Source organism: Perognathus longimembris, chromosome 13, assembly GCF_023159225.1.
Source record: "Perognathus longimembris pacificus isolate PPM17 chromosome 13, ASM2315922v1, whole genome shotgun sequence".
Lineage (NCBI taxonomy): Eukaryota > Metazoa > Chordata > Mammalia > Rodentia > Heteromyidae > Perognathus > Perognathus longimembris.
This window is the reverse complement of record NC_063173.1, coordinates 61,308,975-61,370,449: the sequence shown is the minus strand read 5'-3', so window position 1 is coordinate 61,370,449 and position 61,475 is coordinate 61,308,975. Positions and strand designations below refer to the sequence as shown.

The 61,475-nt window shown below is 63.8% G+C and overlaps 3 protein-coding genes and 1 long non-coding RNA gene across 5 annotated transcripts; 2 read left to right on the top strand and 2 right to left on the bottom strand.

Annotated features, from left to right (window-relative positions):
• Nucleotides 1–911: 911 nt before the first annotated feature.
• Nucleotides 912–11,833, bottom strand: LOC125362278. The gene is made up of 3 exons (XR_007213049.1): nt 11,752–11,833; nt 2,268–2,274; nt 912–922 (listed from the first exon to the last, which is right to left on the bottom strand). It is a non-coding gene; the product is annotated as an uncharacterized LOC125362278 (long non-coding RNA).
• On the top strand, nt 1,163–11,445 carry Dhcr7 (7-dehydrocholesterol reductase). Its single transcript, XM_048361037.1, has 8 exons — nt 1,163–1,223; nt 2,650–2,747; nt 3,718–3,940; nt 5,849–5,939; nt 6,506–6,719; nt 7,991–8,195; nt 9,903–10,034; nt 10,776–11,445. The coding sequence occupies exons 1-8, from the start codon at nt 1,218–1,220 to the stop codon at nt 11,238–11,240; spliced, it is 1,434 nt and encodes a 477-aa protein (XP_048216994.1). The 5' UTR covers nt 1,163–1,217; the 3' UTR covers nt 11,241–11,445.
• Nucleotides 11,834–20,358: 8,525 nt separating the features above from the next.
• LOC125362271 (actin, aortic smooth muscle) lies at nt 20,359–31,360 on the top strand. Of its 2 annotated transcripts, XM_048361045.1 has the most exons (8): nt 20,359–20,500; nt 22,283–22,411; nt 23,918–24,028; nt 24,959–25,043; nt 26,503–26,661; nt 27,628–27,816; nt 29,746–29,927; nt 31,136–31,360. In XM_048361045.1, exons 1-8 carry the CDS (start codon nt 20,384–20,386, stop codon nt 31,277–31,279), a joined length of 1,116 nt encoding a protein of 371 aa, XP_048217002.1. In that variant the 5' UTR covers nt 20,359–20,383; the 3' UTR covers nt 31,280–31,360. The 2 variants fall into 2 exon arrangements, with proteins under 2 accessions (XP_048217002.1, XP_048217001.1); XM_048361044.1 differs by lacking the exon at nt 22,283–22,411.
• A 4,979-nt stretch (nt 31,361–36,339) lies between these two features.
• LOC125362641 (basic proline-rich protein-like) lies at nt 36,340–39,633 on the bottom strand. The gene is made up of 3 exons (XM_048361455.1): nt 39,459–39,633; nt 38,868–39,161; nt 36,340–38,591 (listed from the first exon to the last, which is right to left on the bottom strand). Exons 1-3 carry the CDS (start codon nt 39,631–39,633, stop codon nt 36,340–36,342), a joined length of 2,721 nt encoding a protein of 906 aa, XP_048217412.1.
• Between the last annotated feature and the right edge of the window lie 21,842 nt (nt 39,634–61,475).

Below are 61,475 nucleotides of genomic sequence, written 5' to 3'. Positions count from 1 at the left end.
CAAACACACACAAACACACACACACACACACCAACCTTCCCATTACACACTCCACCCCATCCCAGGACCGTGTGCTGCATTCACAGTGGTCTGCGCTGGTCCTGATGGGACCTGCGCTGCCGTCCTGATGGGTTTGCGGTGAGAGGTTCCATTGCCTCTTCCCGAGTTCCCTTGTAACTGGAGGCCATTTTCCAGGCCCGCTGGCTGTGCGGCTGGTGGCACAGGAATGCCCACGGTCCCATGTCCTCTACCTCTGCCTGGCATCTGACGGCTCATCAAGCCTTTCATTTAACATGTGGCCTCTAAGACCTGAGCCACCTTTTTATTGGGACGGTTTGCTAGCCCTGGGGGCTTGAACTCAGGGCCTACTGTTGTCCCTTAATTTTTTTTCTGCTCAAGGCTGGCACTCTACCACTTGAGCCACAGCCCCACTTCTGACTTTTCGGTGGATAATTGGAGATAAGAGTCTCACAGACTTTTGTATCCAACTTGACTTAAAACTGTGATTCTGGGGCTGGGAAAATGGCCTAGTGGCAAGAGTGCTCACCTTGTATACATGAAGCCCTGGGTTCTATTCCCCAGCACCACATATACAGAAAACGGCCAGAAGTGTCTCTGTGGCTCAAGTGGTAGAGCGCTAGCCTTGAGCAAAAAGAAGCCAGGGACAGTGCTCAGGCCCTGAGTTCAAGGCCCAGGACTGGCAAAAACATAAAAGTCCATGGCGCAGGGCATTCAGGATGTCCAGCAAACCCCATGTGGCCGGGGAGCCGGGCTGCAGCCCGGCTTGTCATCTGTGCTGCTGGGGTTCCTGGAATGTGCTCAGGCTGCTAGCCACCCCCCCCCCCCCCCCCTCACCGAGGAAGCTCAGCTGTGCAGGCTCAGAGTCTGTAGAGAAAGCTGGCCAGGTTGCACCTCACCTGCTCTCCCAGTGTAGTCCTTTCTCCTCACCCCCTGCTGTGCCAGGCGGGCACACTGAGATCTGCTCCCTCCCCCCCCCCCCCCCCCGTGCCCTTTGCTTTCTCAGTTCCTGCGCGCCGAGCTCGTCTCTGGTTGGGTGTTTGGTGGTGGGGCTGCCGTTTACACGCAGCTCCTTGTCTGCCTTCAAAGCTTGCTGTGCAAGCTCCCTGAGTCACGCTGGCGTCTTCGTGTCCCCCGCAGGCCTTCGGTGTGTGGACAAGGAGAGCAGCCTGGTCCTGCTAGGAGGTCGCTCAGCGAGGATGAGGGTGAGTGTGGTCTTCGCACAGCCTCGGGGGGAACACTCAGCGCCGAGGAGACAGGCACTGGCTTGTTGCATCTGGGCTGAGCAGCAAGGTGGATCCGCCCCCCCCCGCAGAAGGGGACTGGCGAGCAGGCCCCAGGTCCTGTCCTGCCGGCCTGGGCCAGGGCTGCTGGGGCGTAAACACGAGTGGATACCTTACAAGAACAAAGCGTTCTGCCGGCGGGCGGCCGTTCAGGATGGGCCAGGGACCCTGGAGTTCCAGGTGGTGAGACAGCAGCCACGTCACGTTGGATCAGGGCCTCCCCGAAACAGAATCACTTCCAGAAAGTTCCACCTCCAAATACCAAACCCACCCTGTGAACCCCTTCTGGATGCCAACACGCACACACAGTACAATTATGCTTTTGGTTCTTTTTCTCCTAGTATGATTGTTTTTCCTGGAGTCAACAGTTGCCTCGTTTTTGCCTTCTAGAGTCTAGCTTCATCTTGAGAAATCCAAGGTTCCCATGGTCCTGAAGGATCCCGGTTTTCTCTGACAGTTTTTAAGAGAACCTTTACCAGACAAATCCCTGATGTTTAACTGGGTGCCAGTGGCTCACCCCTGTAATCCTAGCTACTTAGAAGGCTTTGATCTGGGATCCTGGTTTGAAGTCAGCTGGGGCAGAAAAGTCCCTGTGAGGCTTGTCTCTCCAACTAACCACTCAGACTGGAAGTGGCGCTGCTGCTCAAAGTGGTAGAGCACTAGCCTTGAGCAGAAAGGGCTCAGGGACAGCGCCCAGGCCTTGAGTTCAAACCTCATGACCACCCCCCCCCAAAAAAAAAAATACCCTGACGCTTTAAATGTGAAAGGTCCACTCTCTGAACTTGCTTTGGAAGTATGGTCATCATTGCTCATCCCAAACTATGACTGTCAGGAGCAGCGTGGGAACCTAGAGAAACTTTGTTCCTTCTCACTTTTTGGTAGGTAGGGAGCAGGGCAGGACGGGGGGTTTGAGCTCAGGACCTCATGTTTGCCAGGCAGGCACTCTGCCACTTGAGCTCTTACAACCCTTTACCTTACCAGGGTCTCTCATTTTTGCCCACTGTGGCCTCAGACCTTCGTCCTCTTATTTCCCGCCTCCTGCTTGGCTTGGCGGGGATGGCGGGTGTGCTGTCCCACACCCAGTTACTGGTTGAGATAGTGTCTTGCTAACTCTTTCTCCTCAAGTTTGCATCTTCCTGAGCTAGGAGGGGCTCGTGGCAGGGGACAGGAGGGGAGGGTAGCCTGGAGAGAGCCGAGGGCTCACCATTTCTTCTCCCTCTAGTTGTCAGGACCGGGGGGGCCATTCCTGGGAGGCCCGGGGCCCTAGCAGAGGCCCCGTCAGAGGTGCCCGACACACGCCGCCCAGGTGGTCCTCCGGATGAACTCAGCACCTGTCTTCTTCCCGCAGGGCTCCATGGCTTCAAAATCCAGCGTCCTCAAAGCCCAGAGTCCTGGCAGCGTCTCCAATGGCCAAGCCGCGTCTCAAGGACAGTGGGGCCGGGCCTGGTAAGGGTGCCCCCTTCCCCAGGGCAGGTTCCACAAAGCCGTCCCCGCCACTGTCCGTCTGGGGGTCCTGACAATGCCTGTCGCCATTAAGACTATTGGAAAGGAAGCCTTTGTCCCTTTCACAAAGCTGTGGCGAAGGGTTTTGATTTCTTAGTGACATTGGACGATTTGCATATATGTAATAAGAGATTTTGGTGAGGGACTCCAAGGCTGAGCATGAAGTACTGTTGTTTGTGGGGTTTTTTGTGTTTTTTTGGTTTATTTTCTGTGCCACTCCTGGGTCTTGAACTCAGGGCCTGGGCACCATCCTTGAGCTTTTACACTCAAGACTAATGCTCTGTCCCTTGAGCCATAGCCTCCATGTCTGGCTTTTTGGTGATTGACTAGAGATAAGAGTTTCCCAGGCTTCCCTTCCCCGGGCTGACTTTGAACTGCAGCCCTCCAATCTCAGCCTCCTGTGTGCTAAGATTACAGGCGGGAGCCACTGGCAGCCAGCTGAGTCCACTCCCATGAGCACCTTGTACCCAGGACCTGAAGGTGTTTTGGGGTGTATATTTAGGGCACCTGTGTTTTGAATGTGACTCACCTGGCAAGGTGTGAGTGCTGGCTCAGGCGTGGAAACTTCCACTTGACATCTCGTCAAGGCTCTAGAGCTGCCAGCTCTGGAGCGTTTCAGGCCCGCGATGAGAGCTCCTCCCGTGTGGGGCCCACGCATCTGTCAGGAGATGATGCGGACGGGGCAGCTGGCACTCGGGACTGGGGAAGCCGCTGGCCTGTGATCTGTGTCACAGGGCGCGCCCTCGCTGTGGGTGATCGCGGAGGGGCTGGTGGGCGGGTGGGCGTGGCAGAGCCGTAGGTGAGTGGCCTTTCACACCCAAAGGCCTCGAAGGATGGCAGACAGCTCTCGTGGGACGGATGGGACTCCCTTGCCAGCTCAGCTGCCTCTCCATTGTCTTTGTCTTTCTTGCAGGGAGGTGGACTGGTTCTCCCTGGCCAGTGTCCTCTTCCTGCTGGCCTTCGCCCCCTTCATTGTCTACTACTTCATCATGGCCTGTGACCAGTATGACTGCTCGCTGACCACCCCCATAGTGGACCTGGCCACCGGCCGGGCTGGCCTCGCAGACATCTGGGCCAGGACGCCGCCCGTGACAGCCAGGGCCGCCCAGCTCTACACCTTGTGGGTCACCTTCCAGGTCAGGCCCTGCCCCGGCTGGCAGTGTGTTGGCTGGCGGCGCCCGTACCTGTCCCCATTGTTGGCCCGGCCTCTGCGTGGGGCTCGGGACCCTGACTTGGGGGGGCGCTTACACCCTGTGGGTGGCTTCTGACTTCTGGTAGAATCACCACCAGAGACAGGCCAGGAAGCCCTGCGGCCGTGAGCTCGGCGCCACGCAGGGCCGCCCAGGGGAGCCCATGTTGCAGGCAAGCTGGCCTAGGGGACCCGCACCCCCCACCCCAGGTGTGGGAAAACCTGTGCAGCCAGCATTAACCAGCAGGTTGTCCCACTGTTCTGCTCAGTGGTATCCTTGGCTATGTTGGAACCCCTCCTCTAGACCCCCTCTCAATGCCCCCCCCAAACCCCCTCAATCCCCCCTTCGATCCCTCCTCGATCTACTTCTCGTTCTCCCTCTGAATCACCTCTCGATCCCCCTCTCAGTCCTCCTCTCAATCCCTCCATCCCCCTCTGGACCCCCTTCCCTCTCTCAATCCCCCTCAGTCTCCCTCTCCATCTCCCTCTCCATCCCTCCATCCCCCTCTCCACCCCCCTCCGTCTCAGGGGCTCACAGGAACCTTTCACTTGGCCCACCGGCAGCATTAGCTCTCCAGTTGGACCCCAGGACAGGGCTGCTGTGGAAGCAGGGGGAGGAAGGCAAGCTGGGCTCTCCTACTCTGGAGAGAGCCTCACACCCGACCCCCGTTCCTCCTCCCCAGGCCCAGGCTTTTGGTTTTGGGGTCCCTGTCCTTTCAGGTCCCTGGTCCTTTGGTTAAAAAGTGAGTCATAAGCCAGGTGGCCAGTGGTTCACGCCTTTAAATCCTAGCTACTCAGGAGGCTGAGATCTGAGGATCACAGTTCAAAGCCAGCCCAGGCAGCAAAGTCAGTGAGACTCTTATCTCCAAAGAACCACCAGAAAACCAGAAGTGGTGCTGGGCTCAAGTGCAGAGCGCTAGCCTTGAGCTGAAGAGCTCAGGGACAGCACCCAGGCCCAGGGCTCATGCCACATGACCAGCAAACAAAAAACCCTAACATGAGTCACAGTAGCCAAAAGGTGTGAAAGCCCAGTAGTTTCTGTGAGCAGAATGTGGTTGGGCCATAAAAGGAGCCTTTGCTGACTCCGCCCTACAATAAGGAGAGGCCATGGAAGCTCCCGGCTTGGTGGAAGTGGCCAGCTGCTCGTCCGGGTGGCGGGAGGCCTTTCTCAGCGCCCAGAGCTGGAGCGCTGCATTGGAGAAACCTCGCTCCAGAGGAATGTAGCACTAAATAACATTTGTCTTTCAAGAGGCACTGGTGAACGCTTCATGGACTCTGTAGCAGAGGAGTCAATGTCTTAAACTAAAAAAAAAAAAATGCTTACTGGCATGTCTTGTCATAAAAATTCATACTACATTGGTTTATTTTATTTTACTTCATTTGGATAGAAAAATGGCCAGGCGAACGTGAGGATGTTGAGTGTCCTGTTGCAAGTGACTTAAAACTAACTGGAACCTAGTGGGGCAGAGCGCTGGACTGGGAGGGAGGAGAGGGGAGAGGGAGGAACGGAGGAAAGAAGGGAGGATGGAAGGCAAGGAGGGAGAGAAAGGGAGGAGAGAAATGAGAGAAGAGGAGAGGGAGGAGGGGCCAAAAGGGGGGAGGGAGAGAGAGATGACAGGGAAGAAGGGAGAAAGGGTGGGAGAGATGAGAGGGAGGAAGGGAAAAGGAGGGAGGACGGCGGCCAAGAGAAGGCTCTTGTGTTTGTGAGGGTGAGTTTCTGGTGCAGGAATCCTTAGGGTCAGCCTGCGGGCAGTTGTGCAGGGGCTCCTTGCACTGCTAGAAAGACCAGGTTGTTTGGTCACACGCATGGCTGGGCCCTGCGGGCCTCCGGGCATTTAGCCTGAAATTCTTTCAGGTTCTCCTGTATACGCTGCTCCCTGACTTCTGCCACCGGGTTCTGCCAGGCTACGTCGGGGGAGTCCAGGAGGGGGCAGTGACTCCGGCAGGTAAGCTGTACTTGGGCCGGTGGATTTGGGGGCCCCCCTGCCCTGTGCCCTCCCCTGGGCCTGCCCTTACAAGATGAGAATGACTTGAACTTGGACATTTGCCACAGCACCGAGTCTCAAGGTGTTGAAGGACAGACTCCAGTCATTGCTGGAGGACAGAGCAGGCTCTTCACCCTAGCCCATCCCCATTCGCCAGTCCACCCACCCACTCGCCCACCAGTCCCACCCTGTGTCTACCCACCCATTGTCATCCATCCATCCATCCGCTTATCATCTGCCCAACTGTCCCCCCGCCAAGTCCATTCCTCATCCACCCACCCACCTACCTATCCACCCATGAGCCCATCCGTCTACCCATCCATCTTCCCCACAGAGGCCCTGATTTAGTGGGGGGCTGTGCCACTCCCGGCAGTCGCTGTGGAGCCTGCGACAGCAGTGTCCCCACCTTTACTGCTCGGCCTGACCTCCCAGCAGCCAGCTGCCAGCGCGTCGCTCAGGTCCGCAGTGTGAGGCCCCACACCGGCCGTCTGCTCGCTCCCGACTTTGCCATCCCGCTTGCCCTGCAGGGGTTGTGAACAAGTACCAGATCAACGGCTTGCAGGCCTGGCTCATCACACACCTGCTGTGGTTCGCCAACGCTTACTTCCTGCACTACTTCTCTCCCACCATCATCTTCGACAACTGGATCCCACTGCTGTGGTGCGCCAACATCCTTGGCTACGCCGTGTCCACCTTCGCCATGATCAAGGGCTACTTCTTCCCCACGAGCGCCGAAGACTGGTACGTTCCTTGGAGACTGCGCAGGCGTAAGCAGCGAGTGGGCGCCCCGTCTCCGCGCCGTCTGCTCCCTGCAGCAGTCCGGGAGGCCGCGAGAAGAGGCGGGTGGGACTTGTCTGACCGAGGGACTTCCTCTCCTAAGGTCTGGTGGTTTCCGCTTCCTCAGGAAGAGGGCTGAGGGCGGGCAAGTTTGCTTTGGGTGGTCAAGTCGTAGCTTATAGGCTGTCGTGGAGCAGGCAAGCCAGAAAGACGGCTTGTGGCTAGCGGCAAAGGCAACCTTTTGCCCCTTCCTTTGAGTAGCCTGGAGTCGTCTTAGGGAAGAATCTGATTATCTCTGTGGCTTCAACATAACTGCTTCTCAGGAGAGCCCTGTTGGATGGCACCTGTTCTCAGAGAAGCCTTAGGTTGGCAGCGCTTAGCCATTCATCCAACCTGATCCACCGTCCCGTCTCTCCACCCCTCCACCCGTGCCCCTACCGTATCCACCCACCCACCCACTTACCCGTCCCTCCGTCTACCCACCCATCCATCCACTTAGCCATGCACCTGTCTGTCCATCATCCACCCATTCATGTATTCATCCACCCATCCATTCACCATTCATCCATCATCTACCCATCACTTAACCTACCTACTCTGTCCATCTACCCACTTGTCCACCCACCCATCCAACCATCCACCCAAGCATCCATCTACCACTCCACCCATCATCCACCTACCCCGCCTCTCCATCCATGCATTTATCCACCCATCTGTTCATCTACCCCTCCATTCTACCCATCAAACCATCCATCCATCTAATCACCGTCCATCCATCATCCACCCCCAACCCCACCCACTCACCCACACATCCATCATCCGTCCACTTACCCTTCCATCTACGCATCCTCCCCCCATTATCCTACCCCGTCTTCTCCCCCCTCCATGCACTTACCTCCCCCGCTATGCGCCCGGGCCTGCGCTGAGGGCACTGCGTGGCGAGGAGAGACTGGGTGCCAGCCGGGTGCAGCCTCCTCACTTTCTGGGAGCAGCAGCCTGTGCCCCCGTCTGCAGTGTCTGCTAAGCGCATCTCACTAGGAGTGGAAGGGAATGGGGAGCGAGGGGCACGGGCAGGGCCGGCGTGTCCTCCCTGCGTGGACCTCCGCGGCCACAGTGAGCCGCGCCGGGCCCTGGCTGCCCTGCCGCCCGGGCTCTGCCGAGCACAGGTCCCGACGCCACGCCGCCCGCCCGCTTTGACACGAGGTGGCCCACGGCGTCTTCTGTCACGGTTTCAGCAAGTTCACAGGCAACTTCTTCTACAACTACATGATGGGCGTGGAGTTTAACCCTCGGATCGGGAAGTGGTTTGACTTCAAGCTCTTCTTCAATGGACGCCCGGGGATCGTCGCCTGGACCCTCATCAACCTGTCCTTCGCCGCCAAGCAGCAGGAGCTCCACGGCCACGTGACCAACTCCATGATCTTGGTCAACGTCCTGCAGGTACAGCCAGGTGCTGCGGGGGGCCACCGAGCCAGCGGGGGCGGGGCAGAGCTCCGACACCCGTGTCCCCGGAGGCTCAGGGCTCCGTCCTCGCCTTTCCTTCCTTGTCTTTCCTTGTCTCTTCTCTCTGCCTCTCTCTCCCTCCCTTCCTCCTCATGAGCTGGTCCTAGGGCTTGAACTCATGGGCTGGGCTCTGTCCCTTAGGTCTTACCATCTAAAGCCGGCCCTCCACCACGCGAGCCAGACATAAGGCTAGCTGTGTGCTGGTTAATTACAGGAGAGAGTCTCATAGAGTTTTTGAAAGTAGAGGTGTGGTTCAAGGGGTAGAGCACTAGCTTTGAGCAGACAAAGCCAATACACACACACACACACACACACACACACACACACACACTCACACTCACAGGACTTAAAAATAAGAGTGTCTCAGACTTTTCTGCCCAGATGGGCTTCCCGCCACAGGCCTCAGAGCTCTTGAGTAGCTAGGATTGCAGGTGCCAGTACTCTCATCTTAGGTCTCTGCCTACATGGCCCTATGCCAGCCCTGGGAGGGGGCTTCCCTGGGGGGCTCATGGGGGTGACAAGGGAAGGAGGGAGGCCGGCGAGCCCCAGGCAGAAGTCTCCTGCGGAGAGCTGGGGGGGGGGGGGGACACTGAGGAAGGTCCCGTGTCCTGAGCAGAGTGCACAGGGGTCAGGGCCAGGCCAGGCTAGAGGCCAATAGGGACTCAGCATGGAAGATTTCATCTTTATGTTAAAAACTGAGCCCTCCGCCGGCAGAAGCGGGGAGATCGTGAGTTCAGGACCCGCCTGGACTGCACAGGAGACTGTTGGAAAAAAGAAAAACAGTAAAATAAACTTGGTGGGTTTCTAAAGGTGTGTGGCAGGCGGGCTGGGCAGTGTGGGTGTGCGCGGGGCGGGCTCACGCAGGCGTGGGGGTGTTCACAGCTCTGACGTCCCCACACGGTCCCTGTGGGAGGGACAGGCAGTGACTCACTTCCGCGCTGGTCCCTCTGGGTGGCGGGGCCCCATCTCGGCGGTCACAGAGCTGAGGGGCCGTGGGCAGCCGGCCGCCCTGGGCGGTCACAGTCACTCCATGTCCCTCCAGGGGACTGGCCGCACGCCCTTCTGCCTCTTCCTCGGGCTCCCTGGCTGGGCCATTGCGCAGATCCCTTGCTCATCCTTTGGGGCCTTCCGTGTCCTCTGCTGGACTCGGACTCTGGGGTCAGGAGCGCCCCTCCCTCCCTCCCTCCTCCGGTCCCTAGCAGGGAGGAGCACGGGAGTAGGGCAGAGGTGGTGCCTGTCAAGGAAGTTGCCCGCACTCTAACCCTGGCTGCTCGGGGCGGTCAAGCTCAGGGACTGCAGTTTGAGGGTAGCCCAGGCAAAGCATTTGTGGGACTTCATCTCAACCAGTCAGCTGGCATGGTGGCATGTGTCTGTCGTTCCAGCTACACTGGAAGAGGCATAGGCAGGAGGCCTGACCTCTGAGACCTGCCCTGGGCCAAACCATTGAACAGTGACCCGGAAGTGCAAGGTCGGGGGGGGGGTGGCTCGAGTGGTAGAGCAGCTGCCCCGCCAGCACAGGCGCAGGCTTTGGACTCTTCCGGTGGCTCCCCTCTGTGGGCAGCTGGCCCCTCGGGGCCCTGGCCGTTGCTGCTGGACACGGGCTGGGCGCCGACCGTGGGTCACTGAGCGGCGGCTGTCTCGCAGGCCATCTACGTGGTGGACTTCTTCTGGAATGAGACCTGGTACCTGAAGACCATCGACATCTGCCACGACCACTTCGGGTGGTACCTGGGCTGGGGTGACTGCGTCTGGCTGCCCTACCTTTACACGCTGCAGGTGAGGGGAGGGGGCAGGGCGGGGGGCCGGAGCAGCCCCGGGGGGACCCTCCTGAACTCTGCTCCCCTGACAGGTGTCCCGCGGGGATCAGAGCCCTCCATTTCCTTCTTTATTATTATTATTACTATTTGTGCTGGTCCGGGGGCTTGAACTCAGGGCCTGAGCGCTATCCCGGAGCCTTTTTTTGCTCAAGGCTAGTGCTCTACTACTTGAGCCACAGCTCCACTTCCAGCTCTTTGGGTAGTTTCTTGGAGATAAGAGTTGTACAGGCTTACCTGTCCTGCCTGGCTTTGAACTGTGATCAGATCTCAGCCTCCTGGGTAGCTAGGATGACGGGTGAGCCACCGCTGCTGACACGCAAGGCTCTGTGAGTCAGGGAGCACCCGGAAGCACACACACACTCCACTCCTGCTGAGATGGGGCGGGGGAGGGGAACTCCAGCCGGGCACCGGCTTGAGCCACAGCACCACTTTCAGCTTTTTCTGAGTAGATAAGAGTCGCTCAGCCTTTCCTGCCTGGGCTGGCTTTGAACCCTGATCCTCGGGTCTCAGCCTCCTGAGTAGCTAGGATGACCAGCGTGGGCCGCCAGGCTGTTTGGCAGCCGTGCGTGGATGTGCCTGACCCGTGTGCAGAGGTGGAGAGCGCCCGAAGGCACCCTCCCGGGCGGGCGTGTGTTTTCCTAGAAGGGGAAACTGAGGCGGAGCCCCGTCTGGCTGAGCCTCACCGTCCCCTGGCCCGCAGGGCCTGTACCTGGTGTACCACCCCGTGCAGCTGTCCACCCCGCACGCCCTGGGCGTCCTGCTCCTGGGGCTCGTGGGCTACTACGTCTTCCGTATGGCCAACCATCAGAAGGACCTGTTCCGCCGCACGGATGGGCGCTGCCTCATCTGGGGCCGGAAGCCCAAGGCCATCGAGTGTGCGTACACGTCGGCCGACGGGCAGCGCCACCACAGCAAGCTGCTGGTGTCCGGCTTCTGGGGCGTGGCCCGCCACTTCAACTACACGGGCGACCTGATGGGCAGCCTGGCCTACTGCCTGGCCTGCGGCGGGGGCCACCTGCTGCCCTACTTCTACGCCATCTACATGACCATCCTGCTGACCCACCGCTGCCTGCGCGACGAGCACCGCTGCGCCAACAAGTACGGCCGGGACTGGGCGCGCTACACCGCCGCCGTGCCCTACCGCCTGCTGCCCGGGCTCTTCTAGGGACCTGCCCGGCGGCTCGGGGCCGCTGCGTGGCGCTAGCGGGGCCGCGGCCGGGAGGGGGGCCGGCGTCCCGGCTCCCCCCTCCAGGAAGCCCGGCCTCCGCACCTGTACCGTGGGAAGCCCTGGCGCCGGGCACCGCCGGCGGGGGCTGGGGGCGCCACCAGGCTGCTGCTCCTCCCCCGCGGGCCCCCCCCAAGGGGACGCGTCCACACCAGCAACAGGGGGGCTGTCTGTTCGGTGCTCTGAGGCAGGAGGGCGACCCGGTCCCCTCTCCTGGCCCTTGGCCAAGTTGGGGTGTGTGTGTGTGTGTGTGCAGGCCTCTATGCTCCCCAGACAAATGAGTGGGTGCCCGAGGCTCGTCATGCCCGTGGCCAGCTCCCCGTGATGAGCTTTGTGCTGGTCTTGCTAAGTGGAAGTTCAGGTGGGGTCTGCACCGGGTACCCCCGCCCACCCTTCCTCACCTGCCCTGCCCAGGTGGGCTGGGCCCCAGCTCCTTCCTCTTCTGGTTCACCAGCCAGCAGGGGGCGCTGAGGGGGCGTCGCAGGTGGGCACTGCCGCCTGCAGTCCAAGGGCTTCCAGTCGCTCCTGGCGGCTGCCCGGCGCGTGGCCTGGGATCGCCGTGGGTGCCAGCCCCAGCGGCCGAAGCCGGTCGAGGCTCAGTGCCGGTGCGCCCCTCCCCGGCCCCGCCTCTCCCCAGGAGGTCCCGCTTCTCCCACAGACCCTGGCTCACACCACAGGGGGCGCCTTCCTGCCGGGAGTTCCAGCCACGGGGAGACGCTGTCGCCAGGGCTGTCTGTTCAGCCCCCGCCCCCCAGGGCGAGTGTAAGGCTCTCTTCAGATCCGATTCTCCTGCTGAGCTCTTTTCATTAAACTCTCCCTGTTTGAGAGGACTGCCGTGTGCTTTGTCTCCTGAGCTGGCTGGGCTCCCCCCCCCCACCCCCCGGGACTCGGGGTGCCAGGAAGCATGTGGGTCCTGCTGGGCATTTGGGGCGCATTGCGGAGGCTGTCCCTGGTCACGGATACCGGGAGATCCCACAGACGGCAGCGGGAAGCGGGAGCCATGGGGTGCTAGAAGGGAGCCCGCCCCAGATGCCCACGTCCCGGCCGCTGTGCGGCATGAGCTCCGCATCCCTGCGCCGCTATGGGAGGGGCCCGGTCTCCCAGGACGCCGGGGCTGCTGGGTTGATGACGTGTCTGCCGCTCTAGTGCCCAAACACCGTGACTCGGTAGTGCAGGGCGCCGAGTCCAGGACACCTCCCCGCTGGCAGCTCCTCCTCCCTGTTGGCACAACTGATTGCTGGAAGCACCGCATGAAGCCCACACCCATTCCCCCAGAAGCCACATTCCTTCCCCAGGCGGAACTCCTAAGGGGCCTGGGTCCTCCAACAATGTGGGAAATCCAGAGGAACGTACCAAGCCGGTGCTGGTGCTAGGCAGTGCTAGGTGCTCTGCAGGGTGGCAAGACTGGAGCCCGCGGACGCCTGGGCTGTCGCTGTCCTAGCACAAAGCAACTGGGAGTAAAGACTTTTATGCCACTTGCTAACACATCCAACCCCACAAAACAGTAACATTTATGTGTGCTTGTTTATTGGCCAGCCCTGACGCTTTGAGCTTTGGGCCTGGGCCTTGTCCTTCAGCTTTTGTGTTCAAGGCCAGCACTAGAGTCACAGCTGCACTTCTGCCTTTTTGTGGCTAATTGGAGATAAGAGTTACCAGAGGGCTGGGAATGTGGCTTAGCCGTTGAGTGCTCGCCTAGCATGCATGAAGCCCTGGGTTCGATTCCTCAGCACCACATACATAGAAAAGGCCAGAAGTGGCACTGTGGCTCAAGTGGCAGAGTGCTAGCCTTGAGCAAGAAGAAGCCAGGGACAGTGCTCAGGCCCTGAGTCCAAGCCCCAGGACTGGCAAAAAAAAACAAAACAAAAAACAAGAGTCTGTACAGACTATTTTGCCTGTGCTGGCTTTGAACCGTGATCCTCGGATCTCAGCTTCCTGAGTAGCTGGGATCACAGGCGTGAGCCACCAGCACCTGCTACAATGAAAATTTAATTCAAAGCTATGGAAGACTTGTTGTACACTAATAGCCACAAAGTATTTCTGAGAGGCATTAGTGGATAATCCATGTTTATGAACGGGCCATCTGCGCGGTTCAGATAAAAACACAAGTGGAGAGAAATGTGTTTTGGTGCCAGCTCATGCCACATATAAAATGGAGGTGGTCTTACTAACTGGAATGAAGAAAATAAAGTCTCTGCCAGTGCCAGAGTTTGAACTCAGAGCCTCCTCTCGCTTAGCTTGCTTGCTCACGGCTGGTGCTCTACCACTTGAGCCACACCTCCAGCTCAGCTTCTTGCTGGTTAATTGGAGATGGAATCTCATGGAGGTTTCTGCCCAAGCTGGCTTCAAACTGAGATCCTCTGAATCTCAGCTCCCCAAGTACTAAGATTGCAGGCATGAGCTACCAGTGCCTGGCTAATAAAGCCTTTTAAAAATGAAGGAATGGGGGCTGGGGATGTGGCCTAGTGGTAGAGTGCTGGCCTTGGATACATGAAGCCCTGGGTTTGATTCCTCAGCACCACATATACAGAAAAAGCCAAAGTGGCAGAGTGCTAGCCTTGAGCAAAAAGAAGCCAGGGACAGTGGAGTTCAAGCCCCAGGACTGGCAAAAAATGAAGGAATGATTTTGGTTATGTAAGCATTTTAAAACAGAATGCCAAGAATACTAACCGCAAAACCAAGACTGGCATGCATGGAAAAGGAAGTTATCTTTGACCCAGAGTGCAAGGTGCCCTGTGCCCAGCCATACCTGATAGCATACCTGGCCCCAGGGTTCCAGTCTGGTGCTAGGGTGGGTCCCAATGGCAAGCTGAGGAACTCCCCAGCGCTGGTCCCAGTGGAGGGCGGGGCCTCTCCCCCCCCCCCCCAGCCCGCCCTGCCCCCTCCTCGGCCAGCCCCGGGCTGAGGGGCCCGGCCTCCGTCACTGGCAGAGACCTTCAGCCCTGGGGTGGGGAGCCCCCGTGCCCTGGTCCCGAGGCATGGCACGCCCCGGAGCCCCTTGCAGGGGTGGGAGAGGGAGCCGTGGGTTTCCAACCAGAAGCTCCTCCTCCTGTGGGGCCGTGGGCAGAGGCTGCCCGGGGCGGGCGAGGGCAGAGGGCCAGCTGTTACAGCACAGTGCGATTGTTGGGTGCGGTGGGTGACCCCTGGGGGGCCGGCCCCGGCCCCTCCCACTCAGCCCCAGCTGCAGAGGCGGAAGGGCAGGGTCTCCCTCAGGGCTGAGGTGGGTCGGGGCCCTGGCGTTCCGCCCTTCCCCTGACCCGAGGACTCGGTTAGGAGCCCGACCTGTGGGCCGGCCGGCCGGGAGGGAGGGCGGGAGGCGGGAGGGAGGGCCTCCAGCCTGTGGCGTGGGCCGTACAGGCTCCTGTGGGGCCTAGGTGTCTTCACTGTTGAAACCTCTTGGAACCTTTCCCTTTCTGATAGGAAGGTAACATGTCCTCGAGCAAAACCAACCATTGCTGAGCAAACACACGGGAGATGCAGCTGCTCCATCTCTCCCTAAGGAATGCAGGTGAGGGGGCCGGGTGGGGAGGCCGGGGAGGGGTCAGAGGTCGGGTGAGCTTTGGGAGGTCCAGCTTCCTCCCGGGCGGACGTTGGCTTTCTCACGCTCTTCCCGCCTCTTCTGTTTCCCATGGCCCGGATGCCCACAGCGATTCCCATGGTGGACCTGGAACGCCGGAAACCTCTGGAAAGATTTGCCATCCAGGTTGGACGCCATCTGTAATCCCAGCTACCTGGGAGGTGGAGCCAGGATCTCGGCCTCCGGCATGGGTGGGGTACCTCCGGGACCCCACACCGGGTGGGGCCTTGTCCATCTGCTGACCGTATGCCGGGGCTGCGCAAGCCCCCGCGCCACTGCTCCGGAGCCGGAGCCTGGCGGTCAGGTGCACAGCATCGGCCGGCTCTGAGGACACAGTTCCTTGGATGTTAAAATGGTGGGGTGGGGGGCATGGGGAGGAATCGGCTACTGGAAGTCAGCTGGCTTTCCCCTCAGGCCTGGGTGCCAGCACAGCAGGCGGTGGGTTAGGAAATGGAGGAGGAAGCGGGGGGGGGGGGGGGGACAGGCTGGACCCCATGGTGCACAGGTGAAGCACAACCTTCCTGCGGGCTTGGAGGCTGTCGGGGGTGCGGAGGGAGTGAGCGGACGGGGTGACTTGAGTTAGGTGGGGGTTGACAGTGGGTGTGGGCAGCGCACGGGAGGAGTACTCCCTCATCCCAGGCCTCACGCTTTTCCAATGGCCAAACGGCCCCGCCGCTGTCCTGCCTGGACGTTTGACCTTCAATCCTCCATCCGCCTAACCCCGCCCTGGCCTCGAGGCTGGGCCTCAGGGCCTCGCGGGCGGGGCCTGGCTCCCGCGGAGCCCACGCGCCAGGCCAGTCCTTCCGCCGTGTTCCGCCATGGGCTCGCCGGCGCTCTGGCACCTTTTGTAAATGCAGATACGTTGGAGGAGCCTGGCAGGAGCTTCGTTCCATTCTCTGCCCACACCCAGCCCACCTTCAGCTCCAGGGACCTTGGGTGTTTCCCAGAGGGCCTTGGCCTTGGCCTTGGCCACATTCTGCTCAAGGCAGAGTGAGTTAAGTGCAGAATGACTTGATGGGCCCTCCCTAGAGGGCTGCACTTCAGGAACCACTGACCAACCACCACACCGGAATTTTAAGTGTGTGTGTGTGTGTGTGTGTGTGTGTGTGTGTGTGTGATCGTAGGGCTTGAGCTCAGGGCCTGATGCTTTGACACCTGCTGGGCAGGTGCTCGACCGCTTGGACCACACCCCAACCTGTAACTGCTTTATTTTCAGATCCAGTCCTGCACTTGTGCATGGGCTGGCGTGGGCCTCCTCCTCCTCCTCCTCCTTCCTGAGTTGCTGAGATTACAGGTGTGTACCGCCATGCCAGTCCTAAGTAATCACACTTGACTTTCTTGCTACAGTTGTTTGTCTTGCCTTGGAGCCCCGGGCCTCAGCTCGCCAGTGGGATCACTGCCCCTCAGACCCTGCACTTGACATTCAGAGCATCCAGGCTGGGGGCTGAGCACTGTGACTTGTGTGTATTTTGTGTCAGTCCTGGAGCTTGAACTCAGGGCCTGGGCGCTATCCCTAAGGCTTTGGGCTGAAGGCTGGCACTCTACCATTTGAGCCACAGCTCCACTTTGGATTTTTGTTGATCACCTGGAGATGAGAGTCTCATGGGCTTTCCTGCCCAGGCTGGCTTCAAACCACAATCTTCAGATCTGAGCCTCCTGAGAAGCTGGGGTTACAGGTGTGAGCACCGGTGCCCAGCTGCACTGTTGGTTTTGTTTTTGTGTTAAAACCACAGGGATGCAGATTCTGCTTGGCTGAGGTTCGCACTAAGGGAACTCTTGCTGAATGTGATAAACATTAGGCCTAGATGAGGATTGTCACGCTTGCTCTGTAGGGGCCACGTGGAATGTTCTAGGCTTTGTGGGCCACATGCTGGCAGCCACTCAGCTGAACCGCGGAGGCACAGGGCCAGCGATCAGTCGTGAACCATGAGCCTGGCTGTGTTCTGCTTCAATAAGCGGAGCTACTGGCCCCGCGGAGGCTCTGGGCAGTTATGGGTCAACCTTGGGCTCAGACATTGCAACCATTTCCTAGTCGTGTCTGCTGTTCCAGCTCTGTCCTGGAGGTCGCTGGTGTGGGAGGCGTGTGGGGCCGAGGGAGATGCGCAGCTGTTGGTCCTTTGGTCTTGATCAGCCCCACCCCTCCCCCCACTCTTCCTCCTCCCGCCCTCTCTGCCAGTCCACTTTCACACGGGCACACGCGCGAGCGGCCTTCACCCTCCACCCCCCTCTGCCCACTGGTGCCCGGCCCCACGCGGCCCGGTTTACGTTGCTGTCATTCTTTTGTTCTTCTCTTTCTCTCCTCGCTTCTCTCCTGCAGGGCCTCCTGCTGGCTCAGCTTGCTTGCTTGAGCCATGCCTTTAGCTCTGCTTTTTGCAGGTTAGTTTGGAGGTGGAATCTCTTAAACTTTCTTTCTGGGCTGGCTTTGAACCGTGGCCTTCCCCTGAGTAGCTAGGATTGGAAGTGTGGGCCACAGGCCGGCAGGCTGGTTTTATGGGCAGAAACTGAGCAGCCGTAAGCAAACTGTTCATTTCCCAGGAGGAGTGGGTAGACAGAACAATAGGAAAGTCACTGAGGACTAATTCAGGTTGCTGTTTGCAGGGATTAAGGGATTAAAGCTGGTTAGGACTGAAGCAGAGGAGACTTCATCATGAAAGACCTTCCTTTAGCAAAAAGAAAACTACAAGTTAGGAAAATCAACATTACTGTCTCCTGTTGCCTCTAGAGATAACAGCTTTTCTCACAGGGTGAGGGTCCTTGGCAAAAGGGGCTCCCCTTTGTATTTTTTTTTTTTTTTTTTTGCCAGTCCTGGGCCTTGGACTCAGGGCCTGAGCACTGTCCCTGGCTTCTTCCCGCTCAAGGCTAGCACTCTGCCACTTGAGCCACAGCGCTGCTTCTGGCCGTTTTCTGTATATGTGGTGCTGGGGAATCGAACCTAAGGCCTCGTGTATCCGAGGCAGGCACTCTTGCCACTAGGCTATATCCCCAGCCCTCCCCTTTGTATTTAGCCCACTCTTGGGCCACTGTGGGTGCTTAGTCCAAAGCCAAGACCTCCAGTGAGTTGGATGTGATGATGTGAGTTAGTATTCAATGCCCCGTGCAGGGTTGAAGTCTTTCAGGCTATGAAGGGTGCCAGGATTGGGGGAAGTTGCACCGATAGCAGTGTCATGTCAAGATACAGTCCTCAACTATAGATGCCTCTAGGTGGGGAAAGAACTGTTCACATGCAGAGAGGCAGAGAGACCCAGAGTAGAAATGGCCCTGTATCTACCCACCATCCACTCGGTCCATCCATCTGTTTATCCACCCATCTGTGTCCTCTCTCTCGCTCTCTGATCTATCTCATCTTCCTCACCATCTATCTTCTGTCTCCATTCATCCACCCACCTGCCCACCCATCCATTTATCTATATGTACAACCATCTATCCACCCACCCACCATCCATCCACCTGTCCATCTACCCATCCATCCATCCACCTGTCCATCCATCTATCATCCTTCCATCCATCTACTCACCCACCCACCCACCATCCTTCCATCCATCCATTATCCACCCAGCCCTCCATCCCTTCATGTACAATACTGTCCATCCATTCATCCATCCTGGAGCTCACAAAGCTCTATGAATACTTCAGCCTACTGGTTTATTTTCCTTTTGAAGCTTCTCCAACAGCCCCCTCCTACACTTCTCCCATTTTGGGGAATTCAGAGTGCCCAGAACACCATAGAATGACTCCTTTATGTAATCATTATGCTATGTTTCTCCTGAGTACTTATGGCACTTTACAGTTTACAAAGCCTGAGGCTGCACTGCAACTTTGTAGCTACATGGCTCAAGCAGGCCAGGAGTTGGCACACGTGGGCTCATGAAGGCAGGGTATCTCCTCACAGCTCTAGACAGACAGGATTTAAAATGAATGGATATATTGGACAGATGGATAGGTAGATAGATGGTAGATAGGTAGGTAGATAGACAGCTTTAATGAATGGGTGAATGGGTATATAGATGGAAGGAAGGATGGATAGATGAAGGATGGATGGGTGGTTGGGTGTATGAATGGATGAATGATGACTGCATAAATGGATGGATGGGTGGATAGACCGGAAGATGGATTATAGGATAGGATCAATGGATGGATGAATAAGTGGGTGGGTGGTTGGATGAAAGATGGATGGGTGGACAGGTGGATGATTGGGTGGATAGATGGATGGATGTGTGAATGGATAAATGGATGGATGAGTGGGTGGGGGGATTAATGGATAGATGGATGGATGAGTGGGAAGGTAGATGGATGGATGGACAGACGGATAGATGGGTAGATAGGTTAATGGATAGATGGATGAATAGGTGAGTGGGAAGGTGGATGGATAGATAGATGGATGAATGGATGGGAGGACGGATGGATAGACTGACATTGGTGGATCAACGGATGGATGGACAGATGGGTGGATGGACGGACAGATGGATGGACAGATGGGTGGATGGATGGACAGATGGACGGATGGACAGACAGATGGATGGACAGATGGGTGGATGGATGGATGGATGGACAGATGGATAGATGGGCAGATAGGTTAATGGACAGATGCATGAATAGGTGAGTAGGAAGGTGGATGGATAGATGGATGAATGTATGGATGGACTGACATTGGTGGATCGACACATGGATGGATGGGTGGATGGACAGACAGATGGGTGGATGGACGGACGGATGGACAGATGGATTTTGCAGAGCATACAATGGGGCAGGACTGATGTGGACAGGCTGCTCCTTCTTCCTGGGATGGGGCTGGCTTGGAGGAGTCATCTGCGGGAGTCGGGAGGTCTGGGCTGGCCGTCCAGCTTGGCCTGCTGGGTCTTCTCCCGAGCTCGTCTGTGTGCCGCCGGCTTCCTGGGCAGCTCTGTGCACCCCACAGTGCGGACACACGGTGGCTCCCTCCCCAAGCTCTGCGAAAACCTCTCTCAAGATGCTGGCGGCAGTTGTCATGGGCAAGCTTTAATGAAGGCACAGTATTCAGAAATAGATGTATTCATTTGGAATTTTAAAAATGTGTCCATGGCAAGTGGAGCAGTCGCTGGGGATGGGGGCAGAGGGGGCAGAGGGGACAGCGGCTCCCTCCCCGCTGTCTCTGCATGGCTTCCGAGCCCGCGGGAACAAGGGGACCCGGCCCAGAAAAGGCAATGGGGAGAAGCGGGAGCGCAGAGAGGCAGCGTCCGGGCTGGGGCGGGGGCCGCTGAGCCCGCAGGGGCTGCCACACCTCGGGGTCTCCCGCTGGCCCCTCCGGTATGGGGCGAGGCCCTGCCTGGGAGCCGCCCCAGCCCCTGCCCCAGGGCAGCCTCGCGGGGAAGCCCCTTACCAGCCCCCCAGCCCTGGGCCCACTTGGGGCGCGGAGCCATGCCCTGGCTGTGTCCCCAGCCTGGGCTCTGACCCAACCACGCCCAGGGTCCGCGTGAGGCCCGGCGCCACGGGTGACCGCGCGTCTCTCCCGCAGCCCTGCCCCGCCGCGGCCATGGACGGGGTGCCCATTGTCTGCGACTACGGCTCTGGCTTCAGCAAAGTGGGCTTCGCAGGGTCCAAGGACCCACTGAACGTGTTCCCCACCATCCTTGGGACGTTCCGGCATGACGTGAGTGAGGGGGCGCCCTCCCCTGGGAAGGGGGGGCCATGCTGGCTATCCCATGCATCTGGTCGGGCCAGGCCCACCCCAGAGCCTCCGCGCACCGGACGGGTTGGGGCGAGGACTGGGCTGTGGATTAGGCTCACCCCCTGACCCCACGGGAAGCCGGGTGGCTGGCTGCGTCCTGTGTGTGATGCTCCCCCATCTTGGGGGAGCAGGCTGGGGCCACACATTACCATTTCCTTGGGGGAACACGGGGAAGGGGCTGCCCGTTTGAAAGTGGGCTCATGGGAGGGGCTGTTCCTGCCATTGTGAGGCCGGAGGGCCCCCCTGTAGACCAGCCGGGGCCGGGAGAGTCGGGGTGGGAGTGGCCGGGAGGAGGCGGCCGCTGCGGGGAGCAAGTGGGGTGTTGGGAGTTTCCGTTGAAATGGAGGCACGGAGCTTCCCAGATCAGGGGCCCCCCCCGCCCCGAGCAGCTGGGATTACAGGGGGGACTCCCTGGTGCCCAGCAAGGGCCTTTGTTTTCCAGCTCTCTATCGCTCCCTAGTGCTGCTGGACGGAAGCATGCGGATTTCTGCTCACTGGGCTCTGCCCCCACCCCATGTTGGGGGTGGTGGTTTATCTGGTACTTGGGATGGTCTTTCTGGCCCAGGACCATGGTGTCACAAAGAGCCCCTCTCTGGGAGGCCTCCAGCAACCCTCACGGACTCCTTCAGAGTCTGGAGCGGACTCTGGCGTTGGCAGGCCATCTGGTGTTTTCCTGCTTCGGAGCCCCGTGGCTTTTGCGCCAGCTCCAGCCTCATCAGCAGGAGCCCGAGATGCCCCCTTCCCCCTGCCTTGGGCACCCACGGTGCCCTCTACACCCTCCCTGCGCTTGGCTCCTTGCGTTTCTCTCTTTGTTCTTCTTACTCTCAAAGCTGTCACCAGTTCTACTTCTAGTCCCTCTGAAGCACAGCCACATTGTCCTGCAGGGCTGGTGTGTGGGGAATTGGAAGGGAAAGGCCCCCGCTAGCTGTGAGGCCATTGTTCCTCATCCTCGGGGGGGGGGCGTCCAGGGGGCCCTGCCTCCCGCACTGGGGCTCAGGCACCCACGCCGGCCTGGAGACTCTGCCCCAGAGGGGCAGGCAACTCTACTCCAATTCTTTCACCTTTAATCCTGACCTTCATCTTGGGAGATCCATTCACACCTAGGCCAGTTGATAGGAAGAGCTAATCTGCATGGCTTGTCTTGCTCAAAACCAGGAGCAGCCCCTTCCCCAGCCAGGCGCAGAAGCAAGCCAGAGACCCGCCCACCCCACGCCTTCCCACAGAATCGCCCCTCTACGCGGCCTCCTTTCCCATCCACAGAGCGGGAAAGAGACATTTTAGCCTGCCGGCTATGCACTAAACGCTTTTTTTTTTTTTTTTTTTTGCTTTTTCTCTTTCTTTTGTCGGCTGTAGGGCTCGAACACAGGGCCCGGGCGCTGTCCCTGAGCTCTTTTGCTCAAGGCTGGCGCTCCACCACTCGGAGCCACAGTGTCACTTGAGGTTTTTGAGAGGTTAATTGGAGATGAGAGTCCACCTGCAGGGACTTTTCTGCTGGGGCTGGCTTTGCACTGAGATCCTCGGATCCAGCCTCCTGCGTGGCTAGGATGCCAGGCCTGAGCCACTGGCACCCGTTGGAACCATGTTCAGGTTGCAGAGGGGCCAGCCGCCCATAGCTGCCTGGCATTCTGTCACAGGAAAGTGAAGGGCAGGCAGGGCAGCCCCAGTGGCCTCTGAAGGCCACACACCGCAGCCTGTGTTTTTCAGAAAGTCCTGGTGGGGTTGGAGAAGAAGGATTCATTTATTGGTCAAGAGGTCTATCAGAATATGGAGAGACTCAGGCTGCACTACCCTGTCGTCCGGGGAGCCGTCCACAACTGGGATGACCTGGAGAAGGTGGGGGGGGGTCATACCTGGGGAAGGTGGGGGGGGCAGGGGTGACCTGGGGAAGGTGGGGGGGCAGGGGTGACCTGGGGAAGGTGGAGGGGCAGGGGTGACCTGGGGAAGGTGGGGGGGCAGGGGTGACCTGGGGAAGGTGGGGGGGCAGGGGTAACCTGGGGAAGGTGGGGGGGCAGGGATGACCTGGGGAAGGTGGGGGGGCAGGGGTGACCTGGAGAAGGTGGGGGGGCAGGGGTGACCTGGGGAAGGTGGGGGGGCAGGGATGACCTGGGGAAGGTGGGGGGGCAGGGGTGACCTGGGGAAGGTGGGGGGGCAGGGGTGACCTGGGGAAGGTGGGGGGGCAGGGGTGACCTGGAGAAGGTGGGGGGGCAGGGGTGACCTGGGGAAGGTGGGGGGGCAGGGGTGACCTGGGGAAGGTGGGCCACGGCTCCCGCAGGGCACCCAGCCCCCACCACCTCACGCCGAGGATGGGGGCCACCAGAACCCCGCACTCTGTTGCCTCTCTTAGCTCCCAGTCCCTCCAGATGGCACCCTGGGTGGTCTCACCCACCAGACCCAGAGCGCGAGCCCTTCTTCTGCATCTCACAGTGTTCCCTAGGGAAATTTCTGACCCTTGCTGGTTGAATCATTGTCTATAGAATCATAGGATTTACACTGCCTGTTTTAGGTAGACAGACAGACAGATAGACAGATAGATAGCTTAGATGACAAAAAAGGTAGATACACATAAACAATATGTGATAGAGATGATGAAAATATAGGTGACAGATGCAGTAGATGATAGGTAATAGATACAGAGAGATGATATATGGTAGATATGTAGCTAGATACAGAGATGACACATAGATGTAGGTAGACAATAGACATGCAGATACAGAGATGACAGACACATGGGTGGATGGATGGGTAAATGGGTGGTTAGATGGATGAGTGGATGGATGGGTGGGTAGATGGATGGATAGTGGATAAATGGATGGAGATGGGTGGTTAAATGGATGAGTGGGTGGATGGAAGGATGGATGATAGATGAGTGGATGGATGAATGGTAGTGGGTGGTTAGATGGATGAGTAGACGGATGGATGGCTGGTTAGATGGATGAGTGGATGGATAGTAATGGTGTAAGGGGTGGTTAGATGGATGAGCGGATGGATGGATGGGTGGGTGGTTAGATGGATGAGTGGATGGGTGGATGGATGGGTGGGTGGGTGGATGGGTGGGCAGGTAAAGGACGGGTGGGTGGGTGGGCGGATGGGTGGGTGGACGGATGGGTGGGTGGACGGATGGGTGGGTGGATGGGCAGATGGATGGGTGGATGGGTGGGCAGATGAAGGATGGGTGGGTGGGCGGATGGGTGGGTGGATGGGTGTGTGGGCAGGTGGAGGACGGGTGGGTGGGTGGATGGGCAGATGGATGGGTGGGGGGATGGATGGACAAGGGCACCTGGCTGTGGAGCCGGCTCCTCTCCCCTCTCACTGGTGGCCACCCTGCCCTCTCTCTTCCAGATCTGGCATTACTCCTTCTACCGCGTGCTCCACAGCAACCCCAAGCTCCAGCCTCTGATGCTGACAGAGCCACCTTTAAACCCTGTATCAGTCAAAGCCACGACATCTCAGGTAACAGGGCTGGGGGAGGGCGAGGGGCCGAGTGTCCTGTTGGCGCGTCCCTGGGGACTCTGACTGACGTTGGGGCCCTGGTGGCTCCCACAGGCCCTGCTGGCCAGGGAGGGGAGGGTCATGGATCGCATGGGTCCATGGGTGGCCGAGAAGAGGGTGGAGCCGGTCACAGGCCTGGGCCGCGGTGTCTAGCGCCCACCCGTCTCCTTGGTCCTTGGAGGGGCGGCTATGGGGGCTTCAGCTGCCCACGGTTTCCCCACAATGCTCAGCGTCTCCCAGTGTGGACGAGGACCTCTCAGCGGGGCACAGGGCTCATCCGTCCATCTGGCCCAGCCTGCCCGGGGCCCGGTGGCGACTCCTGCCATGAGCCTCTAGAGATGCCCGGGCAGGCCCTGAAACCGCCTCTCTGTCCAGCCAGAGGCCCGAAGGCCTCGATGGCGGAGGCCGGAGGCCGGGGGTGAAGGCTGCAAGACGCCCGCCCGCAGCGCCCTCGCGCCGACCACCTGCGCTCCCCAGCCGGGCTCGAGTGTCCCCAGTGCACGCCCACGCAGGGCAGCACAGGCCCAGACGGGCGGCAGCACTCCAGCCGCGGGTGCCTCGGTCCACCCGGGGGGGGGGGAGGGCCGTGGGCCTGCCTCCCGCCCCTTCCCCCCAGCGGGGCGGCGCTCCGCGGCTGCACACTAAGGCCAGTCTTGGGGAGGCAGGCAGCGGGCGTGCGAGCCTGTGAGCTGGTTGTCCACACGGGGAGTGCTAGCGCGGGATCTGGGGGCAGAGTCTGGCCGGGGTCCGAGGCCCGAGGCCCTGGCCTGGGGGGGGGGGGCGCGTGAGGGCCGTGGCCACGGCCGGGCGCCCGTGGGGAGCCTGGGCAGCGGGCAGAGCCCCCACCCGCTCTGGGCCGGCCGGGCTGCCAGCCGTCCATGTTTCTCCTAGATCCTGTTCGAAACCTTCAGGGTGCCTGCCCTGCACCTGGCCAATCAGGGAGTTCTGTCCATGTACTCCTCGGGCCAGACCTCCGGTGAGCGGCCCGACCCGGGGGGCCACGCCACCCGGCGCCTCCCTCCACCTCCCCACAGCCCTGTCCCCCCCCCACGCATCCCCACTCCTTCCTCCCTCCCTCCCAGCTGAGCAGACGCCCCCAGAGCTGAGCACGGTGCTGACCCCTCCTCCTCCTCCATCCCCTCCCCCTCCACCACCTCCTCCTCCTCCTCCCCCTTGCCTTCCCCTCCTCCTCCTCCTTCTCCTCCTCCATCTCCTCCTCTTCTATCTCTTCTTCCTTCTCCTCCCCCCTTCTCCCCCTTCTCCCCTCCTCCTCCTCCTCCTGTTCCCCTCCCTCGTTCTCCTTTTTTGTGCCAGTACTGGGACTTGGTCTCAGGGCTTGGGCACCGGGCACTGTCCCTTTGCTTTTTCACTCAAGGCAGATGCTCTACCACTTGAGATAAGAATCTCATAATTTTCGCCCAGACTACTTTCAAACCGTGAGCCTCATGCCAGGCTCGTGAAGATCTGGGATCACAGGCATGATCCACCGGTGCCCAGCCGAGCGCTCATCTTTACTGGCTTTGCTTAGGCGTGGTTGCCAGAGTAAAACACCCAAGCCTAAGATGGGTGAGAACGTTGAAAGGAGTGACATGTATTCATAAATGGCGTTGAAAGGCAACTCCTTTGTCCTTACTACTTATAGACGAACACACACACTCGCACACACACGCACACTCGCACACACACGCACGCACGCACGTCAGGGCTGTGTGGCCGACTCTTTCTGACCCTGAATGCACTACAAACTCACCAGAACCAGTGTCCCATTCTGCACCCCTCCTCTGTCCCCGGAGAACCATCAGCCGGTGCGGATACGTGTGTTCGCATCTTTAGAATTTTGTATAAATGGAACCGAGATGTAAGGACTCTTTTTGTGCCTGTTTTCAATCTGCACAATGGTTGGCAGACATGTCCGACGAATGGTATTTGCCTCCATAGTTCATTCTCGCTTATAGCTGAGTAGGCTCCATGTGTGAGCGCCCGGCACTTTGTCTATTTATCCACTGATGAATGGATATTTGGGTCTTTTCCAGTTTGGGCTGTTATGAATAGCCCTGCCAGGGCCATTTGTGTGCAAGTCTTCTTGTGGATGGAAGCTCTCTTCAGGGTAAAGAGCTGGATGGGAAATGGCTGGTCTCTCTCTCTCTCTCTCTCTCTCTCTCTCTCTCTCTCTCTCTCTCTCACACACACACACACACACACACACTGTGCTGGGGTTTGAACTCAGGATTTCTGCTGGCTGGGCAGGTGCTCTTCTACCTGGCTTAGTAGGATCGACAGGCATCCGTCCCAAAGTGCTCGGCGTTGTGCCCTGCCCCGGGAGGAGGAGGCTGACCCTTGACCCTCCCCGCTCCTTTCCCTCCCACAGACGTCCTGACCCCTGACGAGGAACGCGTGCACCTTGCGTCGTGACGCCGGCATGTTCTCTGATCTAGGAACGACCATTGAATCTGGAGAGGGAATGACCTACTTTGTGCCTGTCATTGATGGCTGTCCTTTGCATCACTCCACCACCAAGCTGGACGTCGCTGGCCAGGACCTGACCTTCTACCTCATGCGGCTGCTGGACAGAGGGAACTTACTCCTGGGCACAGGTAGGGAGCCGCTGCTCTCCGCGAACCTCTAGGCAGTGCTGGCGCTGAGTTTGCCCGTGGGTGCTTCCGCCTGCGCCTCGGTTGGTAAAGCCGAGGACCGGTCACGGAGATTTTGAGGATGGTGAGGGCGGTGGTCCTGCAGCGGACGGGAGGAAGGGCCCAAGAAGACAAAGACTCCGCCCAACTCCAGCCGCTTGGTAAAGGACAGAGGAGAGGGGACTCTGATGGCACCCCAAAGCCCAGGGCAGGTGGAAAGGGAGAGGCTGGGTGCCGGCCGGGGCGGGTGGGCGTGGCCAACCCCGAGCATCCGGGGCTGCAGGGGGAGAGGCTCGGTGCAGGCCAGCAGGCCGGGGCGGGTGGGAGTGGCCAATGCCGAGCATCCGGGGCTGGCAGAGCACTGGACAGAGATGGACCTGCGCCGTGCGGCCTGGCGGAAGTCAGCCTCCCACTGCGTGCGCACAAGCCCTGCCCTTCTCCATCCCGGCCCCGCCCCGGCTGCCCTGGAGTGGATGGCCGGCTTGACCCCGCCCCTGCCCCGCCCTGGCCGCACTGGAGTGGACGGCCGGCTTGGCCCCGCCCTGGTCCTGCCCCGGCCCCGCCCCAGTCGCCCTGGAGTGGACGGCCGGCTTGGCCCCGCCCTGGTCCCGCCCCAGTCGCCCTGGAGTGGACGGCCGGCTTGGCCCCGCCCCGGCCCCACCCCGCCCAGGCCGCCCTGGAGTGGACGGCCGGCTTGGCCCCGCCCCGGCCCCACCCCGCCCCGCCTGCCCTGGAGTGGATGGCCGGCTTGGCCCCGCCCCGCCTGCCCTGGAGTGGACGGCCGGCTTGGCCCCGCCCCGGCCCCACCCCGCCCCGCCTGCCCTGGAGTGGATGGCCGGCTTGGCCCCGCCCCGGCCCCACCCCCGCCCCGGCCGCCCTGGAGTGGACGACCCACTTGGCCCTCACGCCCCGCCCCCCCCGGCCCCGCAGCTGACCGCGAGTGCGTCCGGGACATGAAGGAGAAGTGCTGCTACGTGGCGGAGGACTTGGACAAGGAGAAGGAGGACACCCTGGCGTCTCGGGACCAGCAGGCCTTCCAGCTGCCCGACGGCCGGGAGGTCAGCCTGGCCCGCGAGGCCTTCCTGTGCCCCGAGGCCCTTTTCCAGACCAGCCTGCTAGGTGAGCCTCCGCCTTCAGGAAGCAGGCGCTGGCGGGGGCCCGAGAGGGGAGGTGCCCGTCGGCCTCCACTTCAGCGCGCTCAGGGAGCAGGGAGGCAGGAGACAGGCAGGAGGGTCGTGCCCCGGAGGCTGGCGGGGACTACGTGAGGAGACCCCATCTCCAGAGCCCGGCACGGCCCTTCCTGCGCCGGCTGCCAGCGCGACCCGCGGCGCCCGGGCTGCAGGGGGCTCCCCGGGTGAGGGGTCGCAGCCGCCTGGGCGCCAGGGGCAGCCCCTGGGGGCGAGCTGCGCATGCTCAGAACGCAGCGCTCAGCCCCTGGGAAGGTGGGATCTGCTTTTCCCGTAATGAGCCCGGGCCACAGACTTGCCTCCTTCCCGCAAATGCCAAGGCTTCTCTTTACCGTCCCACTTAAACTTTGTTTTCCGGGCATCATTTGCTGCGTGTGTATGCGTGTGTGTGCATGTGTGTGTATGCGTGTGTGTGCATGTGTGTGTGCGTGTGTGTGCGTGTGTGTGCGTGTTGGTCCTGGGGCTTGAACTCAGGCCTGGGCACTGTCCCCGAGCTTTTCCACTCAAGGCTGGTGCTCAACCACTTCAACCACAGTTCCACTTCCAGCTTTTTGGTGGCTAATTGAAGATAAGAGTCTGGTAGACTTTCCTGCCGGGGCTGGCTTTAGACTGCAACCTTCAGATCCCGGCCTCCCCAGTAGCTGGGATTGCAGGCGTGACCCTCCCGAGGAGCTGCTGGGATTGCGGGCGTGAGCACCAGAACCCAGCGGTTATTATGTACTCTCTCGGGGTATGCAGATTTTTCACAAAGTTAAAGGGAGACAATCGGCAAATCACACAAATTTTGTTTTTGAAACGATGTATTTTAACTTATGTACTTACCATGCTTGGCCTAATTTACATGTAATAAATCTTTGCATAGAGTGGGCATATTGTATTTGTAACCCCGTTTACTCAACAAAATAATTTGAAATATAAAAACTGTGACATCCGAGCTGAAGGGCTGCGGCTCGCGCCTGTCATCCCGGCTCCTCAGGAGGCCGAGGCCTGAGGATGGCGGTTCAGAGCCAGCCCGGGCAGGAACGTGTGTGAGACGCTCATCTCCAACGAGCCAGCAGAAAGCCAGAAGTGGAGCTGCGGCTCCGCGGAGGAGCACAGATCTTCAGTGAGAATCAAAGAGCTTCGGGCAGTATCCAGGCCCTGAGTTCAAGCCCCAGGACTGGCACAGGCCATCACGATACTCAAAGCAGAAAACACCATAGGTTTGGGAGGAGCTTTAAAAGTCAGCTGTGTGTAGAGGCGCTGAATGAGCGTTGAGTTGACTAAGTCCTCAGCGGCTCACGCCTGCCATCCCAGCTTCTTGGGAGCCTGACCGGGGAGGATCGCGGTTCAAGGCCAGCCCTGTCAGGACAGCGTGTGACAGTTCTGTCTCCGCAGAGGGGAGCTGGCATGGCGGCACATGCCCGCCCGCCCAGCGACGATGGGAGGCCGAAATGCGCCAGGCGGGGGGGGTCTTGGCTCGCAGCCCCTGGGGTGGGAGGTGAGTGCTAAGAATCACCTGCGGCCCACGCCCCTAACCCTGCCCTCTGCTCCAGGCTGCCATCCCCGAGGGGGGCGGGCAGCCACGGCGCCCAGGCGGGCGAGTCCACGAGCACGGACTCGGCCTTGATGGGTGGAGTCCTGCCGTGGCACCGGGCCGGCCACGGGCTGTGACCCTGAGGCCCGGCAGAGGGCGCTGCCGGTCGCCACGACTGGCACCCGGGCGGCCTGCGCGGGAGTTTCTGCGGCCTAGTGCCCCCGCCCGAGGGAGGAGTCCAGGCCCGGGGCCTCCGGGGCCAGTGCCCTCCTCCCTCCTCCTCCTCCTCCTCCCCCTCCTCCTCCCCCCTCCAACCAGCGCTCCCTCCCCCTCACCCCCGCACAGGTAGAAACAGCCAGGGAATCCACATGTTCACCATCCGCTCCATCACCTCCTGTGACAGAAACTTCTGGAACGCCCTCCTGGGCCACATTGTGCTATCTGGAGGCACCAGCTGCCTCCCTGGCCTGAAACAAAGGTTGCAGAACGAAGTCGTCCGGCTGGCCTGCAGTTACTTCACCGTGAAGGTGCGCCCGGTGCCCCTCCGCCGCCCCTCCGCCCCTCCGCAGCCCCTCCGCAGCCCCTCCGCCCCCTCCGCAGCCCCTCCGCCCCTCCGCAGAACCCTCCGCCCCTCCGCAGCCCTGCAGCCCCTCTGCAGCCCCTCCGCAGCCCCGCAGCCCCTCTGCAGCCCCTCCGAGGGCTCCGCTAGAGCGCCGTGGGCTGGGGGCGTCCACGCACACGCTTGCACGGAGACGAACGCCTGCCATCCAGCACTTCAGGAAGCACAGCCCCTTCCCCCTCCCCGCTCCCTGGGGGCCTGCCCTCCCCAACTCCCTGGGGACCTGCCCTCCCCGCTCCCTGGGGACCTGCCCTCCCCGCTCCCTGGGGACCTGCCCTCCCCGCTCCCTGGGGACCTGCCCTCCCCGCTCCCTGGGGACCTGCCCTCCCCGCTCCCTGGGCTTCGCTGTGCAGGGCTCTGGGCCGGACCCGATGGTGGGCCCAGGCTCTCCCTCCCCGCGCCCGGTTGTGTGCTCTGCGGCCCGGTGGGGGAGGGTGGGGGGGGAGGAAGGGGGGCTGGGCGTGCCACTGGGGCGTGCGCTTGAGTGGCCCCGGGACAGGCCGCGGTTCAGGAGGAGGCAGAGAGCAAGCTGGGCCTTCGGCTCTGTCTGCAGAAGCGGGGTCCCCGGGGTCCCCGGTGCTGGCGGCGCCTGGCCGGCTCACCGTGCCTGTCCGTACGCAGCGCACAGGCCAGGGTGGCCTTGAGTGCTGGCCTCGAGCGCTCCACGGGGGGGCGGTGGGGGGAGGGCGGCCACCTCCTCACCCCTGCCCGGGGCCTCCCTGGAGACCACGCGCCGTGGCAGAGGTGGGCGCTGCTGCCACTCACAGCAGAGCCCAGATGTTGGTTTCTCCCCCCCCACCCCGCCCCCTCTCCTGCCCTCCCGGACGTCCCTCCCTTCCCCCTCCCCTCCCCCCCACCTCCCCGGCACCTCCTTGCCCCTGGACCCCTCCCCCTTCTCCTCTCACCCTCCCCTCCCTCCTCCCCCTCCTCCTCTACACTCTCCCTCCTCCCCTCCCCCTCCTCCGATCACCCCACTTTCCTCCCTCCCTTCTCCTCCCCTCCCTCCTCCCTGCACCCCTCCTCTTTGCCTCTCCGTCCTCCCCACACCCCTCTTCCTCCCCTCACCCCTTCTCCTCTCCCTCACTACTCCTCCCCTTCCCCCCCTCCCCCCCACAGGTGGCCATCTCCCCCTACGCCAAGACCGGTGCCTGGACGGGCGGCTCCATCCTGTGCTCGCTCTCCACGTTCAAGGACATGTGGGTGACCAGGAGTGAGTATGAGGAAATGGGCGCCTCCATCGTCAGCAGGAGGAGCTTCTGAGCCGGGCTCCGGGGCCGTCGCCCGCGCCCCGGCACCGCACACAGCCCGGCGCGGCCCGCTGGCCCAGCTCCATCGCGGGCAGGAGAAGCTCCGGCACCGCCCCGCTCCAGAGCACAATAAAAGGGATGATTTCTGGCCGCCTCGGCCCTCACTCCGCCTCGCGCCCCCTTCCTGCGCCCCCTTCCCGACACGTCCTGTGTGACTGCAGGTCGTGGTGCTGCTGGCCCTGAGCATTAGGACGGCTCCGCACAGCTGCGTAACAAGAATCTCCAGCTGCCGTCCACACACCGGAGTCAGCTTCAGCCTGACTCCTCCCCAGGAACTTGATGGTAGGGCAGACGCTGCCCACCCACAGTGGCCCCACTTGTTTCCTGCCGTTTGAACAAAACGCGGCAGCCCAGGTCAGGAACCAGGGTTGGTTGAGCTCCCAGCTCTGGGGCCTGGGCACCTGCCTGCCAGCTCAAGGCTGGATTCAGGGCCAGGATGGCCAGGGGAGGCGCGAGGGTCTGAGTCACCCAGTGGGGTGGGAGAGTCATGGCTGGCACAGGACCTCCCACTCCTAAAGCCGCGGACAGCAGCACGATGCCACGACTCCTGCCAGACGTGTGGCAGCCCTGGAGGCGAGCACTGGGCGGGGCTGTGGGGGGGGGCAGAAAAGCCAGCGAGAGGCAAAGGAAGCGGAGGGAAGACACACGAGATCACGCGGGGAGACAGACACACGAGATCACGCGGGGAGACAGACACAGGAGATCACGCGGAAGACAGACACAGGAGATCACACGGGGAGACAGACACACGAGATCACGCGGGGAGACAGACACACGAGATCACGCGGGGAGACAGACACACGAGATCACGCGGGGAGACAGACACACGAGATCACGCGGGGAGACAGACACACGAGATCACGCGGGGAGACAGACACAGGAGATCACGCGGGGAGACAGACACAGGAGATCACGCGGGGAGACAGACACACGAGATCACGCGGGGAGACAGACACACGAGATCACGTGGGGAGACAGACACACGAGATCACGCGGGGAGACAGACACACGAGATCACGCGGAAGACAGACACAGGAGATCACGCAGGGAGACAGACACACGAGATCACGCGGGGAGACAGACACACGAGATCACGCGGGGAGACAGACACACGAGATCATACGGGGAGACAGACACACGAGATCACACGGGGAGACAGACACACGAGATCACGCGGAAGACAGACACAGGAGATCACACGGGGAGACAGACACACGAGATCACGCGGGGAGACAGACACACGAGATCACGCGGGGAGACAGACACACGAGATCACACGGGGAGACAGACACACGAGATCACGCGGGGAGACAGACACACGAGATCACACGGGGAGACAGACACACGAGATCACGCGGGGAGACAGACACACGAGATCACGCGGGGAGACAGACACACGAGATCACGCGGGGAGACAGACACACGAGATCACGCGGGGAGACAGACACACGAGATCACGCGGGGAGACAGACACACGAGATCACGCGGGGAGACAGACACACGAGATCACGCGGGGAGACAGACACAGGAGATCACGCGGGGAGACAGACACACGAGATCACGCGGGGAGACAGACACACGAGATCACGCGGAAGACAGACACACGAGATCACGCGGAAGACAGACACACGAGATCACGCGGGGAGACAGACACACGAGATCACACGGGGAGACAGACACACGAGATCACGCGGAAGACAGACACACGAGATCACGCGGGGAGACAGACACAGGAGATCACACGGGGAGACAGACACACGAGATCACGCGGGGAGACAGACACACGAGATCACGCGGAAGACAGACACACGAGATCACGCGGGGAGACAGACACAGGAGATCACACGGGGAGACAGACACACGAGATCACGCGGAAGACAGACACACGAGATCACGTGGAAGACAGACACACGAGATCACGCGGGGAGACAGACACACGAGATCACGCGGAAGACAGACACACGAGATCACGCGGGGAGACAGACACACGAGATCACACGGGGAGACAGACACACGAGATCACGCGGGGAGACAGACACACGAGATCACGCGGGAGACAGACACACGAGATCACGCGGGGAGACAGACACAGGAGATCACGCGGAAGACAGACACAGGAGATCACATGGGGAGACAGACACACGAGATCACGCGGGGAGACAGACACACGAGATCACGTGGGGAGATACACGAGATCACACGGGGAGACAGACACACGAGATCACACGGGGAGACAGACACGAGATCACGCGGGGAGACAGACACACGAGATCACGCGGGGAGACAGACACATGAGATCATACGGGGAGACAGACACGAGATCACGCGGGGAGACAGACATGAGATCACGCGTGGAGATAGATACACGAGATCACGCAGGCAGACACACGAGATCACGCGGGAAGACACGAGATCACGTGAGAAGACAGACGAGATCATGCGGGGAGACAGACACACAAGATCACATGGGGAGACACGAGAATATGCAGGAAGACAGACACACAAGATCACGCGGGGAGACAGACACATGAGATCACGCAGGAAGATAGAGACAAGAGATCACATGGGAAGACATGAGATCATGCGGGAAGACAGACCATAAGATCATGCGGGGAGACAGACACGAGATCACACAGGAAGACAGACACACGAGATCACGCGGGAAGACAGACACACGAGATCATACGGGGAGACAGACACACGAGATCACGCGGGAAGACAGACCACGAGATCATGCGGGGAGACAGACACACGAGATCACGTGAGGAGACACAAAAGATCACACAGGGAGATAGACACATGAGGTCATGCGGGAAGACACAAAATCACACAGACACAGATCACGCAGGAAGACAGACACGAGATCACATGGGGAGACAGACTCACGAGATCACGCGGGGAGACAGACACACGAGATCATGCGGGGAGACAGATCATGCGGGATACATATGAGATCACATGGGGAGACACGAGATCACACGGGAGGCACATGAGATCACGCGGGAGACACGAGATCACGCGGGGAGACAGACTCACGAGATCATGCGGGGAGACAGATCAGGTGGGATACACGAGATCACAATGGGAGACACGAGATCACGCGGGAGACACATGAGATCACGCGGGAGACACGAGATCACGCGGGGAGACAGGTGAGATCATGCCGGTTGTTGGGACGCTGAGCCTTCTCTGCAAGGCGGGAATCCTGGCCAGCCTGCCATCGGCCCCGGCTCTTGCTGGGCTCCTTTCCCAGACAAGCCAGGCCTGGCACCGTCCCCTCCCCTCCGCGCCGACCCTGGTGACCCCACGTTCACGGAGGACCGTCCTTCACCGTCGGTCCAGAAAAGCCACTTACTTGTCATACGGAGAATGAACAGTCAATGAATGTTGTTGTAAGCGAGGACGCCGAACCGTTCCGTGTGTGTGTGTGTGTGTGTGTGTGTGTGTGTGTGTATTCTTGGTGGCACGAGGTTTGAACTCAAGGCCTCACCTGGCTGGGCCGCGCCCCTGGCCTTTCGCTTTCTGTTTGCTTTTGCGGTGGGCTCTCACTTCTGCCTACCCTGGCCTCCGACCGCTCTCCCGCCCCCGCCCCCCCACGCGCCCCGATGCCACCGTTTTGAGGAGGGGGACCGGGAAAGCTCGGGAGGCCGGCTGGGGTGATGGTGACAGCTGCTCGGATTTCGGGGGGAAAGCACCGTTCCGGAACCCTCTAATTACATTTCCAGAGGGATCTCTTAGAAATGGACAGTACTGCGATCTTACGCACACGCTTCCTTTCCCTCGGAGCCGCCGCGGGGACAGTAAGGTTTAACCCAGGCGTGAGGCGGTGTTGCACTAGAAGGGTCCCGGGCTGGAGGACTGGTTGAACACACTGAAAAGATGATTTTAAATTCCAACACCATTGTGTGCCTGAAACGTCAGTGAACTCAACCACGCGCTCCATTTCTGTGTTTCCGGAAAGAAGGAGGCCAGCTGGCTGGAGGACTTCCTCCCCGACTGTGGCAGCAGTGTCTGCACACCCGTTCGAGCAGGTGACGTCACTCAGGAGGAAACCAGATCGTTCGAAAATGAGGGCACATGCCCATAACCTCAGCTACGGCAGAGGCAGAAGGTTGAAGGCCAGCCTGGGGAAAAGTGAGACCCCATCTCCAACACAAGCCGGGCATGGCGGCTCGTGCTTATAGTTCCAGCCGTATGGGAAATTGAGGCAGAGGAAGGAGGGTCGTAGCTTAAGGCGAGCCCAGAGAAAAGTAAGAACCTATCTGAAAACTAAAAAAGGGCTGGGGGCGAGGCTCAAGTGGGAGCACACTTGCCTAGAAAGCACACGGCCCCGAGTTCAAGTCCCCATAGCACCAAGGGAAAGATCCATCCAAACCCAGACCCCTATGGCTGCACTGGGTTAGGGGGGGAGCCCAGCTGAGCCCCAGGGCCCCCCTGGCCGAGCCCCAAGCTGGGCTCCGGCGTCTCCCGACAGCCACGGTGCTGGTGGGCGCTAGCTGGAAGGAGCTCCGGCTTCCTACGGGGCAGAAACTAGAAGGATGCCCTTAAACGGTGAAATTACCCTCCAGGTATTCAGAGACAGGGTAGAAAGTTCTAGAATCCCATTCCTCAGCCCCGGCCTTTCCAAAGTCTGGCCCAGTCAGGGGCCACTGAGCAGCACCTCGCCGGACTGCGGGGTCCCACAGCCGTTCTGGGCTCTGCGGGCTCGGGCTCAGCAAGCCCCGTCCGCTGGGCTGTGGGGACGCCCGGAGTCGTGCACCAGCAGCCAGCCCGGAGAGATTGGACACAGCGCACGCCTGCGGCCTGCTCCGGCCACGTCCTCCAGCGTGTGTGTGCGTGTGAGAGAGAGAGAGAGAGAGAGAGAGCGAGAGAGAGCGCACAGAGAGCAAGCACACAGGAACACTACTCGGCCTTCAAAAAGCAGGATTCCTGTGGTGGCCCATGGCACGGAGAGCAAGAGGACATTCTGGGGAGGAACACAGCCACCGGGATCTCACTACGTGGGGTCTAAAGTCAGAGAAGCCCGAAACAGCAGGAGGGGCCCCACGCTGGAGGGCAGCGGCTGACGGCAAGGTGCAGTCTGTCGGCCTCGTGAGGGACCAGAGAGGGGTTGAGGAGCTGACGCGGGGAAAGGAGAGCGGGAGGAGCGAGGCGGCCAGACGGGGGGTGGCGGGGGAGACGCGGGCCGGGGGCACCACACTCCGGCTGTAAAGCCAGCTGGCGCGGGCCCCTGCGCTCTGCCCCTGCGCCCCAGTGACACGAGGCAGGTGTGCGTTTTTGGGGCGCAGTTCCATCATTTCCTCTGCCCCCCCCCAAGGCATCGCCCTGCGCCACGCCGCCCACGCGGCTGCCTCGGAGCAGCTCTGCTGACTGAGCCCCGGCCGTCCGAGCTCCGGATGGGGTCTGATGGGCGTGGCGGGGTCTGATGGGCGTGGCGGGGCCCGAGCTCCGGATGGGGTCTGATGGGCGTGGCGGGGTCTGATGGGGCGTGGCGGGGTCTGATGGGCGCGGCGGGGCCCGAGCTCCGGATGGGGTCTGATGGGCATGGCGGGGCCCGAGCCCCGGATGGGGTCTGATGGGCGTGGCGGGGCCCGAGCTCCGGATGGGGTCTGATGGGCGTGGCGGGGTCTGATGGGCGTGGCGGGGTCTGATGGGCGTGGCGGGGCCCGAGCCCCGGATGGGGTCTGATGGACGGGGCGGGGCCCGAGCTCCGGATGGGGTCTGATGGGCGCGGCGGGGCCCGAGCCCCGGATGGGGTCTGATGGACGGGGCGGGGCCCGAGCTCCGGATGGGGTCTGATGGGCGTGGCGGGGTCTGATGGGCGTGGCGGGGTCTGATGGGCGTGGCGGGGCCCGAGCTCCGGATGGGGTCTGATGGGCGCGGCGGGGCCCGAGCCCCGGATGGGGTCTGATGGGCGTGGCGGGGCCCGAGCTCCGGATGGGGTCTGATGGGCATGGCGGGGCCCGAGCCCCGGATGGGGTCTGATGGGCGTGGCGGGGCCCGAGCCCCGGATGGGGTCTGATGGACGGGGCGGGGCCCGAGCCCCGGATGGGGTCTGATGGGCGTGGCGGGGCCCGAGCTCCGGATGGGGTCTGATGGGCATGGCGGGGCCGAGCCCCGGATGGGGTCTGATGGGCGTGGCGGGGCCCGAGCTCCGGATGGGGTCTGATGGGCGCGGCGGGGCCCGAGCCCCGGATGGGGTCTGATGGACGGGGCGGGGCCCGAGCTCCGGATGGGTCTGATGGGCGCGGCGGGGCCCCGAGCCCCGGATGGGGTCTGATGGACGGGGCGGGGCCCGAGCTCCGGATGGGGTCTGATGGGCATGGCGGGGCCCGAGCCCCGGATGGGGTCTGATGGGCGTGGCGGGGCCCGAGCCGCCCCCGCGTTCAGTCGGCCCCACGACCCCAGCGACTCGCCTGGCGGATCCTCGGGACGTCCGCGTGGGTGCCGAGAGCCGGGTCCGCTCGGCCTCCGGGGAGGAGGCCCGGAAACCACGCCGAGGGCCGTGACCGGGGCCGAGAGGAGCCGCGAGCCGGGCTGGCGCCCCCGCCCGGGGACGCTGGCGCACGCAGCGCGCAGGGCCGGGAAGGCCCTCCTCCGGCTCGCTGCCCCCCACAGGGCCGGGAAGTCCCCCCTCGGCTCGCTGCCCCCCACAGGGCCGGAAGGCCCTCCTCCGGCTCGCTGCCCCCCCACAGGGCCGGGAAGTCCCTCCTCCGGCTCGCTGCCCCCCACAGGGCCGGGAAGTCCCCCCTCCGGCTCGCTGCCCCCCACAGGGCCGGGAAGGCCCTCCTCCGGCTCGCTGCCCCCCACAGGGCCGGGAAGGCCCTCCTTCGGCTCGCTGCCCCCCACCGCGCCGGCCGGCGGATGCGGTGGGGGTGGCGAGCGACAGCACCGGGGACCCCGCCGACCCCGTCGGCCATCCGTCAGCCAGCCCTGTGGGTTGTGGGGTCTGTGGGGCGGGGACACCGCGGAGCCCGGCTCTCCTCTAGGCCGCGGCTGTCGGTCCTTCCGGGCGAGGCTCCTGTCCATTTCCCAAAGCGCTCCAAGAGGTTCGGTGCAGGGGCGGGCGGGGGGCGGGGGCACCTGGGCTTTGAGGACTGGGGGGGACGGGTAGGCAGGCGGGGGGACGATCTGCAGAGCCGTGCGTCGTCGTGCTGGCCCTGGTGTCCTCCGAGGACGGGGCTGGCCCCCTGGGGCACCCCCACACCCGCATCGTTGGCCAGGCGAGGCGTTCTGGGGCGAGGACTTCTGGAAGCCTTCGATGACTGAATGGAAGGCGGAACGGCAGCTCGCGGGCCGGGCTCTGCCGGCCTGGTGGGGAGCGCTCGGTCGGCCGGCCAGGGAAGGCTGTCTCGGGCCTCGGGTTAGGCCTGCTGAGGCTGTGCAGGCAAGTGGGGGGGGGGGTGCTGGGAGGGGGAAGCCCCTCAGAGCTGCCGGTGCAGCTGGGGGCCGGGCTGCCCTTCGCTGGCCTCCTCGGGGGGCCGCTGGTGAGGTCCACACCCTCAGCCCCGGGTCTCAGCGTGGGAATCAAGAGGAGGCACGCGTTCCCAGCGTCAGGCGCCAACGGGAGAACTCGCGGGTGGTGGGGGTGCCTGGGGGGACCCTGGTGTCCCGCGCTCCTGGCTCTCGAGGGGCCCCTGGTCCCCAGGACCGTGCTGGGCCGCGGAGGCTCCAGGGCCCGGCCTGGCGTGTGGCTGCCCGCGTCTCCACCGAGATCCGTGCTAAGCCCAGCCGGCCCCGGGGCTGCCGCCCGGCCGCCCCCACACGCTGGCTGGGAGCCGAGGGCCGAGGACCCCCCTGCGCCTGGGGTTTGGCCAGCCCGGGCCGCCCCGTCCCTGCAGTTCAGAGGCCACCTGCAGACGGCACCGGACGCCAGCCCGCAGGTCCACGCGAGCGGAGGCCGGCAGAGCCTCATCCCTGAGGTGCCGTGGCCAGCCGCCCCCAGGGGGAGGCCGGGGCCCAGGAGGAAGGCAGCCGGGCGGGGAGGAGTGGGGGGGGGAGAGGGGCGGGCTGGGCCAGGGTGTTCCCTCCTCCCGTCCCCCAGGCTGCGCAGGGGCCCAGCTTTGTGGTCTGATGACAGGAGGGACCCCAGCCTGGTTGTGGGGAGACACAGCCGGCCACCCAGTGCTCACGTGGCAGGAAACGGGGGGCGGCGGCGGCCGGGACCGAGTGGAGCCCCGGGCGCTGGCCCAGGAGACCCCGGGCTCTCCAGCCAGAGCCGCCATCCGTGCGTGGCTGCGGACTCGAGTCCCCGCGGTGAGCGGGGCGGTGGGACGGGGCGCGAGGGCAATGGCCCCCCGTGGCCATGGCCAGCAGGCGCCGTCACCGCCGTCGGGGGAAGGCCCGCTCCCGGGCCCTGAGATCCAACGGCGAGGCGGCGGGGTGACCCGCCGCGGCCCCCGGGGCCCGGCCCGCCGGCCTGTCCCTCTGCTGCCAGGGCCTGCCGTGCCTCCAGACACCCGGGGGACGTTCTGGGCGGGGGAGGGGGGGGCCCTGTACCCTCACCGCGGCCCGGCTCCCAGCCCGCGCCGTGCTGCTGCCTGGCACTGGGGACCCCGCGAGGGGCCCCATCGGTCTGTCACCGTCCATCTGTCAGTCTCTGTCCACAGGGACACGTCAGAGCGGCCAGCCGGGCGGCCGGGCCCAGCAGCCTCCCCTCAGGAGCCGGCTTTCCTAGCAGTCTGAGACATGGCGCCCAGGGGAACGTTCCAGATGGCGCCGGCAACTAGGATGGGGCCTCGAGGGGATGCGCGGGCCTAAACCCATGTTTGTTCTAAAAGACAAATGTTTAATTATTGAGAAAGGATTGCCCCCCCCCCCGCCCCTCGCGGCTCCTTCCACTCAGTGCCTCCGGCTGGCCGCCGCTGGGGGGGCTCTAGTTGCTCGCCCCCCTTCCGGAGGAACACTAATCCTTCACCGGTCGGGGCGGTCCCTTATGCAAATGAAGGACTGAGCTTGCACCAATCCCGGCGCAGCCTTCCCTAGCCAGGGCAGTGTGTTCATGCAAATGCAGGGCTGAGTTTGCACCAATCCCGGCGCAGCCCTTCACCCGTCCTGGCAGCCCTCGTGCAAATGAAGGACTGTGCTCATGCAGGCCTTCTTTTGGGCCTCAGAGAAGATTCTGGTCGGGGTAGAAATGGCCGCGTTGCCGAGGTGAGTGGCAGCCGGACGGACGCCTGGTGTAGGCTGTTTGTTGGGCTTTGGGTTCGAGCGGCTGGGGCTGGCTGGCGGTCCTGTGCCGGGGCAGCCAGGGGGCGGGCCCCGCACCTGTCAATCAGGGAGTCAAGTTTCTCCAGCCACGCACATCCCAGCCCAGGTAAGGGAAAAGCAAACTTTCCGAAGGGTGCTTAAACACAGCCTTGCCAGCGACACGCCTGCACAGAGCTAACCGGTGCTCTAGCAGGGCTGGCTGGACTCGTGCCAGGGTCCGGGGAGAGGCGGCGGCAGCGTAGAACTGGGGGCGGGCGGGGGCAGGGACCTCCCACTGTGGCTTCCCCAGGAGCAGCACACCCTGGGGGTCAGGGCCGGGCGTGGCCCGGCTGTCAGAGGTGCCCTGGGGCCCCCCACCCAGGCACGGGCCTCACGAGAGGCGTGGGTGCTGGTATCTGACATCGGGCATCTGTTCTCTCCCTGGAGAACCTCATCTCCACGTGCTGCTGCTCCGGGGCCACCCCTGCAGGTGACACGGGGGGCCAGGGCCTCGCTGTGGCACGACCCTCACCCCAGAGTGCGCCATGCACAGCGCGGGCCCTGCGTGTCCACCTCAGAGGAGCCCCAAACCCCGGGTCCAGAGGCGTGCCCCCTCGCTCCTGAGCAGCCCTCCCAGAGCCCAGGGGCCTGGTGCTTCCCCACGGTGCCCCGGCCCTCCCCCTCCCCTCCCCCTCCCCTCCAGGCGGCTTCTACCAGCCTTCCTCCTACGGGAAACTTGAAGAAATCCCCCCCCCCCAGGGGCGGCTCCGGATGCCCAGCTGCGGGATGCGTCGAGTCGGTCTGGGAGTGCGGGCAGACCTAACCAAAGCCGCCCGATGCCTGCTGCTCCCCCAGCGCGGCCCTCACGGCCGGCCGAGGCCCAGGACTCGCTGTCACGCACCCCTTCAGCCTAGCCACGCCACAGAGCCTTCTGGAGAATACCAAGTCATGTCGCCATCCTGGCCTCGGTGTTGCCCGCCTTCCGCGGGCCTGCTGACCTCCAAGGCCGGGTCCCAGCATCCTGGGCGTGGCCTCGTGCATCCAGGGGCAGAGGTGGGAGGGACTTCCCTAGAGTCACACGGGATGGGGGGGGGCTGAGCCTGGCCCCCGCAGCCTGGCCCTGCGCGCCTGTGCACAGCAGGTGTGCTCAAATGGGTCCGCACTGGTGCCGGGAGGAAGGGCGGGAGCGGCCAGGAGGCCACTGGGTGTGCTGAGGTCAACTCAGGCTGCACGCAGGCGGTCAGTGACCGTGCACGGCCCCCGCGACCCCGTCAGCGAGGCAGGGCTGGGCTGAGCAGGAGGGGGACAGGCATGAGACTTAACAGTCAGAGAGTTGACAGCCAGGGAGTTTGATGGAAGGACAGATGGATGATTGGCAGGCAGGCATAGACAGATGGGTAGATGGGTGGGTGTTAGGTTAACGGATAGATAGATGGGCCGGGGGTATCTGGTAGATAAGTCCATGAATGATAGGTAGATCGATGGATAAATGGATGGATGGATTGAGTAGGTAAATAAGTGGGTGGATGGATGAATAGATGGATGAGTGGACGATGGATGGATATGTAGGTAGTAGGTAGAGAGGTGATGGATGGATGGGTAATAGAGAGTGGACAGATGTGTGGACAGATGTGTGGTGGATGGTGGGTGGGTGGATGGATGAGTGGAAGATGATATGTAGGTAGTAGGTAGAGAGGTGATGGATGGATGGGTAATAGCGGACAGATGTGTGGACAGATGTGTGGTGGATGGTGGGTGGCTGGGCAGGGAAGGGCACAGGTAGATAGGATAGAGAGGCCGAGGAGGTGGACTGGAGCCATGTGGACAGGTGGATGACCACCGCCCCCCACAGCCCTGCATGCCCCTCATGGCCCTGTGTGCCCCCGCTGCCCCCCACGTCCCCCCGCAACCCTGCGGCCCCCCGTGCGGCCGCCTGTCCCGCAGACGCGGGTACGCTTGCTGTTTCCCCCGGCGGGGGGGGGGGGTGCCTGACAACGGCTGCCCCGTGCAGAGTCCGGGCCGAGCGGCGCGGGGGCAGCACGTGGGGGGGGGGCGGGGGGGCCCACCAGCCCGTGGCCCGCACCGGGCCCGCCCCTCCCGGGGAGGAGGGCTCCACGGCTTGCCCCGAGGACGCAGGAAGCAGGTCGCCAAGACCAGGCACCTGCCAGCCCTGACGGCAGGTGACACAGGCCAATGGGGGAGAAGAAGCTTCTAGAAGGTGCCGGGCAGCAGGTGACTGAGGCAAAGTCAGGCCTAAGAACGAAGGTTGTTGCGAATGATGGACAAGAGAGCCGGGTGCTAGAAGCAACAGGGGGCGCTGGCGTTTTCCTGGCGCAGCCCTTGTGGAGGAAGCCAGGCTCTGGGACGCGTCCCGGCCCCCCACGTAGCTCCATGAGTCTGCGACCACGGAGGCGTCCTGGTCCCTCGTGGACGTGGCCAAAGCGTGGTCCGGCTGAGGCAGAGGTTGAAGCAGGCCGGCCCTCCGTCAGACCCAGGGCCCCTGGGCCGGCAATTTGGGCTGGCAGATCTGCTCCTACGGTGCCTATTTTGAGAAATGGGACATCAAAAATAGAAAGGCCCCGATTCCCCAGCCCGAAACACTTATCTGGAGCTGAGCAATCAGCGAAGACAATAGCTCCGGCCCCGCGGTACTCCCACGGTGTTTTGAGCGCTTCCGACTCTTCAAGGCGGGGAAATGAGGTGAACCATCTTTCGCCAAAGAACCGAACTTGCCAGCAGGCTCAGGTCAGAATAAGCCGGGGGATGGACACAAGGACGGTCCCCCAGTGTTGTCTCTCCACGAGGCGGCTGCTTCCTCCTCCTCCTCCGCCTTCTGTCAGTCATGGGGCTTGAACTCAGGCCTGGGTGCCGCCCCTTTTGCTCAAGGCTTGCGCTCTACCACCTTGAGCCACAGCTCCACTCCTGGCTTCTGAGTGGTTATTGACAATAAGAGTCTCACGTGGACTTTTCTGTCCGGGGCTGGCTTTGAGCTGCGATCACCAGATCTCAGCCTCCTGAGTAGCTCACGCTGGTGTTTCTTGAGCCGAGGGAGGGAGCCCCGTGTCCTGATTTCACACAGGGTCCACACATTCAGCAGAAGGTGAAGGCATGTGGGGGGATTCTGGTAGACACAAGTGACATTCAATGTCTCTGCAAGTTCTTGGTCAATAAACGCCCCAAGGCAAGGCAGAGCGTCTTGTTTTACACCAGCAATAAATGTCTAGAGCTCCGAGCATCTGCCAGGCTTGTGATTTGGGGTGTTGTTTCTCCTGGCTGCAGACATTTCTGGGGAAGATTTTAATTTGGCCTAAGCTGAGCAACGCGGAGTCAGCACTGGCCCAAACAGAGACGTTTGTCACAATCTCGAAGAGCGAGAGCCCCACCTTCCTGTCCTGTGCTCCCCCCGATTCTCAAGAGCACCGTGGGCTCTGAAGCACACAGGCTGTGGTGCCCCAAATGGTTGAGCGCATCTCACGCCAGCCCGCCGAAGCTTGGGAGTTTCCCACAATGCCTGCCGCACACCCTCTGGTACCCCGGCTGCCGTCTGGGTCCAGTCCAGCCTTAGCGCTCGCTGTGCTTCCAAGGGCAGCACCCACAGCGGCCCGGCACCTCCGCGGTCCGGAGAGATGGCTGCACCCTAAGCCGGACGGCACGGGAGGCCCCGGGGCCCCCGGGAGCCGCACAGGGGGTGGGCCGGAGGAGCCGGGCATCTGCGCGGAGCTCTCCTCTGCCCTCTCCCCTCCCCTCGCGCGGCTCCTCTCCCTGCTTCTCGCATCTTCTCTTGGCCTCTTTTCCTCTCTCCGAGGAAATCCCAGGGTTGACAGTCAATTCCCGCACGTAGCACGGCGCGTCCCCTCGGTTTTCTAACACATTCTCTCGGTAGCGGACGCCGCTAAAACAGCGAGGGCGTCGGAGGCCCGGCCCGCCCCGCCTCTCAGTAGCCGCGAGCCCCCGGGGGCTGGTTCTGGGCCGGGGCTGGGCCACGGTGGCACCCGGCATCCCGGGCTTATCATGGCCCCCACCCCCGGGCCCGCACCTGAGTCCCCCGGTGCCTTCCTGCACCCATCCTGTGCCCGGAGGGGTTGCGTTGGCCAGGACAATTGAGGTCGCGCCGCAGCAACCGACGCCTCCGCGTCCCAGTGCCCGCCGCGCGCACGCGGCACCGGCCACGCGGGTGGAGGAAGGGCCCCGGCCACACGGGTGGAGGAAGGGCCCCGGCCACACGGGTGGAGGAAGGGCACCGGCCACGCGGGTGGAGGAAGGGCCCCGGCACGCGGTGCTTTCGCGAACCACGTCGGGCCGCTCCGCTCTTGGTCTCCCCCGGGCCTCCGTGACCGGCACCCCCCCCCCCCACGCTCGTGTCTCTTTGGGGAGCCCACAGGCCGGTGAGTAGCTTTGTGGGGGCGCTGGTTGAGGGCGTCTCGCGCCGCCCCCCGGGGCTCGTTAGGATGCAGCCAGGTTTGAGGTGATAAAAGCACATGGGAAGCGTCTAGCACGCGCTCGGCTGCCGGAGCCCGGCGCCCCCTCTTCCTCACCCCCCCCCCCCTGCCCCGGAGTCGCTAGGGCTCATCTTCACCTTCACCCCGCCGCCCCACCCCCTCCCGCGCTCACCCCCCTCCCCCTGCTCCTCCCAGGGCTGCCAGGACAGCCACCCCCCAAAGGGAGATGCGTTCGCCCGCGGGCCTCGGCACCCCGGGGCCCCACAGTCGAGCGTCTCGAATTTCCGCTGCGTGGCCCGGGAGGGGCCCCGGGAGACCCCAGATCTGAGCCCGCAGAGCTGGGGCTGGAGAGGGATGGGACGCAGGACGGAAGGCCTTCCCAGAGCCGAGTCAGGAGCCCTTCCCTCCCGCACCTGCCAGGCTCTGCGACGCGGAGCCGCTGGAGAGGGTGACGGCTGGGGCGGCCGGGGCCCCAGGGGGTGCAGGGGGACCGCTGTCATTGCGCACTGGGCTCAGGGCGGCCGTGGATCTCCTAAGATGTCATCGGATACGTCGAGGGCCGTTCGGAGGATGACCTCCCAGCCCGCGTGCTCGGGGCCGGGGAGCCGGGCTCTCCCGGGCCTTCCGGTTTGCCAGGGGTATGGCCCAACTCCACCAGGGGCCGGTTCCATGCGGGGTGCTGACGCCCGAGGGCCAGCCGGGGAGGGATCCTCATCCCACAAGTACAGCGGAGGGGAGAGGCCCCGGCGGACAGGAAGTTGGATTTGTGGACAGTGGAGAGGCCCCGGCGGACAGGAAGTTGGATTTGTGGACAGTGGAGAGGCTCCAACAGACAGGAAGTTGGGTCTGCGGGCAGTGGAGAGGCCCGGGCGGACAGGAAGTTGGGTCTGCGGGCAGTGGAGAGGCCCCGGCGGACAGGAAGTTGGGTCTGCGGGCAGTGGAGAGGCCCCGGCGGACAGGAAGTTGGGTCTGCGGGCAGTGGAGAGGCCCGGGTGGACAGGAAGTTGGATTTGTGGACAGTGGAGAGGCTCCAACAGACAGGAAGTTGGGTCTGCGGGCAGTGGAGAGGCCCCGGCGGACAGGAAGTTGAGTCTGTGGACAGTGGAGAGGCCCCGGTGGACAGGAAGTTGGGTCTGCGGGCAGTGGGAGAGGCTCCAACAGACAGGAAGTTGGGTCTGCGGGCAGTGGAGAGGCCCCGGCGGACAGGAAGTTGGGTCTGTGGGCAGTGGAGAGGCCTGGGAAGACAGGAAGTTGGGTCTGCGGGCAGTGGAGAGGCCCCGGCAGACAGGAAGTTGGGTCTGCGGGCAGTGGAGAGGCCCCGGCGGACAGGAAGTTGGGTCTGTGGGCAGTGGAGAGGCCCCAGCGGACAGGAAGTTGGGTCTGCGGGCAGTGGAGAGGCCCCGGTGACAGGAAGTTGGGTCTGTGGGCAGTGGAGAGGCCTGGGAAGACAGGAAGTTGGGGTCTGCGGGCAGTGGAGAGGCCCGGCAGACAGGAAGTTGGGTCTGCGGGCAGTGGAGAGGCCCGGCGGACAGGAAGTTGGTCTGCGGGCAGTGGAGAGGCCCCGGCAGACAGGAAGTTGGGTCTGCGGGCAGTGGAGAGGCCCCGGTGACAGGAAGTTGGGTCTGTGGCAGTGGAGAGGCTGGGAAGACAGGAAGTTGGGTCTGCGGGCAGTGGAGAGGCCCCGGTGGACAGGAAGTTGGGTCTGTGGGCAGTGGAGAGGCCTGGGAAGACAGGAAGTTGGGTCTGCGGGCAGTGGAGAGGCCCCGGCAGACAGGAAGTTGGATTTGTGGACAGTGGAGAGGCTCCAACAGACAGGAAGTTGGGTCTGCAGGCAGTGGAGAGGCCCCGGCGGACAGGAAGTTGGGTCTGTGGACAGTGGAGAGGCCCCGGCGGACAGGAAGTTGGGTCTGCGGGCAGTGGAGAGGCCCCGGCGGACAGGAAGTTGGGTCTGCGGGCAGTGGAGAGGCCCCGGCGGACAGGAAGTTGGGTCTGCGGGCAGTGGAGAGGCCCCGGTGGACAGGAAGTTGGGTCTGCGGGCAGTGGAGAGGCCCGGCAGACAGGAAGTTGGGTCTGTGGGCAGTGGAGAGGCCTGGGAAGACAGGAAGTTGGGTCTGCGGGCAGTGGAGAGGCCCCAGCGGACAGGAAGTTGGGTCTGCGGGCAGTGGAGAGGCCCCGGTGGACAGGAAGTTGGGTCTGTGGGCAGTGGAGAGGCCTGGGAAGACAGGAAGTTGGGTCTGCGGGCAGTGGAGAGGCCCCGGCAGACAGGAAGTTGGATTTGTGGACAGTGGAGAGGCTCCAACAGACAGGAAGTTGGGTCTGCAGGCAGTGGAGAGGCCCCGGCGGACAGGAAGTTGGGTCTGTGGACAGTGGAGAGGCCCCGGTGGACAGGAAGTTGGGTCTGCGGGCAGTGGAGAGGCTCCAACAGACAGGAAGTTGGGTCTGCGGGCAGTGGAGAGGCCCCGGCAGACAGGAAGTTGGGTCTGCGGGCAGTGGAGAGGCCCCGGTGGACAGGAAGTTGGGTCTGTGGGCAGTGGAGAGGCCTGGGAAGACAGGAAGTTGGGTCTGCGGGCAGTGGAGAGGCCCCGGCAGACAGGAAGTTGGATTTGTGGACACTGGAGAGGCTCCAACAGACAGGAAGTTGGGTCTGCAGGCAGTGGAGAGGCCCCGGCGGACAGGAAGTTGGGTCTGTGGACAGTGGAGAGGCCCCGGTGGACAGGAAGTTGGGTCTGCGGGCAGTGGAGAGGCCCCGGCAGACAGGAAGTTGGGTCTGTGGACAGTGGAGAGGCCCCGGCGGACAGGAAGTTGGGTCTGCGGGCAGTGGAGAGGCTCCAACAGACAGGAAGTTGGGTCTGCGGGCAGTGGAGAGGCCCAGGCAGACAGGAAGTTGGGTCTGCGGGCAGTGGAGATGCCCCAGCAGACAGGAAGTTGGGTCTGCGGGCAGTGGAGAGGCTCCAACAGACAGGAAGTTGGGTCTGCGGGCAGTGGAGAGGCCCCGGCGGACAGGAAGTTGGGTCTGTGCATGGTGAGAATGACCCCGTGTGATCCCTGGTGCTGGGAGCTTTGGCACAGGGACCCTGGGAGGCAGCCCAGACCCCCTGACCACAATCTATATTCCCTCCTCCTCCTGCCCCAAGCTCAGAGCCCACCCGGTCCCCAGGCTTTCTCCCTCTCAGGGAGTAGCCCGATGGATTCCTCAGTCCCAGAGCTACCCGTCGTCAACCCCTCTCCACTTTCCACCGATCCCGCAGGGCCTGCGGTGCACCTGCCCCGGGCCTCTCCAGGTCCGCTCTGTCATCTGTCCTGGCCCTGCCTGCTCTCCTGGGCCCTGCTCTACCTCCCGACACCTCCCTGACGCCTGCTTCCCGGTCCATCTTCTCTCCTCAGCCAGGCGGAGCGAGCCAATCGCACAAGCCAGCTCCTGGCTATCCAGTACAAAACTGCCCCCCCAGATCCCAGGGTCACAGAGGCCCCTCCCCATCCTTCAGGGTTCTTTCCCCCAGCACTGCCACAGGACTGGAGCTCAGGCGCCGCCGCCCGTGGGTGAGTAAGTGAGCTGCCACGTGTCCGTGCCCGCCGGCGCCCTAAGCCTCCTGGAGAAGGCTCTCAGGTGACAGCTCGTCACCCCTGAAAACTGATGCCCAGATAAGCACGGCAGCCGTATGGGTCCCCGCCTGCCAGGCCCGTCCCGGTCCACACCTGCTGCCTGGTGCAGTCGTGTGTGTGTGCGTGTGTGTGTGTATGTGCGTGTGTGTGTATGTGTGTGTGCATGCGTGTAGGAGTCCTGGGGTGGGGCTTGGACGTGTAAGGTGTATTTTAAAGTAGGGCGCGGATGAGAGGGAACGCCACGCGGTATTCAGGCAGGAGAGAAGAGTTTATTCCCGAGCTGCCTGTGGTGGCCGGGACGCAGCGTGCGTGGTGGGGAGGGAGAAAGGGGGCCCGCGGTGGGGAGGGAGAAGGGGGGCCCGCGGTGGGGAGCGAGAAGGGGGGGCCCTCGGCCCATCCCTGCCTCCTCCAGGGCAGGGGCGGGGCGGGAGGTGTGGCCAGGCGGGGGGAGGTGGCCCCCTCCAGGTGTGCCAGGCGCCTGGGTACTGCAGGTACTGCGTGGAGACTTTCCACAGGTGGGGCACCTGCACGGAGCCCTCGGGGGGTGGGGGGGGGGCTCGCAGGACTCAGGGCCGGGGCGCTGTCTCTTCGCTTTTTCACTCAAGGCTGGAGCGCTACCACTTGGGCCGCAGCTCCACTTTTGGGTTTTGGTGTGTTTTTTTTTTTGCTGGCTCATTGGGGCTGCGAGTCTCACAGACAGTTCTGCACCGGCTGGCTTTGAACCGCGGTCCTCGGTGCTCAGCCTCCTGAGGGGCTCGGCGTGCAGGAGTGGGCGGCGGCACCTGCTCGCTGTTGCTTTTCTGTTCTGAGTGCTGGGATGGCACCCAGGACGCCGGGCGGACTTGGTAAGCGCGGCACCACTGGAGAGGTGGCGGCCAGCGCCGGCCTGGCCGCCCCGCAGGGCGGGGGAGGGGTGTGCCACCGCAGGGGCGTGCCTGGCCCAGGCTCGAAGGCGTGTGGCCCTCAGCGCTGCTGACTGGGGCGGAGTCCCCCCTCCTCCCCCCCCCCCCCCCCGGCTAGCGGGGGCCTGCAGGGCGAGCCCCTCTGGGCCCGCACCTGTCCCCTTCCCAACAGTGACAGAGGCAGGGCCGAGACGGCTGCCCACCCCTGGCGTGACGTCTGTCTGTCCTGCCGGCCTGGTGATTGAGCCCTCTGCCCCTCTGGGGGGGGGGCTCACTGAGCTGCAGCGGGCAGAGCGGAAGCGACGTTTCCCAGGTGCCACTGCGGCGTGGGGCCCCACCCCCATGCAAATTAGGTGCTGGGTGCCGGCAGGTTCCCCCCCACACCCCCCCCCCGCGGTGCGCGGGCTGGCCTATCCCTGGAATACCGCAGTGCAGAAGTTGGCCCCCAGCTTCGCAAGTGTGAGCGGAGGCCCTGCAGTGCCCAGCGGCACGGCGCCGCCGCGGAACGTTCCGGAAGGCACAGCACTTCCTGTGACCTTCCGGTTGTGGCCCGTGGTGGGACTGGAGGCCCTGGCCTGGGGACCGTCCTGCCTTGCTACCCCAGCCCCTGTGGGGCGGCCTTGGCTGAGGCCCCGGCCCTCCCCACCGGAGGCGGGGAGGGAGGGCTGGTGGCACGGCGGCGTGCGGCGTCCCTCTCGAGAGACGGCCGGAGGCCCCGGGAGGGGGGGAGGGGGGGTGGCCCGCGCCAGCCCACTGACTTCTCAGAGCCTGCTCTGGGCACTGGGGGGACGGGGGCCCCCTCAGTGGAGAGGAGCCATCCTCAGTCCCCTCCACCGGCCGCCCCCCCCCTCCGCCCCCGTTCAGCCCCACCCTAATACCCAGAACTCCCTGCGCTCCGACTTCCCAGAATCCCACTCGTCCTTGCTCACTCAACGACCTCCGGTCCCAGGTCGTCCGCCGCCGCCGGCCCGGTCACACCATCTTGTTTACAGACGCCGCGTTCCCTCTGTGAGCTCTCGAATCAGCACGCCCCGGATTCAAACACAAACCACTTTCATTGTGAAGCGAAGGACGTGGGGAATCCGACTGTGTGTGTGCACGCGTCAACAGCGGGTCCTTCCAGACTCTGCTTCCTGCCAATCCCTCCTCCCCCCTCCCTTCCTCCCCTCCTCCTCCCCCCCCCCCCCCCCCCGCTCCTCCTGCTCTCTTCCCCCAGTCCCCATCTTCCTCTTCTCTCTCCCAGGAGGAGGAGGAGGGAGGGGGGAGGGGGAGGGTACGAGGAGGGCGGGAAGGCCACTTCAAGGCTCACCCCCCCCCCCCCGGGCCTTGTTGCCCCCCCCCCCAGCCTGGCCTGGCCCTTTGCCTCCGGCCTTGCCCTCCCAGGACCCCAGGACCGGCGCGGCTCCGGCCCCTGGTCTGGGCCCTGGCGTCCCCGGCACGCAGGGGAAACCCTCCTGTGTTCCTGTGAGGCCACGGCCCCAGGGGCAGGATGGCTGTCCGCCCAGGGCGTCCGCTGCAGGCGTGGGGGAGCCCCCGGGCCACGAGAGAGCAGACGCTCCAGAGTCGGGGAGACGCCGAGGGTCAGACCAGGACCACCCGGGAAGCCCCGAGTGCCTGGGCCCTCCCCTCTGGGTTCTCCCCGGGGAGTCCACATGCACCGCGGGGTTCAGGGCGCCCGGGACTGGGTCCGAAGCAGGACCTGGCAGGTGCCCCCCAGCCCCTGGGACAGGCCCGCCCGTCTGACGCCGGCGGGGCCATGCCACTTTGACCGCGGTCCAAAGCCAGCCAGCGTGCACGGAACAGCCGCAAGACCAGCAGAGAGCCAGAAGCGGCGCCATGACCACGGTCCAAAGCCAGCCAACGTGCACCGAACAGCCGCAAGACCAGCAGAGAGCCAGAAGCCGCGCCGTGGCCCAAGAGGTAGAGTGCCAGCCTTGAGCAAACAAGCTCGGTGAGAGCGGGAGGCCCCGAGTTCAAGCCCCAACATCGGTATGAAAAGAAGTTCTTCAAAAATCCTCGACAGGCTGGTTCTCGGTTATGCGTGCTCTGGGCCTGAGCTCCTGAGGCCTTCCTCGGGAGATGGCAGGCTTGGGTGGTTTGAACCCAGCGGAGGGGGCGGGGAGGGGGCCGGGTGGGGGGCGAGGGGGGCCGGGTGGGGGCCCCCCCCGAGCCCGAGACCTGCCGGCAGCCGCCCCTCGTCGCCCGGCTGCTGCTCTCCCGGCGTGAGGGAGCTTGGGGAGGGCACAGAGAAGCCCATGACACCGAGAAGCGAGTGTTGTGTCCAGAACCCATCGCCTCATTGGACAGCAGTCACCCACACCAGACGCCTCCAATCTGCGTGTCCTGGCTCCCACGAAAACCAGTTCCACCCGTTCACTCAAGGTCCGTGGGGGGGCCCCCCCCACCCCCGCCCGCAGCGGGGTTCCAGCTCGGGAAGGACCCCTGGCTTCCTCCGCCGCGGCTCTGACTTGCGTCCTCCGCCTTTTCCCGCGCAGGTTCTGGAGGAGCCCGGCTCCCCTCCCCCCCTCCTCGCTGGCCACGGTCCTCCCCTGCTCCCGTGGGGCTGGGGGGGGGGCCCGGCACGGCCCCGCCCGTCCGCTCAAGGGGACCCCGCACTGACCCGTGCGCCTGCTGGGGGGACCCCCTCGGGGTGCTCTCCTTCCGTGGGGTGGGGTTGGGACAGTGGAAACGACGTCCCGGGGAGTGTGGCTCAGCCGGCCCGAGTAGGCCGCGCGGTGGACGGGACGCCTAGGCTCTAGCAGCCACGGTACACGGGCGCGCGGGAACGCAGACGGCGCGGGCGGAGAGGAAGGGCGTCCTCACCACGGTGCGTGACGGGGTCTGGGGCCGGTCCCCACGGAGAAAGGCAGACCCGGGTCCACGGGGCCTGAGCCGCTGAGGCCCGAGGTCTGCACCGAAGCCCGGGGCCGGGACGCCGCCCGGCTCACCGCGGCCCGGCCTGGCGGCCACCCGCACATCCCCCGAGAGGCCGGTGGCGAGCGGGGGCGGTGAACCCCACGAGCAGGACGCTCCCCATCCAGTGGGGGACGAGCAAGTTTCCAAGGGTGACTCCCGAGCGAGCGCACAGTGACACGAGGAAACCGGGGACAGGGAAAGGCAAGCCACACAGCCTGGGTGACTGGCGGGGTGGGGAGGGGCGGGGCCCTCCCTCCCGGGCCCCTCCCACGCCAGAACAGCGGACCCCGAGGCTCACGGGAGGTGGGGGGGGGGTGACGGGCCCAGCTGTCCGCGTCCCACGGTCTGTGGGGTGATGTGAAGGAGAACAGTCGGGGCCCACGTGGCTCACGTCCAAGGCCATCTTGAATGGCTGCCCTCGGCTTCCTGCCCGGCTGCCTGGGTTGCTGGCTGGGGAGCGGCCGGTTCCCAGGACGGGAGTGGGGCCCCCGGCCAGCCTGGCATCCCAGGGGCCGCCGCTGGGGACACACAGGGAGGAGGCCCGGGGAGGATGGCGGGCCCCTCGGCTGAATCCTCAGCCCCGTCATGCCGGCCGGAGGATCTCCAGTCCCCAGGGCTGGAGTGAGGGCTCAGCAGAGTATTTATACCCCATTAGGAGACCCAAGGCGGAGAAACTTCTAGAACAGGCACAAGGTCCCACGGCAGGTCCCTGCGAATTCCTTCTCCCTATCTAGAGGTGGACCTCAAAATCCATGGTTCCTAACTGGGCGGGAGATCCCGCCTCCCCCAGGACCAGCCGCCAGCAACATGGAGAGGGTTGCCCTCGCCTTGACCGGGGGGGGGGGGGCTCCTGGCACACAGTGAGCAGAGGCCGGGGACACCGCTGACACCCCTCAGTACCCCCCACCCACCCCCGCAGGGACTTCTCAGGCCGTGCACATCAGCAGAGGGGAGACCGGAAATCTACACCCCAGGGCTGGCAAGCAGCTCCCTCCAGAGGCCAGGGGGGGAGAGGACACAGCTGCTGGGACATGTCCACGGAGCCACGGGGGCACGTCCACGGAGCCGCTGAGGACACATCCATGGAGCCACTGGGACATGCCCATGGAGCCACTGGGGGAACATGTCCACGGAACCACTGGGACACACCCACGGAGCCACTGGGGGGACACGTCCATGGAGCCACTGGGGGACACGCCCACAGAGCCACAGGGACTCGTCCATGGAGCCACTGGGACACGCCCATGGAGCCACTGGGGGGACACGTCCATGGAGCCACTGGGGGACACGCCCACAGAGCCACGGGGACTCGTCCATGGAGCCACTGGGACACGCCCATGGAGCCACTGGGGGGACACGTCCATGGAGCCACTGGGACACGTCCATGGAGCCACTGGTGGGACATGTCCATGCAGCCACGGGGACACGCCCATGGAGCCACTGGGACACGCCCATGGAGCCACTGGGGGAACATGTCCACGGAGCCACTGGGGGACACGTCCACGCAGCCACTGGGACACGGTGCACCCAATGGCCGTCTTACAGGCATTACACTCTGCCAAGGCCAGAGTGGGAGTGGAGGTGACCGTCCAGCCCTCCAGGACTTCCGTGGGCCTCCCACCAGGGACTCGCTGCCCCGTCCCCCCACAGGCTGTGCACGCAGAACCTGGCGGGCGGCCTTCGCTAGGGAAAAGGGCTCGGGTTGCAGTAAGTTAAGATGGACTCTTCCTTTTCTGCGTCACGATAGGGGACCCCAGCTCCCCAAACCGGTGTCCTTGTGAGAGGAGAGGACATTGCGCTGGTTTCCAACCGGAAAGGCAGAGACTGGACAAATGGAGGCACAGGACAGGCACCGTAGTGTGTGCGTAGCCGTGGCCACTCGGGAGGCTGAGACGGGGAGCGCTCGAACCGGAAGTGCGAGCCCAGCCTCGGCCACGCAGTAAGACCGCTGCCGCTTTCATTAGTTCGTTAAACAGAAAGAATCTCACGTCCAGGCTGCGCCGCTGACAGTGCTGGGGTGCGCTCCCCCTCTGGGCCCCCCACCAACCCTTGGCTCAGGGCTGCTGGCTCCCAGGATGGAGAAGATCAACCTGGGCTGGGTTTCAGCCCCCGGGGCTGGAGCTCGGAAAGCAGCAGGCCATCACCGCCGCTGCCTTTGCCCTTTGGCGTCAGGCCTTTGCGAGGAAACGGCCCAGGGTACCGTGAACTTGGGGACACTCGTGGAAGGTTCCGTCTGAGAGCTCGGGTCCTGAGCCAGCGCGGCCGACCGCAGCCGGCAGGCGGGAGCTGGACGCGAGGGTCTCCAGGCACCCCGGCAGGGACGGGAAATCAGCGCGCAGGCCCAGCCCGCCCTGGGGTCCGCAAGCTGCCTTGCGGTGGAGTTCAAGGCCTGTCTGCGGTTGTTTGCTCAGCTGCTCTTCCCTGAGACCCTGAAGTGGATGGAGCAGCACACGGTAGCCCACTGCTGCGGGGAGACCTGCCCGTGAGCAGCGGCCCGAGCGCACCCCAGAGGGGCGGCGGGACGGGGGGCTCCCCGTCAGCGGGGCGGAGGGGGTGTGGAGCCCCCGGCTGCGGTCTGCCCGCCGGTTCAGAGTCACGCACTCGCCCCTGCACAAAGCGCCCCAGTTAACCTTGGCCGCGTTGCGTCTCCCTCTGCGTCCAGGGGCTCCTTCTCGAGACCCCCCCCCCCCCCGAGACGAAGCCCCCCCCACTCGGGTGTTTTCTGCGCTAGTAGTTTACGTTTATTCTTTGCATGGTGCTGCATTGCACAAGTCACCTGAGCACCCACAGAGACAAGGGGTCGCGTTTACCTTTCAGGACCCCCAATGGCACTGCACCCCAAAGGGCTCTGCATTTTCCTTTTGAACTGAGCGATGTGCCGTGGCGGGGGTGCCCAGGGCGGGGCTTCCTGTCACCAGATCTGGTTCCCAGGTCCGCCCTGATTGGATCCTCTCCAGACCCATCGCTGTGCACTGATTGGGTTAGATGTGAGAACCGGGCTCTACCTGGACCGATCTCATCACAGCCCGCCCTGGTCCCAGCTGGGTGAAGCGGGGGGGGGGGGGGGGCAAGACCTGTCTCTTTCCATTGTAGGTGGGCCGCACGGAGTTGGGGTTACCAAGGAATCTGAGTGGTGTTAAGAAGGAGAATGGGACCGGTGGATGCCCGCTCTACTTTCCTAAGCTCGGGGTGCTATCTGGAGGGTGCTGAGTTGTTCATCTAGTTCCCCGTTTAACGTCTGTCTCCCCAGGAGACTCTGTGACGGCAGGGGCAGGCTTGCTGGCACGGGGCGCCCCGGGAAGAGGAACATGGGGTCTCCCAGTCAATGGTAGGGCGCAGGACCCCGCAGGGGCTCCGACGCAGGTCTCCCGCATGCGAGCCTGCCGCTCAGCCCCCCGAGGGCCGGGATTCGAGAGCCGCACCACGGGGCCCGCCTCGGCCCAGCCGTGGTCCTTTGGATTACTCTCCGTTCACGAGTCAGGGTTCAAGACCCATCCAAGGAAGGCCCAGACGCCCGGGGCCTCCGCAGCCTCCTCCGCGGGGAGGGACGCAGCGACCGTAACGGCCATGGTGGCGCAGCACGGCCCCGCGTGACAGCGCTGCTTCTCCTTCCGGAAGATTCTACCATCCAGGCGCATTCCCCGGAGACGCCGTTACCGGGCGGGGTAGCGGAGGGGGGCGTGCCCACAGGGTGCGTGGGGGGGCCCTGTGGTGGGGGGCCCTGTGAACGCCGCCTTCCTAGCAGACTGTCGAGGAAGGACCGACGTCTCGGATACACGGCTGGTTAAGCCCTTGGATAATGATTAAAAAAAACCAATCGCTGAGGCTCAGACGGCAGCCACAGGGAGGTGAGGACCCCCTCCCTCCCTCCCCCCTCCCCCCTCCCCCTCCCTGCAGCCCCCCTCCTCAAGCAGCCGCTCCTCAGGCCAGGCCCCTCCCCCTCCCCCCAGCCGCCGGGCTGTGTCCTCCTGGCCCTGCCGAGGACCGGCTGACCCGGCCCACGGCTGACCCGGCCCACGGCTGACCCGGCCCACGGCCCACGGCTGACCCGGCCCACGGCCCACGGCCCCACCACGCGCCAGGCGGCCGTGGCTGCCAGAGCCGTGACCACGCGCGGGATTTGCTGAGGCAAAAACTGAATGAGTTCAACTCTCCCTCCTGGAACGTGGCGGGGGGCGGGGCGGGGGGGGCTGGCAGAGCTCCAGCGGCTACAGGTGTGGGCGCAGGAGCAAGAACTGGGTTCGAATCCTGCATCTGCACCCACCAGCTGGTGGTACCCACAACCAGCGAGGCTCGGGGCCCAGGCCGGCGCCCTACAGATGGGGACGGAGGGACAGGGACCCCGCAGGCACAAGATGGCCCTCCCGGCCCGTGGACACGGTGTCCCGCTGCTGACCCCCGGCTGCGGGCCCGGCGGGAAGGGCGGGGCGTGGGCAGCTCTCCGGACCGTGCTGGTACGCGGCCATCTTACACGCTAAGCTTGGTGTGGGGGGGTCTTATCTGAAAGATAAGCGGAAGGGGTGTGTGGCCCAAATGGTAGACGAGAAGGATCTGAGTTCGAACCCCGCCGCGGTCGATCAAACGTGCGTTGACCTCCCAAGCAGAACGGTCCCCGCAGGTCAGAGCCCCGGACACCCCACCCACCGCCACCCCACGCTCTTGGCCACCTCTGTGACTCTGCCAGAGCCGGGGCTTGAGCTCGGGGCGTGCCGCTCGCCCGGCCCGCCCCGCCCGCCCCGCGAGCCTCGTCTCCAGCCCGGCTTTGGGCTGCCCGGGTGGAGGTGGCGTCTGGTGAGCTCGTCCGTCCCCTGGGCCTCCCGGCCTGCGAGGGGGGCGGTGTGAGCGGCCGGCGCCGGCCTCCTGCCCCCCGCCTGGCCTGCCCCGGGCCAGGGCGACGCCGGGTCCTCTCCGACGTGGGCTCCCAAGGCTTCGGGAAAGGGCGTGCTGTGTAATTGCTGCCTCGCGCCGGCTTCCGGAAGGATCGCAGGCAGAGACGGGGGCTGTTAAACTGTCTCCTCGGGCTGCACCCCAGGAGCCCAGCCCCATTCTGTCTGGATGGCCGCGATGTGTGTGCGGGGGAGGGGGGGACCCGAGGCCCCCCCCCCCACTTCCTCCCCGCCCGGCTTCCCGCCCCTCCCCACCGCTCTCTCCCCCTGCCTCCGGCCTTGCGGCGGTTTAGTTGGAGGTGGGAGTCCCGGGGGCTGGTCTGCCCGGGCTGGCTCTGAACCTGTGATCCTCTCAGCCCCCCAGTCGTCAGGATGCCCGCGGGAGCCGTCAGCCCCCACTCGGTCGCCGTTCGGTTCCCCCCCCTTTAGTTTAGCACGAAGGGTCGCGTGGTGCTCCTCTCCCACGCGCTCGCCATGTACTGGGGTCGAACGCGCCCCGCGCTCCCCTCCGCCCTCCTCCGCTCCGCGTCGGGGGTCTCAGTGAGCCCCCGGGTGCTATTGCACGCTCGCGTGCGAGGCACGTGGCCCGCTCGCGCCGTGGCGGGAACGTGGGGCCTCGCACCTGTTTGGCCGACACAGAGAAGAATAGGGCGGCTGCGGCTGGATTTGGGGGAGAGCGAGAGCGTCGTCTCCGGCGGGAAGGACCGTGGGGTTCGCCGGGCTGGGGTGTTGCCGGGTGTCCCCGGGAGGGGCGTGGGAGCTGAGCAGTGGGGGGCCCCGTGCCCCCCAAGACCCCTTCCACGGCAGGGCAGCCCCAGCGGGGGCGCTCCGGGGCCCCGCAGGGGGGAGGCGGGAAGCGCGGCGGAGCCGGGCCTCCCCCGTCGTCCTCAGGGCCCCCCGGGTCCCCGGCGCCCGCCCTCCGCTCGCCTGCGTGCCCTGCGGCTGGCGCGGGGTGCTGCCATTCCGGTGGGCGGGGGGCCGGGGCTTAGCAAGTACTCTCCGGTGCCCTGGGCCGTGGCCCATGCTGAGCGCACAGAGCCGGCTCCGGCTGAGCTCCAGGGACCGGAGCTCACACGACACTCTCTTTGTTGTTGTTTTGTGCCAGTCCTGAGGCTTGAACTCAGGGCCTGGGCGCTGTCCCTGAACTTCTTTGCTCAAGGCTGGTGCTCTACCGCTTGAGCCACAGCTCCACTTCTGGCTTTTTGGTGGTTCCTCGGAGATGAGAGTCTCATGGACTTTCCTTCCCAGGCTGGCTTTGAACCTTGAGCCTCAGCTCTCAGCGTCACAAACGTGAGCTACCAGCTCCTGGCACAGCATGGTCTTGTTGGGCAGGTCCGGCGGGTGGGCGGGCCGGGTGGCCGGAGTGTAGGTCTGCCTTTACCTGCGTTTGGAGTCCTGGGTTTTCCTGCTGGGGGGAGAGGGCGGGGCCCTCCTCTGGGTCCTTGAGGGAGCTACCCCCCCACCAGCTTCCTCCCCCCTCCTCCCCCCCCTGTCTAACTCCCCGGGGGGGGGGAGGACCAGGGTGGAGAGGCCCAGGGGGGAGGCCAAGGGGGGAGGACTAGGGGAGAGGGAAGGAGCAGGGAGAGAGAACAAAAGAGAGACATGGAGGGGGGAGACTGGTGCCCTGTCTGGGCCGGCAAGTGTCCTGGGGGGCCCTTGGCCCGAGCCTCCTGGGGCCCACTCTCCTCCCCCTCTCGCCCCAGAAGATCACCCACGCACCCCCGTTCTTCCTAGAGGGTGGGGCCCTCCGTCCCCCTCTCCGATGGGTCCCCCGGGGCCCCGGGCTGCCACAGCCCCCCGCCCCCCCGCCCCCCACCCCCCAGGCCGTGGCCAAAGGCAGGAGGCAGAAGACCAACGTCCCCGCTGGGAGACAGCCACGGGGCCGAGGGAAGCCGTCCCTCCGGCTCCGGCCCCCGCAGGGCCCCGCCCGGGAGGGCGTAGGGTGCCCGGCTCCCCGGCCCCCGGCCAGGGCCGGTTCTGGCCGCGTGGGGAAGAACCCCCCACCTTGTGTGTCGCCCGGGTGACGGGTCCCGGGAGCCACGGGGAGGACTGTCCCCCGCGGGCTGGCGTGGCTCCCGCCTTCCTGGGCGGGCCCGGCCCGGGGGGTCTTTCTCATGGCCGCCGGGGCATCTGAACAATCCCGCCTGTGTTCTGCGTGTGTGGACAAACAATCTGGATTAAGAAGAGTAAATCCTTCTTCCTCGTTCTCCCCCACGACCAACCCGACCAGCCCGGCCTGTTCCAGCCGCCCGCCCCGCCGCCGCCTCCCGGCTCCCAGCCCCTGCCCCGCCATTCCTGTTTGACCCCATCTCAGAGGAGCCGCTTGGGGCCGGCGTGGCGGGAGCACTGACCGCGTGGCGGGAGCACTAAGCATGGTGGGAGCACTAAGCATGGTGGGAGCACTGACCGCGTGGTGGGAGCACTGATGGTGGCGGGAGCACTGAAAGGGTGGTGGGAGTACTGACAGCATGGTGGGAGCACTGACAGCATGGTGGGAGCACTGACAGTGTGGCGGGAGCACTGACAGGGTGGTGGGAGCACTGACAGGGTGGTGGGAGCACTGACAGGGTGGTGGGAGCACTGACAGCGTGGTGGGAGCACTAACAGGGTGGTGGGAGCACTAGCCGCATGGTGGGAGCACTGACAGTGTGGTGGGAGCACTGAACGCGTGGTGGGAGCACTGACAGTGTGGTGGTAGGAGCACTAACAGGGTGGTGGGAGCACTGACAGGGTGGTGGGAGCACTGGCCGTGGGCGGGAGCACTAACAGCGTGGTAGGAGCACGGACCGTCGCAGTGCCAGGGTCGCACCAGGCCCTCAGGGCAGTGCCAGCCCTCCAGAACAACCATATCACCCACGCCAGGGGAGGTCGCCGGAAGTGGGCGCTGCAGCGGGGGTGGAGGTGGGAGCGGCCAGGGGCCCTGGGCATGAAGAAGCCCCCGCGCCCGGGTGACATCCGCCCAGGGGAGCTCCGCCACCCCAGCCTCAGGATTGTGCCGGGAACAGCACTCGCTGGCAAGGGAACACCAATGGCTAAGGCAGGAGGCTCCCGGTGGGTCCCGCAGCCCGGAACAGGTGGGTGGGGGGGTGGGGGGGGCGGGAGGGGGCGGGGTGCTCCAGCTGTGAGGAGAGCCAGGCCTTCTTGGACCCGGGTTCCGGAAGGGCCTGGAACCGGGTGTGAGGCCTCGGCGTTGTGTTCCCTCCCCGCAGCCAAGATGGCCACAGAGCTGCTGTGGGCTCCGGGCCCCCCTTTCCGAGCCTGTCTCCCGCGCTGCCCTCCTCCCTGCGGTGGGGGGTGGGGCGGGGGACGGGCCCGGCGGGGGTAATGCCGTGATCACCCAAATGGACACCATTAGTGAGCCTCCGAGTGGCTCCACCAGCAAGGCGCCGCGCCCGGGGAGGCCTGGGGCGGGGGGTGGGGAGGGGGGTCTCTCTCACACACCCCGGGAGGCCTGGGGCGGGGGGTGGGGAGGGGGGTCTCTCTCACACACCCCGGGAGGCCTGGGGCGGGGGGTGGGGAGGGGGGTCTCTCTCACACACCCCGGGAGGCCTGGGGCGGGGGGGGGGGCTCTCTCAAGAGCTTCAGGCCCTTACCATTTCCTTGAGGATTTTGGTGGCTCCACTGCAAAGACTAAAACCTGTGGCGAATGAAGCAGATGAGGGGGAGGAGGAAAGGGAGAGGGAGGGGGAGGGGGAGGGGGAGGGGAGGGGGAGGGGGAGGCGTGGCTTCCTGTTCTCTAAACAGACGCTGTCGGTGGGCTGATAGCCAGGTCTCGGGGTCCCCCCCAGGCCCCCCTACCCCACTCAGCTCCTCTCGGGGCGCTGTGTCCAGCCTTCCCCGAGCCTGGAGTCACGGGAATCTTTTTTGTACCCAGCTACACGGCCTGGATGACAGAGATCCTTCTAGAAGACGGACTATTTGGGGGGGGGCAGCCGGAAGCGAGCGAGGCCCGGCGAGCGCCCCCCCCCCCCCCCCCGCCGTTCTGGGAAAACCCGGCCCCGAGGGGCGGAGGCAGGCGGGGCTCCGGGGCAGCGGCCAGCGGGCCGCAGGGCTGGGCACCCAGCGGACCGGCGGGGACCCGCCCGGCTGGACAGCGCGGGGCTTTCCCGGCTCCGGAAGGTTCTCTGTGTGAGGAGCTCTCGGGAGCGCGTGGAAGCCACTCCCGCCCTTCAGGGGAGAGGCGACCGAGGTCCCCAGCGGTCACCCCGGGAGCG

Excerpts from the sequence above, each read along its gene's own strand:
- Dhcr7 (XM_048361037.1), top strand. Across the intron at positions 8,196-9,902 it reads TCTTGGTCAACGTCCTGCAG|GCCATCTACGTGGTGGACTT; the intron begins GTACAGCCAGGT and ends GCTGTCTCGCAG. Across the intron at positions 10,035-10,775 it reads CCTACCTTTACACGCTGCAG|GGCCTGTACCTGGTGTACCA; the intron begins GTGAGGGGAGGG and ends CCTGGCCCGCAG.
- LOC125362271 (XM_048361045.1), top strand. The coding sequence starts at position 20,384 with ATGGACGGGGTGCCCATTGTCTGCGACTACGGCTCTGGCTTCAGCAAA. Across the intron at positions 22,412-23,917 it reads ACTGGGATGACCTGGAGAAG|ATCTGGCATTACTCCTTCTA; the intron begins GTGGGGGGGGGT and ends TCTCTCTTCCAG. Across the intron at positions 24,029-24,958 it reads TCAAAGCCACGACATCTCAG|ATCCTGTTCGAAACCTTCAG; the intron begins GTAACAGGGCTG and ends TGTTTCTCCTAG.
- LOC125362641 (XM_048361455.1), bottom strand. The coding sequence starts at position 39,633 with ATGGCCACGGGGGGCCATTGCCCTCGCGCCCCGTCCCACCGCCCCGCT. Across the intron at positions 39,162-39,458 it reads CGCCCCCCGTTTCCTGCCAC|GGACGGGGCGGCCCGGGCTG; the intron begins GTGAGCACTGGG and ends TCTGAACTGCAG. Across the intron at positions 38,592-38,867 it reads GCGCCTGACGCTGGGAACGC|TCATCGAAGGCTTCCAGAAG; the intron begins GTGCCTCCTCTT and ends CCTTCCATTCAG.